Raw genomic sequence first — 72,089 nt, forward strand, 5'->3', positions numbered from 1 at the left:
AATCATCCCCAATCGAATCGGATGATTGCAGTCCGCAACCTAAAAGGTGGCGGACAAGTTAAGGAGCAGAAGTTCTTAACATGTTTCCAGCAACCCAGAAACTTCGGGGGTAGATTGCAGCATCCGCTGATTGTTAAATCTACTCCTAGGTCTTCAGTAACGCTAACCTGGTAAGCGCACATTTTGTTTATGCTCATGTACATCCATTTACTTTCAACTTGTAATACATGCACAAGGTATTGCGGTTGCGATATGGTTAATATAGCTCTCTGTCTTCCATCTTTATTTTCAGCTGCATGTAAAGTAGGCTTTTAAAATATATTAAATTGTACATTTAAGCTGATACTTTGTGCATAATTTTACTGTTAAAGGGTATGCCACAGTTATTGTGGGATATGGAGATGCCCTTACTAGCCAATAAATAAACTGTACCTAGAATGCTAGGTTCCTAATCTGTAAACAAAAGTGATGCTTTAAATCCTTTTAAAACTTAAAAGTATTTTTTTGTTAGAACAATATGCACTCCAGGATATACCCCTTGAAAAGACACTTGAATGTTGATTATCTTTTTTCATTTTCAGAAAGCAAATGGGAACAAGTATATAATCAAGCTCCTGCGCATATTAACTAATCACTGTGCAACATGTAGAAGGGTCAGATGCATTCCAGCTTCTCTGAAGTAAATGGAAACACTTTAATTACAAAGTTACAGGAAAAGCAGAAAAATTAAAAAATTTAAATGCATTACAAAGTTGTTTAATTTTGTATATTATATTTTATGGATAATTACATTTTTGAGTTTAATGTTCCTTGGATTTTTAAAATAAAATGTCTTGTTTGAATAGTTATTGTTTCAACACATGATATATATATGTAATGCTCTCCTGTGGACCTGTCACCCAGGTTGCTCTGGGGTTAACTGCCTGGGTTGCTGGGAACTTTGCAGCTGTCTGTCAGTGTTCAGGGCTGTGGAGTTTGCTGTGGCTTAGGAAGTGTACCCAGTCCAGTCTGTGAGTGCGGTCCATTCCTGTGTTTTGTATTTACATAGGGGAGGTTACAAAAGCCTGTGTCACCCTGGTTCCCAGTTGGTTTGTTTGGAAGTATGCATTGTGTGGGTGCTGGTTTAGGGTCCCAGGAAGGGGGAGACCTTGTCGTGGTCCTGGGCTTTATCCTTTGGTGCCAAATGTAACTGACTTCCCCCAGTTTTGCTTTTAAACATTGCTATGAATCTGCTGGCGAGTGCTGGGTTTTCTGTGTGATATACAGGGAGTGCAGAATTATTAGGCAAATTAGTATTTTGACCACATCATCCTCTTTATGCATGTTGTCTTACTCCAAGCTGTATAGGCTCGAAAGCCTACTACCAATTAAGCATATTAGGTGATGTGCATCTCTGTAATGAGAAGGGGTGTGGTCTAATGACATCAACACCCTATATCAGGTGTGCATAATTATTAGGCAACTTCCTTTCCTTTGGCAAAATGGGTCAAAAGAAGGACTTGACAGGCTCAGAAAAGTAAAAAATAGTGAGATATCTTGCAGAGGGATTCAGCACTCTTAAAATTGCAAAGCTTCTGAAGCGTGATCATCGAACAATCAAGCATTTCATTCAAAATAGTCAACAGGGTCGCAAGAAGCGTGTGAAAAAACCAAGGCGCAAAATAACTGCCCATGAACTGAGAAAAGTCAAGCGTGCAGCTGCCAAGATGCCACTTGCCACCAGTTTGGCCATATTTCAGAGCTGCAACATCACTGGAGTGCCCAAAAGCACAAGGTGTGCAATACTCAGAGACATGGCCAAGGTAAGAAAAGCTGAAAGACGACCACCACTGAACAAGACACACAAGCTGAAACGTCAAGACTGGACCAAGAAATATCTCAAGACTGATTTTTCTAAGGTTTTATGGACTGATGAAATGAGAGTGAGTCTTGATGGGCAAGATGGATGGGCCCGTGGCTGGATTGGTAAAGGGCAGAGAGCTCCAGTCCGACTCAGACGCCAGCAAGGTGGAGGTGGAGTACTGGTTTGGGCTGGTATCATCAAAGATGAGCTTGTGGGGCCTTTTCGGGTTGAGGATGGAGTCAAGCTCAACTCCCAGTCCTACTGCCAGTTTCTGGAAGACACCTTCTTCAAGCAGTGGTACAGGAAGAAGTCTGCATCCTTCAAGAAAAACATGATTTTCATGCAGGACAATGCTCCATCACATGCGCCCAAGTACTCCACAGCGTGGCTGGCAAGAAAGGGTATAAAAGAAGAAAATCTAATGACATGGCCTCCTTGTTCACCTGATCTGAACCCCATTGAGAACCTGTGGTCCATCATCAAATGTGAGATTTACAAGGAGGGAAAACAGTACACCTCTCTGAACAGTGTCTGGGAGGCTGTGGTTGCTGCTGCACGCAATGTTGATGGTGAACAGATCAAAACACTGACAGAATCCATGGATGGCAGGCTTTTGAGTGTCCTTGCAAAGAAATGTGGCTATATTGGTCACTGATTTGTTTTTGTTTTGTTTTTGAATGTCAGAAATGTATATTTGTGAATGTTGAGATGTTATATTGGTTTCACTGGTAAAAATAAATAATTGAAATGGGTATATATTTGTTTTTTGTTAAGTTGCCAAATAATTATGCACAGTAATAGTCACCTGCACACACAGATATCCCCCTAAAATAGCTAAAACTAAAAACAAACTAAAAACTACTTCCAAAAATATTCAGCCTTGATATTAATGAGTTTTTTGGGTTCATTGAGAACATGGTTGTTGTTCAATAATAAAATTAATCCTCAAAAATACAACTTGCCTAATAATTCTGCACTCCCTGTATATATATATATATATATATATATATATATATATATATATATATATATATATATATATATATATATATATATATATAAATAAATAAGCTTTTTACATATTTACCATATTGATACCCATGCAAGAATGTTCTATAGCTATATTTTGTCACAAAAACACTTTTATGGTTATAAAAGAACCACAAAAAGCCAGAGTTCAGAATTTTTGTTTGTATTGAGACCAGATGGGTTAATCCTAGACAGTAGCGGACCTACTCAACAGAGGGCCTTGGTGCAATAATGTTTTGGGCTCCCTAAAGGTAACTCAGTAACACGATGTAGTAATAAAATACATGCTGTTCTGTATAATGATTATGAGTATATACAGTAGATGATAGATATATGTTCTGTATAATGATTATGAGTATATACAGTAGATGATAGATATATGTACATGCATTATGCATTAATAAATGGTTCTCCTGCCTTAGAATTGTACATGCCTATGTACACTCACCGGCCACTTTACTAGGTACACCTTGCTAGTACCGGGTTGGACTCTCTTTTGCCGTCAAATGCCTTAATTCTTCGTGGCATAGGTGTTGGAAACATTTCTCTGAGATTTCGGTCTATATTCATTTGATAGTATCACGCAGTTTAGGGTTGCACCGATACCGATACTAGTATCGGTATCGGTACCGATACCAAGTACTTGCATGAGTACTTGTACTCGTGCAAATGCACCGATACTTAAACCGATACCTCCACTTACTACCCATATGCTATCTTGTGGTGTTTTTTTCAAACTGCATGTTCCTATTTAATTTAAAGCTGGAGTGGAGACTAAACTAAAAAGTGTTTACTACTGTTCTGCCAATACAAATTGCTCTTATTTGTATTATTGTAGGAGAGATCACTGTACTGCATTCAGACAAACCCCTGAAGTACTGGGCAGTTAATAAACTGAGATTTCCAGCTCTGGCTAAAATGGCCCAAAAATATCTTTCTGCCCCATGCAGTAGTGTGGAAAGTTGAACCTCCTTACTAATAGCAAAAATAGACTTATAGCTGAACATGCAGAGATGCTTCTGTTCTGTTCCTTAAAAATAACTTGCGACTAACTATTGAAAAATTATTCTAATTGCTAGATTGCCTTTTATACTGCTAGTTCTCATCTTGCACAATTATGTTCAAAACATACTGTACTCTGAGCAACATCTTAGCTTATAGAATTGCAGGAAGAGTACTCATAGGAAAAATTAAGTTAATCCCAATGAACACTCATCCTGCAATTATAGGACTAGATTTAGATTACATTTGATTGGTAAGCTTGATCAATGCTCTATTCATATTTATAACTCCATAGCCTTTAATAGAGTAGGACGTGTAATGAGAGCATTGGTAAAGTTTACCAGTCAAATGTAATCTAGCCCATAGTGTTGTTCACCATGATTAAACAGTATTCTGTTCTATTATTTACTGTATGGCACTTTTGGTTGGTTGCAATTTTATATTTGTTATTTATTGTTGTTGTTAATATATTTTATTGTAATATTTTTATTTCTAAACATGTTCTGTGAACTATGTGACAAATAAAATCTGTTTTATTATTTCATAATGTATTTTGAGCTACAGTCCTTCATAATTATAAAGAAGGAATCTTAAATAATTACTCTGTATTGTGCTTGGTAAACTGTCACATGACAGTAAAAAAAAAGTATCGGTAATTGGTATCGGCGAGTATTTGAAAACAAGTATCGGTACTTGTACTCGGTCTTAAAAAAATGGTATCGGTGCAACCCTAACGCAGTTGCTGCAGATTTGTCAGCTGCACATCCATGATGCAAATCTCGCATTCCACCACATCTCAAAGGTGCTTTATTAGATTGAGATCTGTTGACTGTTGAGGCCATTGGAGTACAGTGAACTCCTTGTCATGTTCAAGAAATCAGTTTGAGATAATTTGAGCTTTGTGACATGGTGCATTATCCTGCTGGAAGTAGCCATCAGAAGATGGGTACACTGTAGTCATCAAGGGATGGTCATGGTCAGCAACAATACTCAGGTAGGCCGTGGTGTTTATAAAATGCTCAATTGGTACTATGGGGTCAAATGTGTGCCAAGAAAATATCACCAGCAGCCTGAACCATTTAAAAAAAAGGCAGGATGGATCCATGCTTTCATGTCGTTCAAATTCTGACCCTACTATCACAATGTCGCAGCTGAAATAGAGACTCATCAGACCAGGCAATGTTTTTCCATTGTTCTATTGTCCAATTGTCACACTGCGCCACTTTATCTGTTGCTAGGGATGCCGCGCCTCCTTCCTTGCCTGTTGTCAGGGGCTGTGTCATCGCCGCACGCTCCTCTCTGATGCTGGTCAGAATCCCCTGTGGCGCGAATCCTGTGCCTATGTAAGTTGCTCTCTAGTAATCTATCACTGCCCAAGTATAGGTGTTACTTTGTTTGTTCCTGGGTGTGATAGATTACTGTATTCTGGATTGCTACATTTTGTTAATGAACTCTGCCTGTCTGACTACTCTGCTTGCCTAACCCCTAAAGTACTGGATTGCCTCACTGTTAATGAACTCTGCCTGTCCGACTACTCTGCTTGCATAACCCCTAAAGTACTGTATTGCCATGCTGTTGCTGAACATTGCCTGTCTGACCACTCTACCTGTTTATCCCTTGAACCTTTGGACTGCCTTACTGTTGCCAAACCCTGCCTGCCTGACCATTCTAGTGCTTTACCTTTGGACTGCCTTACCACTTGTTTCTCTAACTGTTGCTGTCAAGGGCTATCCTGTTTTTCTTCAGTCCTTCAAATGGTCTACCCTTGAACTACCTAACCGCTGATTCCCTGCCTGTTGCTGCCAAAGATTATTCTGCCTATAGTGAGTACTGCTTACCTCATCTTGTGAACTTTCTCTGCTCTGGGATATTCCCTATCATTCCGGCTTGACACCGGGATAAGAAGACTACTGGCCAAGTTGGGATTGATAGTGGAATATCCCATGAGCATAACACCAATTTTGTTCTTAGCTGAAAGGAGTGGCATCCGGTGTGGTCTTCTGCTGCTGTAGCCCATCTGCTTCAAGTTTCGACATGTTGGGAGTTCAGAGATGGTATTCTGCATACCTTGGTTGTAATGAGTGGTTATTTGAGTTACTGTTGCCTTTCTATCATCTCGAACCAGTCTGCCCATTCTCCTCTGACCTATGACCTCAACAAGGCATTTTCGCTCACTGGATATTTTCTCTTTTTTGGACCATTCTCTGTAAACCCTAGAGATGGTTGTGCATGTAAATCCCAGTAGATCAGCAGTTTTTTAAATAGCCCGTCTGGCACCAACAACCATGCCACGTTCAAAGTCACTTAAGTCCCCTTTCTTCCCCATTCTGAAGCTCAGTTTGAACTCCAGCAAGTCCCCTTCACCATGTCTAGATACCTAAATGCATTGACTTGCTGTCATGTGATTGGCTGATTAGCAATTTGTGTTACCAAGCAATTGAACAGGTGTATCTAATAAAGTGGCCAGTGAGTATATAGTTTAGATGCTATTGGCACCCCAGCACTTGGGCCCTGGTGCCACTGCACTTGCTGCACCAATGGTAGTTTTGTCTCTGATCACAGGTTAACAGATTATCTAATACATCTGTTGTGGTGTGTTTCTGATGCGGTGTGATTGAAAGTCTTGGTAATGGAAGTTGACCACAATCATCAGTAGTTGACATGTAACACCAATGCCATTTGTGTAATTCTGGTATAATAGCCACAACACAGGTTTTTATTGGATCAATCTCAAATATCAAATTAGAAAGTTTTGCAGTGATTTGTAGGTAAAATATTTTCTTACTTTCGGGGGGGGGGGGGGCATATTTTTTAGAATATTCATTAAAAATGATTGATTTTGGTTAAATTTGGATATTCTAAATAGAATTTGAAAGTTTGCTAAACACGACATTCATTTTCTTCCAATACATCTTTCAAATTTTAAAAATTATATTTTAAAACCTAATTAATGATGTGCGTGGGAGAAAAAATCATCTAAGATGAAGCATTCTTTTTCAGGAAAGTTGGCCTGTCAGAATTCTCCTCTGACCCTTTACCACAGACCTTCCCACTGCACTTAATTCCAAACCACTGGACCCTACATCTCTTCTAACACAACAGCAGCCCCCTCACCATACTTAACAACCCACAATTGCATACTAAGACAACAAAGTAAAGTACATTGAAAAAAAAGTCTCAGTCCATGAAATTAAATGTTCATTCTGCTATTTGATAGCCAAAATACATAAAGGCTACATAAAACAAACAAACACATAAAGTAACAACAGTGTTTGAGGTGAGAGGGTGGAATAGTTGTTATAGTGTTGGAGTGTATGTGTGAGGGTAATCAGGGTAAGATGTTTTCCTTTTCTTTTATTTATTTCATAACATTACCAATTTACAATTTGTTTCCATCTCAGGTGCAGACATATAAAGTAATATATTAATTAGAACAGAAATATTACTTTATATGTTGTTTTTCTGGTGGATACAAACATTGCACTAACATGTTTGCCTTTATAAGGACCCAGTAAAGCTTTTAAAGTAAATAGACAACCAAGCAATGCAGTTGAAAGCAGCAGATACATCTATTACCAGTTTTTTTTATTCTTTCCTTCACCTCAAAAGCCACCAAATTACCATAGCTCACTGTAACTTAATTGTATAAATTTCCATTAAGCAAAATTAACTTGTAAATGGAATCTGCAGGGGTCAGGATGACCTGAAACCTGTCTAAAACACTATATAACAAAATAAGGCTTAATGCTATTTTGTTTTAGTACCCCATTTAAAATGTAAAAATGTGTCTCAGTAGAACATTTTAATTTGACCTATTAATTAAGATGACAAGAGTGCATTAAGAAAAGATTTGTTCAGTCTCCACTGGGAAATAAATAAGATATTTCCCTGTTAGTAATTTCTAGTAGCTTAAAGGGACACTGTACCCAAAAATTTTCTTTCGTGATTCAGATTGAGTATGAAATTTTAAGCAACTTTCTAATTTACTCCTATTATCAAATTTTCTTCATTCTCTTGATATCTTTATTTGAAATGCAAGAATGTAAGTTTAGATGCCGGCCCATTTTTGGTGAACAACCTGGGTTGTCCTTGCTGATTGGTGGATAAATTCATCCACCAATAAAAAAGTGCTGTCCAGAGTACTGAAACAAAAAAAAAGCTTAGATGTCTTCTTTTTCAAATAATGATAGCAAGAGAATGAATAAAAATTGATAATATTAGTAAATTAGAAAGTTGCTTAAAATTGCATGCTCGTTCTGAATTACAAAAGAAAAAATTTGGGTTCAGTGTCCCTTTAAAGGGCCACTGTAAGTAAATATTTTCTATGCCTGTTACTAACTAACTACCCCAAATACGCTTTTTATCAATAGCATTTCATTAACATATCTCTACTGTATATCAGAAATCTTGCCTGCAAATTTAATTGTTTTCCAAACCCACTCCGTGGGTATCCTTTGCTCTGTACCAATCCGTTTACAATACCTAGGTTTCAAAATGGCGCTTTAAACACAAAGTTATTGGTTTAAGTATTTTGAACATGCAGTGCTGAAAATAGTTGGCAGGATAACGTGACATCATCGGCGAATAAAAGATATAACTTTTAGAACGTTATGAAACTTCGTTTTGGAGAAAATATAGGTCAGTAGGTTTTAATTAATGTTTATTAACTTTAATATGTTAGTTGTTTAGCTTAAAAATTATAACAGAAAGTAATCCTTTAAGGTCAGCATGGACATTTAAGTTTTTGCACTTCTTAAGTACTCATAATATTATTATTTCTCCTTACATCATATGCTTTTATGTCTATAGATATCAGCAGTTGAATTGCATTTTGTGTTAAGGAACATGACTTTACTGGGATTAAAAATAGGCCCAGGCATTTAAAGGCGGAGAGGCCTACATCAGTTAGACCTCTGTCAGCTAGGTAGCCATAATATACCAGATCTCTTGTCCTGCAGCACCTGTTACATTAATTATGGGGGAAACTATACACATCTGTATTTGAGATTTTTTTTTATTTACAAGTAAATTAGTTTACTCAAATTTTAAAAATGTAACTTCAGAAAACCCCTCTTTCACTCATCCTCCAAAAATTTAAATATAATAATAACATTTCCTTCAAAGGTTTCCTGTATAGGGAACAACAGGTTTCAAAAGTGAAATGGTCTTCACCCAAAATACACATCAGATCTGACTGGGGTAAATCCCAAGAAAACCTCTAATGGTGAGAGATAAACTGATTCTACAAATAAACAAAATCCTTAATGAATGCCTCCTCCTCTCTTGTTACCTCCTCACATTCCCGTTTACATGACTTCTCCAGACTGGCTCCCATCTTGTGGAACTCTCTGCCTCGCTACACAAGACTCTCCTCATGTTTTGAAAGCTTCAAGCGCTCCCTAAAGACTCTACTGTTCAGGGATGCATACAACCTACACTAACCTTTCTTTATACCAGTTCCTCTCCTCCTTTGCTATCCCCTTGAACCCCCTTAGCATGCAAGCCTAAGAGCCCAGCTAAGAGCCTAAGAGCCCACCTCCTTAAGAGCTGACTACAACAGTGCGACTCTTAGCAGGGCCCTCTATCCATATGATCCCTATAAATGTTACCTTGAATAAAGTCTATGTTCATAGCACTGCGGAATCTGTTGGTGCTCTACAAATAACCAATAATAATAATAATAAACACAGTGAACACTGGTGACAGTAAAAAGCTAATTTTTACACTTTTGTAATATAAGCTAGAACTAATCTATGTGGTTCTGCTCATGGGCGTCCACAAGGGGGAAGCAATTGTCCCCCCTGGATTTTTACTACTCTCTCCCATTTATAGCACACTACATTCATTACATTGCTGAAATGTAATCTACAGATCAGTGTAACTATTTGCAGCATAAAATGAAAGCAATGATCACCACTGATCTGATTATAGACAGGCAGAACAACTTCCAATATCTCCTTCTGAGTAATGCATTCTGGGGCACTTAAATCCCCTTTCATGCAGAGCGGCTAACTCAAAGCTGCTCTTCCTGCATCTGATCAGCTGTGAGGTGATGGGGCACATTTATCAAGCTCTGTATGGAGCTTCAGGGTCCGTGTTTCTGGCGAGCCTTCAGGCTCGCCAGAAACACCAGTTATAAAGCAGCGATCTAAAGACAGCTGCTCCATAACCTGTCCGCCTGCTCTGAGGAGACGGATAGACATTGCCGCAATTCAACCCGATCGAATACGATCGGGTTGATTGACACCCCCCTGCGGATTGGCCGCAAATCTGCAGGGGGCGGCGTTGAACCAGCAGTTCGCAAGAGCTGCTAGTGCAATGCTAAATGCAGAGAGCAAAACAACCGGTGGTAAAAAGTTCTTAAACAGAGTTAAAATATAGTATTCCTAAAACATGTTCCATAAATTAAGGTTACAGTTTCTAAAATAAGGTATTATATCCTAAAAGTTAACATAAAACATCTCCACTTATGTATTTTAGATGGCTCTAAATGAATTGGGATTTTCCTGTGCTATAGACACTATCCCCTTTGGGATTTGGTTTTTCAAATGTGCTTAGGAAAAAGAAACGTTTCCCCTTTTATACTCCTTATTCTTTGTAAATAAATGTCTTTCTTTACACTTGATGGATTTCTCGGATATTGAAACAAATAACAAGTCTTTAGCCAACAATCCAATCAATCCGGGAGCCAGCAAATTGTAGGATAAAAAAGTCCTGAAGTAAAAGTCAATTGTCATAGAAAATCTTCAAGTATACACCTTTCCTCCATTCTTCACAGTTCACTTACTTTCTACCTTTTCACCTTCGGTATCCCTATGCGGTAGTGTAGAACTGTATATAACAGTTTATTTACCCGCTTCCATGTGTGGTTTCGGCGTTCGTGAGAGCTGACTAATCCGGAGTGGTGTAGTGATTCGGTGTGGTGTCTTCCTCGTGTCTCTTGTCGAACTCTTCCGGGTTTGTGATGTCTCCTGGTCACGTGATATTTCCCTTGCCAATGACAGTGCTTGTATTTGTTAAGCAAACAACAGAGCGCTCTGTGTGTAAGATTTTCGGACCTTGAGTACCATCTGCGTATTTCAACCTTATCCTTTGTCAAGATACTTTCAGTGCGGTCCTTCTCTTCTTTTATAGGGAATAATCTTTTGAGTAATCGTTGCTCTTGGTTCCTTATTTTGTCAATCAGAATATCACCTTTTTGAATTATAGGGGTAATCCATTCTTTCATATTATGTCAAATATAACATTTGTATTTATATTTAGCACAATCTTCTTTATGTATAGTAAATCCTATGATCTTATGTTAGCCATCGCCAATGTAGAATATTGGGATCCAAAATAAGGAACCAATAGCAACGATTACTCAAGGATTATTCCCTATAAAAGAAGAGAAGAACCACACTGAAAGTATCTTGACAAAGGCTAAGGCTGAAACACGTAGATGTTACTCAAGGTCAGAAAATTTTACACACAGAGCGCTCTGTTGTTTGCTTAATGAATCCTAGCACCGTCATTGGCAATTTAAATATCACATGACCAGGAGATGTCACAAACTCAGAAGAGGTCGACAAGAGACACGAAAAAGACACAACACCGAGTCACTGCACCACTCCGGATTAGTCATCTCTCACGAACGCTGAAACCACACATGGAAGCGGGTAAATAAACTGTTATATACAGTTCTACACTACCACATACGGATATCCAAGGTGAAATGGTAGAAGGTAAGTGAACTGTGAAGAACGGAGGAAAGGTGTATACTTGAAGATTTTCTATGACAATTGACTTTTACTTCAGGACTTTTTTATCCTATAATTTGCTGGCTCCTGGATTGATTGGAGTAAAAAAAGGCATTTATTTATAAAGAATAAGGAGTATAAAAGGGAAACATTTCTTTTTCCTAAGCACATTTTGAAAACCAAATTCCCAAAGGGTGTAGTGTCTATAGCACAGGAAAATCCATATTCTCTTAGAATCATTTAGAGCCATCTAAAATACATAAGTGGAGATGTTTTATGTTAACTTTTAGGATATAATACCTTATTTTAGAAACTGTAACCTTAATTTATGGAACATGTTTTCGGAATAAACTCTGTTTAAGATCTTTTTACCACCTGTGGTTTTTAACTGCAATATAAGTGTTACTATAAAGGTAAATTATTTGTACGAAGTAAAATATATTATTTAAAACCCTTTGTATGAGAGTTTTTTCCAATGCCTAAGTAAGCTTATAACGTAACATATAATTTAATATAGTGTATCAATATTTATTCTCAGTGTGAGGGTGTCTAGCTTTTTTAGCACAAGAGATTGTTTTATTTTAGATTGTACTGTTTCTTGAGTAGAATTTCAGAGAGCTACTCCAATAATTATCTTGCCTGACGCTCTTACCTTACCACCTATTCACATTTGTGTTGGCATTGTTAGACCTTTTACTCTGATCACGGATTATAAACCACTTTTGTCCATTCTGCACCCTCAGAAGGGTATCTCCAACACAACAGCTGCTCGACTTCAGCGCTATCCACTTCAGCTGGCTACTTACAACTACTCCTTTAAATATAAATGCCACAGTGATCATATGAATGTGGATATGTTTTCAAGATTACATCACATGAAATCATAGAAACCCCGCCACAGCCTTTAAATCTAAATTCCAAAGTGATTGCTACTTACACATGTTCTGATTCTACCTTACAGAAAATTAAGTCTTTTTTTCAACATGGGTGGCCTAAAGCAGTTCGCTCTGATCTTCAGCCATATTTTACAAGGAAGAAGGAAATTGTGCATGACTCAGGCTGTCTGTTATGGGAGTCACAAGTGGTAATTCCGACTGCAAACATTGGCATTAAAGTTACTACACAGCTCATATCATGGTGTAGTAAAAATGAAGCAAAGAGCATGAGAATATTTTTGGTGGCCTAAATTGGATACAGATATTGCTTCTTATGTAGCTGCTTGCAATGCATGTGTACAGACACAGCGGCCAGTGTACTGTACTACAACACAACAAATCATTGTCGTTCTTTCCAGTATGTTTGCAAGATTTGGATTGCCACAAACTTTAGTCTCAGACAATGGTCCACAGATCATATCACAGGAATTTGAAACATTTCTAGCTACAAACATCAAACACTGTAAGACAGCTCCATATTTTCCAGCCTCTAATTGACAGGAGGAAAGATTTGTACAAACTTTAAAACTTCACTTAGCTGTCTCTCATAAATCAAAATTTAATCCAATCCCCCTTTCTAACTTTTTGTTTAACTATCGAAACACCCCGCCCCATGCCACTACTGGGCTATCACCTGCAATGTTAAACTTTGGAAGACGCCTAAGGACTCCACTGGATAAAGTTAGACCAGAACATCCCAAACATGAGTTAAACACTTCTAGTGTTTCAGAATTTGTTCTTCATGACAGAGTATGGCTTAGAAACTACACTGGCCAGAGTAAATGGATTCCAGCTGTCATAACACAAGGCATGGGCAACAGAATATTTAAAGTTCAATTACAAGCTGGTTGTAAAGTTTGCCGCCATGTAGAACAAATGAGATATATATCTCAACAAGTTATACAAATATCCAGGGATTCAGATGGTGAGAATATCTGGCATGGAGTGTGGTGCCCACCTGAGTCTTCTGAGGATGAAAATATAGTGAACACAACGGAAGCAGATCAACCTCCAGAATGATACTGTCCAACAACAAACTATCACAGGTGATCAACAACCGTTGGGTACTCCTCCACAGACTATTTCTCCTGAACCAAAAACTCTACGGCCCTCTAGACAGAGAGGCCACCTTCCAGATGAGGATTCAGTGAGAGATTATTCAGCAAGGAATGATCTAATCCGAAGGCAGACTTATCGCAGAAAACATAACTGACTAAAATCTAGGCTGTGACCTAGGTCTTGTGCATACAAACTGTAGAGATAAACTGTTCTAAGTGCAAGTGCATGGTTTACTGATACACATGTATGTCTATTACTTGTTGTATGTTACAATATTATCACTGTCTGTTCTTTATTTTTTTTTATTTATTTATTTATTTTAGAAAAAAGAGGATGTAAAGATTACTGCAGCTTTTATTGTATCTTTGCACTAACATTGTCTCATCATTATATGTTAGAAGTGCTGCAGCTTTAAGTTCAGCTGACCACACCCTCTGGGTGTGTCTTGGTCTCTATGACATCATGTTTAGTTTTACTAATGAACCTTTTAGTAAAGAACCCATGTGGTTGTAGCTGAATAAAAGTTTGTCTAAAGTACCTGCTGCAGAGTCTCCATGCATCAGACACAAGGTAACAGCACACAACTGAATGTTCTAATCCTGACTACACAGAGAACATAACAGTGTGTGTATGTGTAATTATATATGTGTGTGTGCAATTATATGTGTAAGTATATGTGTGTGTTTCTGTAATTATACGTGTGTGTGCGCAATTATATGTATAAATATATGTGTGTGTTTGTGTAATTATATATGTAATTATATGTGTGTGTTATTTTATGTGTAAGTGTATGTGTAATTATATATGTGTGTAATTATATGTGTAGGTATATATATATATGTGTGTGTGTGTGTGTGTAATTACAGTATATGTGTAATTATATGTGTGTGTGTAATTATATGTGTAGTATATGTGTGTATGTGTAATTATATGTGGAAATGTGGAAGTCAGTGACGTGCAGTAATAGGAGGCAGGGGAGGCAGTGCCTCCCCTGTCCAATGAGGGGAAAAAAAAGATTTAAAATAATATTTATTAAAAAAAAAAGTGTTTTTTATTTTATTCATTTTTGTCCATGCCCACCCTCGCCCCAAGGGTACCCCCCCACCCCCGATGGCTATTACTATTACCCAGTAGTCTGTGCGCTGTGCGCTACTGCGCTTGCGTTGTGCTGCAAAAGTCACCAGGCATCATCATCCATTGTTGCGCAATTAGGAGGCAGTGAGCCAGTCCGCTGCCCTCCATTAATTGCGCAACATGGATATAACTAAGTGTTGACTGCTCTAAGTGAGCTGCGCCACCCACTGGTGACTCGCCGGGCCCTCATACAAGCTCCAATGGAGGCGGTTCTCAAAACCGCCTCCATGATGAGCTAGTTAAATTGAGCCAATCATCATTCAGCAGCACTGCGGGGAGGCGTGCCTGCTGGGCTGCTGAATGACAGGTGTGGGTCATGTGACCGTTTGTGACTTCTTGCGCGCGCCGAGACAGACTGGGAAGACTCAGAGTGTGGAGGGAGTTGCTGAGGTGCTGAGCATTAGTCTGCATGCCCGACCGTGCTGCATAGTGCCTACCTAGTTGTGGCTGTCTGGAGGAGGTCTGTCCTGCCCTGGAGGACAGGACTGTGCTAGTGTGCTGCCTGGAGTGGACAGAGCAGAGCTCCAGTTGAGTGGACCTGGTCTTGCGGTGGAGTCAGTGACAGTCGTCGTCTGAAGTCACTGTGACAGAGTCAGTGACAGTGGACTGTGACACCGGATTCTTTCTCAGGTAAGGACGGAGCAAGCAGCGAGCAGGCAGAGGTCAGGACTAATAGTATAGACAGTGGTACCAAATACATTATACTGCTACAACCTGCATTTGTTACATGCACATAGGCATACAAACAATAACGCTGGCTGAGCACACACGTTTAAGGTAACTGCAGAAAATAAAGGTATTGTATAAACACATGCACAAAGTATACAAGGTTTCTAAAAAGGCACAACACAACACATGCATTATTGGCATTGCATACGTTGTATTAAAGATAACATGTATTTACACATGCTGCTACGAGGGGTATCCCTGCAAAGAGAGAGCGCCATCTGCTGGCAACAAACGGAATTATGTATTCCCAGAATAGTGGTTCTGTCATGTCCTAATCTGTACAGTCGCACTGTAATTACAGGTATGTTTTTTGTGAGGAAACACTGTTGTTCCAAGTAGTATTGAATGCACTAACAAAGGGAATATTATGGGAAGATTTGCTGACTTGAAGTTATAGTAGGAATAAAGTATTGTGACTCTGTTACACTGGGTTACACACTTTAGCTTTTCTTGAACAGCTTTGATTAGATTAAAACATTTGTGTTAAAATTCATACAAACTTTTTAATACTCTGTGTGTATTATTGCTATCCATTTGATATATTTCTCTTACAGACAGTAAATATGGGAAACATTTACAGAGTTTGTTTAAAACATTTCAATAAAGAAGAAAAAATATCCCATAATTCTATGCAGCTGTCCTGGTGACTGGCAGGTCACCATAAATGGGCTGGCTCTTAAAGGGACAGTCTACACCCAAACATAAGTTTTGCCTATCTATTTAAACACATACAATAAGCGTCCTGCACCAAGTCCTTTGTACAGCAGCTGGAAGGTGGTAGCTGAAAATGTATAACACTTTTAGTTGTAAACAGCCAAAAATGGTTGCCAGGCTCCACCCACCTTTTGCACGCAGATGGTTATGTTAGGTCTTCTCTAATAACGATCGACTCGTAAATAAGTTGCCATGCTCGCACACGCTGATTTGCGCATGCGTGGTTTAAACACTGGTGTGTTGCTTCTTAAAGATTCCCCATTATTGTTGGTTGTGATTTTCGTTCCGTTAAGAGTTTAACTTTGAGCACTACTCTGCATAGCGCTGCATTTAAAAGCGGTGTTCTCCTTCCCTCTTTCCATCTCTTTGTGCTGAAGGCTCCCGGTGGTTGCTAGTTTATCCCAAACCCTTTCCCTCACATTTGCTTTGGGCATTTTTATTGTTAGAGCCTGGGGGATTTACTACGACTCAAGGGAGGCACATATTAAAAATTTTAATAACCCACACACAAGAGTAAAACAAACCTGCACGCATGATAAATAAAAATTCTGTCTCTAAAGTCATGCAGCAGGTAGAAGTTGCGATATGAGCTGGGACAGTACTGAAAGTGAATCAGGGCACACTGGTTAATTTAAAGGTAGATATTAAAGAGCCTGTATTGTTAGATGTAAATATAGCAACAGTTTTTGGCAATGGTTTATATTTAAAACATATTCAATTCTTAATCTATAAATGTTTTTAAAATAGTCATCTTATTTTCCCTGTCCAATTTCTGGTTGTTTTTCCGCGGAACAGCAGTATTCTGAAGTTTATTATCACATCTACACAGCAAACTTTTACTCTTTATTTTTAAGTAAAAAACATGTGCCTGTCACTTCTGTATTTACAGATTTGTCTGTGTCTTCCTAGTTCCTGTCTAAAAAAACTGTAAAACAGCCGGTGTCCAGCGAACACTATTCACACCTCACTGCACAAGGGGTCATCTGCACGGCTCTTTACCACAATGATTCATTTCAAATACAAACTCAAGCCCTAGTCACACTTGCTTATCACAAATGTATGTAAATGTACAGACGACCCATTGTGTAGTGGTCATGTGTGAAGGTTCAGTGTTCCCTGCACAACGGGTGCTTCAATTTCAAAGGATTCTGGCTGAAGTAAAAAACAAACAACTCATCTAAAAGAAGCAACCTGTAGATAGGACTGCAAAGAACCGACACAGATTGCTTCTGGTATGCTCTCTAGGTATTTATAATGTATTCTTATGCACTTCTTAGCCCTAGAAGTTGCCAAGATAAAAAAAAAAATCACAATGTCTGAAAGACTGTATAAAACTAAAAAAAAATATGCCTATTAGGAATTCTAAATGAAAATGTAATCTATTAAATAATTCCTGTTTCAAAAAAACATAATGTATGTATATTTATGCTGTGTGACTGTGCATCTGTGTGTGTATGTGTGTGTGACTGTGCATCTGTGTGTATCTATGTGTGTGACTGTGCATCTGTGTGTATCTATGTGTGTGACTGTGCATCTGTGTGTATCTATGTGTGTGACTGTGCATCTGTGTGTATGTATGTGTGTGACTGTGCATCTGTGTGTATCTATGTGTGTGACTGTGCATCTGTGTGTATGTGTGTGTGACTGTGCATCTGTGTGAGTGTGTGACTGCATCTGTGTGTGTGACTGTGCATCTGTGTGAGTGTGTGACTGCATCTGTGTGTGTGAATGTGCATCTGTGTGAGTGTGTGACTGCATCTGTGTGTGTGAATGTGCATCTGTGTGAGTGTGTGACTGCATCTGTGTGTGTGAATGTGCATCTGTGTGAGTGTGTGACTGCATCTGTGTGTGTGAATGTGCATCTGTGTGAGTGTGTGACTGCATCTGTGTGTGTGAATGTGCATCTGTGTGAGTGTGTAACTGCATCTGTGTGTGTGAATGTGCATCTGTGTGAGTGTGTGACTGCATCTGTGTGTGTGAATGTGCATCTGTGTGAGTGTGTGACTGCATCTGTGTGTGTGAATGTGCATCTGTGTGAGTGTGTGACTGCATCTGTGTGTGTGAATGTGCATCTGTGTGTGTGACTGCATCTGTGTGTGTGACTGCATCTGTGTGAGTGTGTGACTGCATCTGTGTGTGTGAATGTGCATCTGTGTGTGTGACTGCATCTGTGTGTGTGACTGCATCTGTGTGTGTGACTGCATCTGTGTGTAAGTGTATATGTGTATGTGCATGTGTGTGCACATCTGCATGTGCTGCACTGCTAATAGGAAAATCATTAAAAAAAAAGTAAAAAGCACTAAAACACCATCCTCCTCAAGTACAGCTCTGAAATTCAATGTAAAAGGTAATGTTGAGGTGGTTTTTGGCATCTCATACGAGATTATATAAATTTATTGAAATCCCTGTGAAAATGATGGAAAGGCAACCGTTAATTTGCACATGTAGTTATGTTCCGAAATGGAACCCTATGGGAATAAAGTTTTTGCCACTTTAGAACAGATAATATTTAAAAATATATATTTATATGCTTAATATTTTTTATTAATTCTATCCATTAAATTAATTTGCAAAATATGAAAAAAAAAGTCTCCCAAATAATAATTAAATCAACATACAACAAGTTAGGATATAGACAAAATATTTATATGTACTTTAATTACTTTACCTGCAAATTTATACTGCAGTGCTTCACCATTAACCCTTTCTGTTAAGTTTCCGAATTGTACAGCTCTAACTCCCCCCCCCCCCACACACACACACACAATTCCTTTTATGGCTGCATCTATATCCACCTTTGCTTTGGTAGAATGCAAGACTTTAGCAGTTATTATCTGCTGGAGCATGTCTAGAAGCAAATAACCTGATGTGAACTCAGTTAAAATACAATGCCTGTGTTTCTGATGCTAAACACTGAGAAAGGGGGTGGATCATACTTCTCCAGACTGCATGGCTATGTAACTAATTTTGCTTATTTTTGAGTTGTTTTACCATTTTTGCCAGAAATTTTTAAACAATTTTTTTTATGCAAACTATTTTTACTTAATAAGCCATTTTAGGATATGCACAGATCTCAATTTTTTTTATGGCACTTTAAATGTATATTATGTCCAGATTAGGAGTCAATATAGTAAAGTTGCAGCAGTTAATTCCCATTGGAAGGCTTCTCAAGCCTTAATTTAGAAGTACATACACAAAATATTGTTTAGTGTGAATAAAGAGTTGTTCTCTAATATAGTTAATTCCTTATGACATGGTTGATAATCTCTCTACTAACAAAAACTGAGTCACAAGAATCCTTATTTTTTAGTCAGATCATGGGCTAGCCAGCAAGTTATCTCAATGACTGATCGTGTTTGTTTGTGCATGTGCACTTGCATGTGTTTGTCTGGCTATTCTGGACTGTGTATATGTGTGTGTCTGTCTGTCCCTGGCTGTCTATGTGCCTGCCTATTCCTGCCTCAGCTTACTGCCATCTGAAGAAGCAACTTCTCTATTTAGGTAAGATAATAAGTTTATATAATTAATATGTTTATTACTATATGCATAGGGCTAGATTACAAGTGACATGTTTTTGTTTTTTTCAGCGATCGCAAAAACTCTGCTAGTGTTAAGCTTTTTGCGTTAGGTTGCGCTAGTTTTACAAGTTCAGAAAAAAATATTTTTGCGCTAGCGGTAACCCAAATAGCGTTTTCACGTGCATGTATTCCCCCATAGAAATCAATGGAGAGGGAAAAAAAAGACCCACTCTGTCGAGCAAACGCCATGACAAATTCTCATTAGCGCAAACCTGACATGAAAATATTAATATTTCATATTCCAATGTTCTTTAACATGTTTTTTCTAATATCTGCATACCTGATCGCATACTGTAATATGCACAAAAATAATCACATACTATAATAAGCTCATCTGTATGTATCTCTTTGTAAAAGTAGTTTGGTGGCTTTTTTTTCTAACACCTGAGATCTCATATCTTTGATCCCTTATAATTTTTTTGTGCAATATTTTTTTTAAATAATGTTTATTTGACAGTGTTATTATGAGTGTAAGTGTACTTTGTAATGTATTTTTGATGTGTTTTGTGAGACTGTTTTGTTTCGGAAAACGGTTAACCACAGTTCTGAGATCACGGTAAGGATTGAAGCATAAAAGGCCATTATGCTAGCCCAATCTTGATTTCGCTCAACTTGTAATATCAGCGCAATGAAAATGGCTTGCAAAAACACAATATCAATAGCGCAAAAACTTTTGCGACTCACTTGTAATTTAGCCCTATTTGAGGGGGTGGTGCAGAGCTGTGTCTGCCTGCACAGACCGTGAGATCAGGAAAACCATTGTTTTATAATTATAATTAGTGAGGACCTAAACTTCATCAGACTTTATTAACAAAAACATAATCAGATTATAAAGATTACATTATAATAATCACTTGCAGTAGAAAAAAATCACAAACAAAAAGCAAACAGAACTGCCACTAGACAGCCACAATAACTAATGCTAGATGTAGGAACTGATGCCGGTCCGCCTACAATAAATGTCCCCTGCATTTCTGGCTGAGGCAAAAAAATTGCACATATGCAATTTGAAATAGCTAACTGAAAAATATAAACGTGCACTGCTAAACTGTCACATAAGAAATCAGCTAACTGGGCAAGAAGAAAGCTGTGGGCGGAGCTTGCCGGCCATTTTCAGTTGCTAACAAACGATGATTATTTAAAAGTTTCATGTACTTCTTACAAGCTTATAGATGTGGAGCCCATTGCAAGATGCTTGTCTGGTATGTAACAATAAGTGATAAAGAATAAGTATTGGGTCTAGACTGTCCCTTTAAGCTTACATTCCTGCTTTTTAAATAAAGATAGCAAGATAACGAAGAAAATTGATAATAGGAGTAAATTAGAAAGTTGCATGCTCTATCTGAATCATGAAAGAAAAAAATGTGGGTTTTAGTATCCCTTTTAAATTAGTATTTTGATTCTGCTCTCAATTCTGAGGGTATTAGATTTTACAGGCAGCTGTAGGGTGGCTGGGGCAATCTAATGTAGGTATGGAGATTGGGAAATACGTTTTATCTAATGTCTGATATTTAGAATGCGGCTAACACAGAGGCTAAAGAGGAACCCTGAAGGAAAACATTGAGAAAGGGTTCTGTGACCCCCATGAAGGCCAAGTGAAGGGGTCATCCTGGGTCTAGTAGGATGGGCTTCTGGAGAGTAGGTGGTGGAACAGAGCAGAAGTGTGGACAGTTCAGGACCAGAACGTGCGAGGAGAAGCTGCTGCTCTTTCTCCTCGCACTGCCCAAGGGACATGGACCAGGTGGCTTTTACTTTTCTTGGACTGCGGTTTGCAGAAGAGGTTTCCAAGGCAGCTTGTGGTCAGCAGGCTGCAAGGCTGGGCATAGGAGGAGAGACTGCACAGTGGGTGAAGCAGGGAGTAGTGGGCATGGAGCAGGACCAGAACGTGTGAGGAGAAGCCACTGCTTCCCTTTGCACAGCTGAATGATGGGAGCCGTGGAAGGAGCTGTTTCCCGGTGAGTTTCAAGCTGGAGGCTGATCTGATGTATGGTTGAGAGTGGAGAAGTGCAGAAGTTGAGGAACGTACAATACTCAGCTTATACAGTGTCCGGTGGTGACGACGGTGAGCAGTTAGCTTGCAGGTAAGTAGTGTATAGATGGGGCCAAAGTATTTCAGCATAGTTATGGGAGCAGATACGAGGCAGCCTAGGCCTGATTGGGCTTCCTCCGGTGGTAGCTGGGATCCTGGAAACATGCTGATACGGACACACATGGGACACACGTGGGATACACAAGTTGCCCTGAAGCAGGAGAAGTTATGCATGCCTCTCAGGTCAGGTTGGAGGCCTAGTTGATTCCGGAGCAGACAAGCTGCAGGCTTGGCCTGTTGAGCTTGATGTTAGCTGGGGCTGTGAGTGGGGCACAACTGGGACCTGTCCAGCTAGATGGGAAGGATCAGCATTGGGAACCACGTGGGCCCGAGTTGCCTGGGAAGCAGGAGCAGTTCTGCATGGTACCAGGGGGATGGCTGGCCGTTGGGGAGTTGGTGGTGTGAAACAGGTGCTGGTAGTGGCAGCAGGGGGTTTAGAAGGCTCGTAGGTGGAAGTATATGGGGAATGGTTTTGCATGTGGGGATAGATGTTGGTTTTGGATAGGACAGCCACTGGGTTATCTGGTGTAGCCATCGGGGCATGGTGGCTGGGGCACAGGCATAGTGGTGTGGTTGGTAATGGTTAGATGGAGGGAAGGTGCAGGATAGGTTAGGTTTCAGTGAGCTGGCTGGGGTAGAGGGTGGGGGACGGGTAAGTGCTGTTAAGTGGTGGTAGGAAGGAGGGCAGTGGGGGTGATTTAGGTGGGTGTAGCATGAGGAGCACTTGTTGAGGGTTTGTGGGGACACGGTCACCTTAAGGTAACAGGCATGTTTGGGTAGGATGGATTGGTGCCTTTGATCCCTTGGGCCTTTCCTGGTGGCAATCATCTTTGCTGAACCAGATGGTGATTCATAGTAGGTATGCTGGGAGGTTTTTAGGTAGTGGAGAGTCATCAGAGGGAGAGATTCCAGGCAGCGGTGGCAGGTCTCTAGGGCAGTTTTCCATGTGGGGGGGGGGAGCAGTAGGGATTGAGTTAGCTCCGGGGGGTGGGGTACAGGGTGGGGTGTATGGTAGCATGAATAATGCCCTGCATCCCAGATGGTAGCAGGTACCAGAGCATGGGGGGAGCTACTGGGAGGATATCCGGAGCAGACACTGCAGCTCATCATGCCTGGTATCATTGTCTCTTATCCCGTGTGGGTTTGTCTGGGGTTGTAGCTTTCTTGTTTTTTTTTTTTTTTGTGGTTTCTAACTTTCAAGGTTTTCTTTTCTCCCTAAGTCCGCTATGAATATATATAACTTTGCTGTACGAATGGAGGGGTGGTTAGCAGTGGATTGGCCTGTAGCTTTGTTTTATATGTATGTGTATTGATATTGTGGGTTTTTATGTTTATGCATGTATGTGTTTGTATATAGGTATGTGTATATATACGTATATATATATATATATATAGCAGAGTCGTTTGAAGCCAGCTATTGAAACAATGGCAATACATGCAAACAGTGCGGTTAGTTGTTGAAATGATGAAATATTAGTTGCACAGTTCAGACATTCATCCGATAATATTTCCAAAGCAGATAATTTCAAAGCGTGATGTTAAAGCATAGACAGTTGTTAAGCACATGCATGGATCAGCTTAGTATAGCAATACTCACTCACAGCTTCCAATATTTGTTCAAAGCGGCCAGATTGAATATTTTATGGCATAATAATGTAGCAGGACTGAGTAAAAAGCACATGCATTAGGTGGTACATAGCAAAACTAAGCACAGCTTACATAGAGCAAATCTGCAAAGCGTCCTTTAGTAGATAGATACCATAAGAGACCGGGGTCAAAAGGCAAATAGCCCACAGCTCACAACAAAGGCTTATCGCCACTCGCTCACCAGACCAGGCCAGTGTATCCTTAGCGGTATTGAGCTGCCCTTCTGTCTCCGTCCGTCGATGTAACGCTGCTCCGTTCAGCTGTACAATAATAGCAGTTCACGAACCTCCCAGGTTAACGGTTGACGTCCTCTACCTTCTCAGAGACGTCACCTTCACGCAACGCGCGTTTCACCCTTAATAAATTTTGATAGGGCTTTTTCAAGCGTCATGTGCTTGGTTGCCAGATAGCAACTTATATAGGCTGATAATAATTACAATAAGGTGAAATGTCAGCTCAGGATTACTCATACATAAACTTAAATAACAAACTTATTTTAACACAGTATTGTTTTTATTTTATCTACAATCCTATATACACATTATGATTAATTAGTTTAGAGAGTGGGAGTGAGAATTAGAGATCATATTTAAGTTTGAATATATTATTAAAATGAAAAGATATACACTTTACTTAATCTAACTTACTTTAGATCATTTGCAAACACTGGAACTTTTTATCACTTTGATAAGTATGAGACACATAACCTGTTGTCTAACAGTATGTTGTCTAGGGCCTAGATTTAGAGTTTTGTCGGTAACGACCCGCGTAGCTAACGCCGGCTTTTTTCTGGCCGCACCATAAAAATAACTCTGGTATTGAGAGTCCACATAAAGGCTGCGTTAGGCTCCAAAAAAGGAGCGTAGAGCATTTTTAACGCAGCTTCAACTCTCGATACCAGAGTTGCTTACGCAAGCGGCCAGCCTCAAAAACGTGCTCGTGCACGATTCCCCCATAGGAAACAATGGGGCTGTTTGAGCTGAAAAAAAACCTAACACCTGCAAAAAAGCCGCGTTCAGCTCCTAACGCAGCCCATTGTTTGCTATGGGGAAACACTTCCTACGTCTGCACCTAACACCCTAACATGTACCCTGAGTCTAAACACCCCTAGCCTTACACTTATTAACCCCTAATCTGCCGCCCCCGCTATCGCTGACCCCTGCATATTATTTTTAACCCCTAATCTGCCGCTCCGTAAACCGCCGCTACTTACATTATCCTTATGTACCCCTAATCTGCTGCCCCTAACACCACCGACCCCTATATTATATTTATTAACCCCTAATCTGCCCCCCTCAACGTCGCCTCCACCTGCCTACACTTATTAACCCCTAATCTGCCGAGCGGACCTGAGCGCTACTATAATAAAGTTATTAACCCCTAATCCGCATCACTAACCCTATAATAAATAGTATTAACCCCTAATCTGCCCTCCCTAACATCGCCGACACCTAACTTCAAACATTAACCCCTAATCTGCCGACCGGAGCTCACCGCTACTATAATAAATGTATTAACCCCTAAAGCTAAGTCTAACCCTAACACTAACACCCCCCTAAGTTAAATATAATTTTTATCTAATGAAATTAATTAACTCTTATTAAATAAATTATTCCTATTTAAAGATAAATACTTACCTGTAAAATAAATCCTAATATAGCTACAATATAAATTATAATTACATTGTAGCTATTTTAGGATTAATATTTATTTTACAGGCAACTTTGTAATTATTTTAACCAGGTACAATAGCTATTAAATAGTTAAGAACTATTTAATAGTTACCTAGTTAAAATAATAACAAAATTACCTGTAAAATAAATCCTAACCTAAGTGACAATTAAACCTAACACTACACTATCAATAAATTAATTAAATAAAATACCTATAATTATCTACAATTAAACCTACCACTACACTATCAATAAATAAATTAAATACAATACCTACAAATAACTACAATGAAATAAACTAAAGTTCAAAAAATAAAAAAGAACTAAGTTACAAAAAATAAAAAAATATTTACAAACATAAGAAAAACATTACAACAATTTTAAACTAATTACACCTACTCTAAGCCCCCTAATAAAATAACAAAGACCCCCAAAATAACAAAATGCCCTATCCTATTCTAAATTACTACATTTCAAAGCTCTTTTACCTTACCAGCCCTGAACAGGGCCCTTTGCAGGGCATGCCCCAAGAAGTTCAGCTCTTTTGCCTGTAAAAAAAAACATACAATACCCCCCCCCCAACATTACAACCCACCACCCACATACCCCTAATCTAACCCAAACCCCCTTAAATAAACCTAACACTAAGCCCCTGAAGATCTTCCTACCTTGTCTTCACCCTATTAGGTTCACCGATCCGTCCTGAAGAGCTCCTCCGATGTCCTGATCCAAGCCCAAGCGGGGGGCTGAAGAGTTCCATGATCCGGCTGAAGTCTTCATCCAAGCGGGAGCTGAAGAGGTCCATGATCCGGATGAAGTCTTCATCCAAGCGGGAGCTGAAGAGGTCCATGATCCGGATGAAGTCTTCTATCAACGGCATCTTCAATCTTCTTTCTTCCGGATCCATCTTGCAGACCTCCGACGCGGAACATCCTCTTCTCCCGACGCCTACTAGCCGAATGACGGTTCCTTTAAGGGACGTCATCCAAGATGGTGTCCCTCGAATTCCGATTGGCTGATAGGATTCTATCAGCCAATCGGAATTAAGGTAGGAAGATTCTGATTGGCTGATGGAATCAGCCAATCAGAATCAAGTTCAATCCGATTGGCTGATTCGATCAGCCAATCAGATTGAGCTTGCATTCTATTGGCTGTTCCGATAAAAATAGCTACAATGTAATTATAATTTATATTGTAGCTATATTAGGATTTATTTTACAGGTAAGTATTTAGCTTTAAATAGGAATAATTTATTTAATAAGAGTTAATTAATTTCGTTAGATTAAAATTATATTTAATTTAGGGGGGTGTTAGTGTTAGGGTTAGACTTAGCTTTAGGGGTTAATACATTTATTAGAATAGCGGTGAGCTCCGGTCGGCAGATTAGGGGTTAATAATTGAAGTTAGGTTTTGGCGATGTTAGGGAGGGCAGATTAGGGGTTAATACTATTTATTATAGGGTTAGTGAGGCGGATTAGGGGTTAATAACTTTATTATAGTAGCGGTGCGGTCCGCTCGGCAGATTAGGGGTTAATAAGTGTAGGCAGGTGGAGGCGACGTTGTGGGGGGCAGATTAGGGGTTAATAAATATAATATAGGGGTCGGCGGTGTTAGGGGCAGCAGATTAGGGGTACATAGCTATAATGTAGGTGGCGGCGCTTTGCGGTCGGCAGATTAGGGGTTAATTATTGTAGGTAGCTGGCGGCGACGTTGTGGGGGGCAGATTAGGGGTTAATAAATATAATACAGGGGTCGGCGGTGTTAGGGGCAGCAGATTAGGGGTACATAAGTATAACGTAGGTGGCGGTCGGCAGATTAGGGGTTAAAAAAATGTAATCGAGTGGCGGCGATGTGGGGGGGCCTCAGTTTAGGGGTACATAGGTAGTTTATGGGTGTTAGTGTACTTTAGAGTACAGTAGTTAAGAGCTTTATGAACCGGCGTTAGCCCAGAAAGCTCTTAACTACTGACTTTTTTCTGCGGCTGGAGTTTTGTCGTTAGAGTTCTAACGCTCACTTCAGACACGACTCTAAATACCGGAGTTAGAAAGATCCCATTGAAAAGATAGGATATGCAATTGACGTAAGGGGATCTGCGGTATGGAAAAGTCGCGGCTGAAAAGTGAGCGTTAGACCCTATTTTGAGTGACTCCAAATACCGGAGTTAGCCTAAAACCAGCGTTAGGAGCCTCTAACGCTGGTTTACACGGCTAACGCCAAACTCCAAATCTAGGCCTTGGTTAGTTTAGTTAGTAGTTTCAAATATAATGGTTTTATTTTATTAAGTGGAAGTCACCTACTTTTCATGTTGATGGTCTTAAGTTCTAAATCGTGGACACGCATTCCTCATGTTATCAATTTGCTTTTGGGTCCAGTGTGGGTTTTGTTTGAATTTTAAGGTTTGTGCAGTTGTGGCCTAGTTCTTGTTTTTCTAAAGGGGTTGGATTGGATTTTTAGGTTTTGCTGTATAATTTTTTCGAAGATCTTTACCTTGGTTTTTATTCCTATTTGAAAGCAGTTTTGTTTAAAAATTGTAAAAGTATATTCTTGTAAAAGTATATTCTTAAAAGGACACTCAGGTCAGGGTGGGGCTTTTATGATTCAGTGGGAGCTGGTAGTTTGAGACTCTTTTACCATTTACTTTCATTTCTGTGCAGGCTAAAGGGGCCTACCAGTTTGCTTTGTGGCTTTGCAATTTAATGGTTGTTGGTTTGAATCCAGCTTCCGGTGCTGTTCTTCTTACTGGATGTCCCTTTCCTTCTGAGCATGTGCACGCGCTCTCAGGGTTACATATACTAGCTGTGGTTGGTCGATGTTCATCCCAGGATTCTGAGGGTTAAAAAAAAAAAAAAAAACCTCTACTGTTTGTGAAATTCAGAATGGGTGGTATTGCCTTGTCATTTTTCCACATTTGTTATTTGGGTGATTCTACTGCATTTAGTGGTCCTCTAACTAGTTCTAGCAAGAAGTGAGTACATGAAATATCTTTAAGGTCATGTTAGTAAGAGTGTTTCATGGTTGACTTTGCACTTTTATAGGCAGATGGTGGGCATTTATCCCAATATTTAATGCATCAGCCTAAGGGTAAATGTTGGTGTTTGCAGTTGCTGGCTAGATTCTTTATGGGGTTGCCATATCCCTAGTTTCAAAGTGGTGGACATGGTAGGTTTGAGGAGTTTGTGGCTTTGGTTGTTTGGGGTTTTGCTTTTGTTGGTGGTACCTCATTGTTGTTTGGATAGATGAAAACATGGGTTCAGTATTCCTGTAGATTGGTGTTTTGTATCTTGTCTTCAGAATTATGTTTCTTTTGTATTAATTAAATGGTCAAGCACCATCTTCATGTTCCAGGGCTCAAAGAAGGAAAACAAAACAAAAAAAAAACTGTATAATACTCCCAACCCAGTGGTTGAGATTATGGCCCCTATTTATCAAGCCGTCAACCGCAAATACGCTGGAATTCCGCAGCGTAATTGTGGCGAGCCTGAAGCCCCTTAGTTATCAAAGCCTACAGACCGGCAAAAGTAGAATTTTTGACGTAACATACGATCCGCCAGTCTCAGTCCGACACAGATCGATGCTTACATCACATGTTCCGAATGCAAATTCAGCACTATCTGACTACTTTTGTAAGTTATCAAATTTCTACCAGGTATGCTCGCCACTATTCTGGCCCAGTGTACCTGCTTTTCAATCCGCCGCCCTGGAGGCCCTGGAGGCCGCGGATGCCATAGGAATCAATGGGAGTCTGAAAGCAGTGAAAGCTTATGTTCGCTGCTGCCCAATATCCCATTGATTCCTATGGGAGAATAGGAGTTAAATTTACACCTAACACCCTAACATAACCCCCGAGTCTAAACACCCCTAATCTGCCACCCCCTACACCGCCGCCACCTACATTATACTTATAAACCCCTAATCTGCCGCCCCTACATCGCCGCCACCTACATAAAGTTATTTACCCCTAATCTACCACCCCCGACACCGCTGCCACCTACATTATACTTATTAACCCCTAATCTGCCGCCCCGACACCGCCGCCACCTACATTGTACTTATTATCCCCTAATCTGATGCCCCTACATCGCCGCCACCTACATAAAGTTATTAACCCCTATCCCGCCGCTCCCGGAGCCCACCGCAACTAAATACAGTTATTAACCCCTAAACCGCCAGCCCCCCACCTCGCCATAAACTAAATTATCCTATTAACCCCTAAACCTAACAACCCGCTAACTTTATATTAAATATTAACTCATCCCTATCTTATAATACATTTAAACTTAACTTTAGAATTAAATTAAACTATATTAAACTATTAATTAATCTACCCTAACTATTATACTAAAATTACATTAAACTGTATTAAACTATTAATTAATCTACCCTAACTGTTATACTAAAATTACATTAAACTGTATTAAACTATTAATTAATCTACCCTAACTGTTATACTAAAACTACATTAAACTACAAATTAAATTAACTATATTATATATTTAAACACCTAACCCTACTCAAATAATTTAAATCTACACTAAAAAATTACTTAGTTACAAAAAATAACAAACACTAAGTTACACAAAAAAATAAACACTAAGATACAAAAAATAAAAAAGAAATTATGAAAGATTTAAACTAATTACACCTAATCTAAGGGCCCTATGAAAATAACCTCCCCCTCCCCCCAAAAAAAAACAATAACCTACAATAAACTAAAAATAGCCCTTAAAGGGACATTAAACATACATTTTTTCTTTCATGATTCAGATAGAGTATACTATTTTAAACAAATTTCTAATTTACTTCTATTATCTAATTTGCTTCATTCTCTTGATATTCTTTCCTGAAAAGCATATCTAGATAGGCTCAGTAGCTTCTGATTGGTGGTTGCACATAGATGCCTCATGTGATTGGCTCACCAATGTGCATTGCTATTTCTTTAACAAAGGATATCTAAAGATTGCAGCAAATTATATAATACAAGTAAATTGGAATGTTGTTTAAAATTGTATTCTCTATCTGAATCATTAAAGAGAAAATTTGGGTTTAATGGCCCTTTAAAAGGCCCTTTTGTGGAGCATTGCCCCAAAGAAATCAGCTTTACCTGTAAATAAAAAATACAAACAACCCCCCAACAGTAAAACCAACAACCCACACAACCAACCCCCCAAATAAAACACTAACTAAAAATAACCTAAGCTCCCCATTGCCCTGAAAAGGGCATTTGGATGGGCATTGCCATTAAAAGGGCATTTAGCTCTATTGCACCCAAACCCTAATCTAAAAATAAAACCCATCCAATACACCCTTTAAAAAAACCTAACACTAACCCCCTGAAGATCGACTTACTGTTCTGAAGACCCGACATCCATCCTCAAGGAAGCAGCAGAAGTCTTCATCCAACCGGGCCGAAGTCCTCAACGAAGCTGGGAGAAGTCTTCATCCAAGCCGGGCGAAGTGGTCCTCCAGACGGGCAAAAGTCTTCATCCAGACGGCATCTTCGATCTTCATCCATCTGGCGCGGAGCGGCTCCATCTTCAAGATATCCGACGCGGAGCATCCTCTTCATCTGGAGTCTTCTTACTGAATGACGGTTCCTTTAAATTATGTCATCCAAGATGGCATCCCTTAGATTCCGATTGGCTGATAGAATTCTATCAGTCAATCGGAATTAAGGTAAAAAAAAATCCTATTGGATGATGCAATCAGCCAATAGGATTGAGCTTGCATTCTATTGGCTGTTCCAATCAGCCAATAGAATGTGAGCTCAATCCTCAGAAAAGTAAGTCGATTTTCAGGGGGTTAGTGTTAGGTTTTTTTAAGGGTGTATTGGGTGGGTTTTATTTTTAGATTAGGGTTTGGGTGCAATAGAGCTAAATGCCCTTTTCAGGGCAATGGGGAGCTTAGGTTTTTTTTTTTAGTTAGTGTTTTATTTGGGGTGGTTGGTTGAGTGGGTGGTGGGTTTTACTGTTGGGGCGTTGTTTGTATTTTTTATTTACAGGTAAAAGAGCTGATTTCTTTGGGGCAATGCCCCGCAAAAGGCCCTTTTCAAGGGTTATTTGTAGTTTATTGTAGGTTAGGGTTTTTTTTTATTTGGGGGGGCTTTTTTATTTTCATAGGGCCCTTAGATTAGGTGTACTTAGTTTAAATCTTTGATAATTTCTTTTTTATTTTGTGTAACTTACGGCTAGATTTAGAGTTTTGTCGGTAACGACCCGCTGGCTTTTTTCCCCCCGCACCTTTTAAATACCGCTGGTATTTAGAGTTCACAGAAGGGCTGCATTAGGCTCCAAAAAGGGAGCGTATAGCATATTTTCCGCCATTGCAACTCTCAATACCAGCGGTGCTTACGGACGCGGCCAGCTTCAAAAACGTGCTCGTGCACGATTCCCCCATAGGAAACAATGGGGCTGTTTGAGCTGAAAAAAACGCAGCCCCATTGTTTCCTATGGGGAAACACTTTCTAAGTCTGCACCTAACACCCTAACATGAACCCCAATTCTAAACACCCCTAACCTTACACTTATTAACCCCTAATCTGCCGCCCCCGCTATCGCTGACCCCTGCATTATACTATTAACCCCTAATCTGCTGCTCCGTACACCGCCGCAACCTACGTTATCCCTATGTACCCCTAATCTGCTGCCCCTAACATCGCCGACCCCTATATTATATTTATTAACCCCTAATCTGCCGCCCCCAACGTCGCCTCCACCTACCTACAATTATTAACCCCTAATCTGCTGACCGGACCTCACTGCTACTATAATAAATGTATTAACCCCTAATCCGCCTCACTCCCGCCTCAATAACCCTATAATAAATAGTATTAACCCCTAACCTGTCCACCCTAACATCGCTGACATCTAACTTCAAGTATTAACCCCTAATCTGCCGACCGGACCTCACCGCTACTCTAATAAATTGATTAAAAAAAGCTAAAGCTAAGTCTAACCTTAACACTAACACCCCCCAAAGTTAAATATAATTTAAATCTAAAGAAATAAATTAACTCTTATTAAATAAATTATTCCTATTTAAAGCTAAATACTTACCTGTAAAATAAACCCTAACCTTTAAAATAAACCCTGTACTTTAGAGTACAGTAGTTAAGAGCTTTATGAACCGGCGTTAGCCCAGAAAGCTCTTAACTCCTGACTTTTTTCTGCGGCTGGAGTTTTGTCGTTAGATTTCTAACGCTCACTTCAGCCACGACTCTAAATACCAGCGTTAGAAAGATCCCATTGAAAAGATAGGATACGCAATTGGCGTAGGGGGATCTGCGGTATGGAAAAGTCGCGGCTGCAAAATGAGCGTTAGACCCTTTCCTGACTGACTCTAAATACCAGCGGTAGCCCAAAACCAGCGTTAGGAGCCTCTATCGCTGGTTTTGACAGCTAACGCCAAACTCTAAATCTAGCCGTTAGTGTTTATATTTTTGTGTAACTCAGGCCTAGATTTGGAGTTTTGCGGTAGAAGGGCTGTTAACGCTCCGCGGGCTTTTTTCTGGCCGCACCATAAATTTAACTCTGGTATCGAGAGTTCAAACAAATGCTGCGTTAGGCTCCAAAAAAGGAGCGTAGAGCATTTTTACCGCAAATGCAACTCTCGATACCAAAGTTGCTTACGGACGCGGCCAGCCTCAAAAACGTGCTCGTGCACGATTCCCCCATAGAAAACAATGGGGCTGTTTGAGCTGAAAAAAAACCTAACACCTGCAAAAAAGCAGCGTTCAGCTCCTAACGCAGCCCCATTGTTTCCTATGGGGAAACACTTCCTACGTCTGCACCTAACACTCTAACATGTACCCCGAGTCTAAACACCCCTAACCTTACACTTATTAACCCCTAATCTGCCGCTGCCGCTATCGCTGACCCCTGCATATTTTTTTTAACCCCTAATCTGCCGCTCCGTAAACCGCCGCAACCTACGTTATCCCTATGTACCCCTAATCTGCTGCCCCTAACACCGCCGACCCCTATATTATATTTATTAACCCCTAATCTGCCCCCCACAACGTCGCCGACACCTGCCTACACTTATTAACCCCTAATCTGCCGAGCGGACCTGAGCGCTACTATAATAAAGTTATTAACCCCTAATCCGCCTCACTAACCCTATAATAAATAGTATTAACCCCTAATCTGGCCTCCCTAACATCGCCGACACCTAACTTCAATTATTAACCCCTAATCTGCCGACCGGAGCTCACCGCTATTCTAATAAATGTATTAACCCCTAAAGCTAAGTCTAACCCTAACACTAACACCCCCCTAAGTTAAATATAATTTAAATCTAACGAAATAAATTAACTCTTACTAAATAAATTATTCCTATTTAAAGCTAAATACTTACCTGTAAAATACATCCTAATATAGCTACAATATAAATTATAATTATATTATAGCTATTTTAGGATTTATATTTATTTTACAGGCAACTTGGTAATTATTTTAACCAGGTACAATAGCTATTTAATAGTTACCTAGTTAAAATAATAACAAATTTACATGTAAAATAAATCCTAACCTAAGATATAATTAAACCTAACACTACCCTATCAATAAATTAATTAAATAAACTACCTACAATTACCTACAATTAACCTAACACTACACTATCAATAAATTAATTAAACACAATTCCTACAAATAAATACAATTAAATAAACTAGCTAAAGTACAAAAAATAAAAAAGAACTAAGTTACAAAAAATAAAAAAATATTTACAAACATAAGAAAAATATTACAACAATTTTAAACTAATTACACCTACTCTAAGCCCCCTAATAAAATAACAAAGCCCCCCAAAATAAAAAATTCCCTACCCTATTCTAAATTAAAAAAGGTAAAAGCTCTTTTACCTTACCAGCCCTGAACAGGGCCCTTTGCGGGGCATGCCCCAAGAATTTCAGATCTTTTGCCTGTAAAAAAAAACATACAATACCCCCCCCCCAACATTACAACCCACCACCCACATACCCCTAATCTAACCCAAACCCCCCTTAAATAAACCTAACACTAAGCCCCTGAAGATCTTCCTACCTTGTCTTCACCATCCAGGTTCACCGATCCGTCCTGAAGAGCTCCTCCGATGTCCTGATCCAAGCCCAAGCGGGGGGCTGAAGAGGTCCATGATCCGGTCAAAGTCTTCATCCAAGCGGGGCAGAAGAGGATCTTCCATCCGATTGAAGTCTTCATCCAAGCAGCATCCATCCGGAGCGAAGCGGCAGGATCCTGAAGACCTCCAGCGCGGAACATCCATCCGGCCCGACGACTGAACGACGAATGACTGTTCCTTTAAGGGACGTCATCCAAGATGGCGTCCCTCGAATTCCGATTGGCTGATAGGATTCTATCAGCCAATCGGAATTAAGGTAGGAATTTTCTGATTGGCTGATGGAATCAGCCAATCAGAATCAAGTTCAATCCGATTGGCTGATCCAATCAGCCAATCAGATTGAGCTCGCATTCTATTGGCTGTTCCGATCAGCCAATAGAATGCGAGCTCAATCTGATAGGCTGATTGGATCAGCCAATCGGATTGAACTTGATTCTGATTGGCTGATTCCATCAGCCAATCAGAAAATTCCTACCTTAATTCCGATTGGCTGATAGAATCCTATCAGCCAATCGGAATTCGAGGGACGCCATCTTGGATGACGTCCCTTAAAGGAACAGTCATTCGTCGTTCAGTCGTCGGGCCTGATGGATGTTCCGCGCTGGAGGTCTTCAGGATCCTGCCGCTTCGCTCCGGATGGATGCTGCTTGGATGAAGACTTCAATCGGATGGAAGATCCTCTTCTGCCCCGCTTGGATGAAGACTTTGACCGGATCATGGACCTCTTCAGCCCCCCGCTTGGGCTTGGATCAGGACATCGGAGGAGCTCTTCAGGACGGATCGGTGAACCTGGATGGTGAAGACAAGGTAGGAAGATCTTCAGGGGCTTAGTGTTAGGTTTATTTAAGGGGGGTTTGGGTTAGATTAGGGGTATGTGGGTGGTGGGTTGTAATGTTGGGGGGCTTGGGTATTGTATGTTTTTTTTTACAGGCAAAAGAGCTGAAATTCTTGGGGCATGCCCCGCAAAGGGCCCTGTTCAGGGCTGGTAAGGTAAAAGAGCTTTTACCTTTTTTAATTTAGAATAGGGTAGGGAATTTTTTATTTTGGGGGGCTTTGTTATTTTATTAGGGGGCTTAGAGTAGGTGTAATTAGTTTAAAATTGTTGTAATATTTTTCTTATGTTTGTAAATATTTTTTTATTTTTTGTAACTTAGTTCTTTTTTATTTTTTGTACTTTAGCTAGTTTATTTAATTGTATTTATTTGTAGGAATTGTGTTTAATTAATTTATTGATAGTGTAGTGTTAGGTTAATTGTAGGTAATTGTAGGTAGTTTATTTAATTAATTTATTGATAGGGTAGTGTTAGGTTTAATTATATCTTAGGTTAGGATTTATTTTACAGGTAAATTTGTTATTATTTTAACTAGGTAACTATTAAATAGCTATTGTACCTGGTTAAAATAATTACCAAGTTGCCTGTAAAATAAATATAAATCCTAAAATAGCTATAATATAATTATAATTTATATTGTAGCTATATTAGGATGTATTTTACAGGTAAGTATTTAGCTTTAAATAGGAATAATTTATTTAATAAGAGTTAATTTATTTTGTTAGATTTAAATTATATTTAACTTAGGGGGGTGTTAGAGTTAGGGTTAGACTTAGCTTTAGGGGTTAATCCATTTATTATAGTAGCGGTGAGCTCCGGTCGTCAGATTAGGGGTTAATAATTGAAGTTAGGTGTCGACGATGTTAGGGAGGGCAGATTAGGGGTTAATACTATTTATTATAGGGTTAGTGAGGCGGATTAGGGGTTAATACATTTATTATAGTAGCGCTCAGGTCCGCTCGGCAGATTAGGGGTTAATAAGTGTAGGCAGGTGTCGGCGACGTTGAGGGGGGCAGATTAGGGGTTAATAAATATAATATAGGGGTCGGCGGTGTTAGGGGCAGCAGATTAGGGGTACATAAGTATAACGTAGGTGGCGGCGCTTTGCGGTCGGCAGATTAGGGGTTAATTATTGTAAGTAGCTGGCGGCGACGTTGTGGGGGGCAGGTTAGGGGTTAATAAATGTAATACAGGGCTCGGTGGGGTTAGGGGCAGCAGATTAGGGGTACATAAGTATAACGTAGGTGGCGGTCGGCAGATTAGGGGTTAAAAAATTTTAATCGAGTGGCGGCGATGTGGGGGGAGCTCGGTTTAGGGGTACATAGGTAGTTTATGGGTGTTAGTGTACTTTAGGGTACAGTAGTTAAGAGCTTTATGAACCGGCGTTAGCCCAGAAAGCTCTTAACTACTGCTATTTTCCTGCGGCTGGAGTTTTGTCGTTAGAGCTCTATCGATCACTTCAGAAACGACTCTAAATACCGGCGTTAGGAAGATCCCATTGAAAAGATAGGATACGCAATTGACGTAAGGGGATCTGCGGTATGGAAAAGTCGCGGCTGAAAAGTGAGCGTTAGACCCTTTAATCACTGACTCCAAATACCAGCGGGCGGCCAAAACCAGCGTTAGGAGCCTCTAACGCTGGTTTTCACGGCTAACGCCAAACTCCAAATCTAGGCCTTAGTGTTTGTTATTTTTTGTAACTAAGTTGTTAGTTTTTTGTAACTTACTAATTTTTTAGTGTAGATTTAAATTTTTTGAGTAGTGTTTAATTAATTGTTAGTATAATATAGTTTAATGTAATTTAGTATAACAGTTAGGGTAGATTAATTATTAATTTTATATAGTTTAATGTAATTTTATTATAAAAGTTAGTGTAGATTAATTATTAGTTTAATATGGTTTAATTTAATTTTAAACTTAAGTTTAAATTTATTATAAGATAGGGATGAGTTAATATTTCATATAAAGTTAACGGATTGTTAGGTTTAGGGGTTAATAGGTTAATTTAGTTTATGGCGAGGTGGGGGGCTGGCGGTTTAGGGGTTAATAACTTTAGTTGCGGTGAGCTCCGGGAGCAGCGGGATAGGGGTTAATAAGTATAATGTAGGTGGCGGCAGTGTAGGGGGCGGCAGATTAGGGGTTAATAACATAATGTAGGTGGCGGTGGGCTCCGGGAGCGGCAGGATAGGGGTTAATAAGTTTATTAGAGTTGCGGTGGGCTCCGGGAGCGGCGTTTTAGGGGTTAATAAGTTTATTTAGTTGTGGTGGGGTCCGGGAGCAGCAGGATAGGGGTAAAACAGTGTACCATAGTGGCGGTGGGCTCCGTGAGCGGAGGTTTAGGGGTTAATAAGTTTATTTAATTGTGGTGGGGTCCGGGAGCAGCGGGATAGGGGTAAAACAGTGTAGTATAGTGGCGGTGTTTAGTGACAGGATATAAATAAAGCTGTCAAAAAGCCGAATAGCAGCGAGATCAATGACTGTTAGTTAACAACAGTACACTGCTCATCGCCCCGTACTTGGTGCGCGGCTTTTTGACAGCTTTTTAGTAACTTTGGAGAACGTATTCAGGTCCGCGGAAGCGATGTTAGGCGATGTCAGGCGAGCGTATTGGTGCCGTCGATTGCAAGTAAGTTGACGGCTTGATAAGTAGGCCTCTATGGGTAGAATTGCTTATATTTGTTCTTATGGAGTTTTTATTTTGGCGATGGCACCTAAGATTTGATGTGAGTTCATTAGTGGTAGCTTTTCTTCTGTGGTTTTTGGATTTTCTTGGTCTTTAGGGATTTGGTTGGAAGGTGCCTTTCTCTATTTGGAGTTTGAACTGGGTTATGGGAATTGGTTTCAGTTGGGATGGATTATTTGGTGGTCTGAAGTGTGGTCCAGTTCGCTTTCAACTTTGGGGGCTAATGGATTAATTTCAGTCCCAGTTTGTTGTTATAGAGGGGATTGTGGTGAGAAGTTTTCTTGTTGAAAGCGGTTTTCCGGTGGGGTTGGTTTCCATTGGTGAGATCTACTGAGGGGGTTATAAAGGTGGTTGGTGGTGGTGGTGCTCAACAGTGTTGTCGAGCTGTGGCGGGGCGTGCATGCCTATTTTGTGGTGGTTTTGATCAAAGTGGGGATTGTTCTTACCTCCTGTTTGATTGGCAGGGGAGAATTTTATCCACGGGGGCGTGCCCTTCTTAGTGGTAGGAAGGGCACGTTTTGTGGATGGGCAAGCACCCTGTTTTTTTTTTTTTAAATGGGAATGCTTAATTATTTGGTAATGTCATGGATATATTATTTATGGTGTTTAATAAAGCAAGCTGCGGCCTTTATAACCCCATGTTCTTGAGTAATGCATTTATTTAAGTGGAATGTAGTGCCTAGTATAGGGGTCAAAGGCCATAGGTCTGAAATGATGTAAGTTTGTTGCTGACAGAGGTACTGTAACACCAGTTAGTTACCACAGATCTTTACTTATACCTACTGGATAGGATTTATATGTATATGATATAAATATAAATATTAAGTAGAGGTAAAATATAAAAACGGGATATAAATTCCCTATAACATAAAGGATATCACATTTTACGAATATAGCATTATGATTAAAAGCCATTAAAGAAATATGGCACTGCTAATACAATGAATGAAGATAATTAAAGTATTTCACTTTATTGAATACACTTACCAGAATATAGCAAGGAAATTTATTTGGAAATTATATATCTATAAATGGAGACAGTTTTTACTCCATTGAGATACACATCTACATATATAACTGTTATCTATATGGCACACATGAACTATCTCCCTCTGGTTGTGAAAAACTGTCAAAATGAATTCAAATAAGAGGCGGCCTTCAAGGGCTAAGAAATTAGCATATGAGCCTACCCAGGTTTAGCTTTCAACTAAGAATACCAAGAGAACAAAGCAAAATTGATGATAAAAGTAAATTGGAAAGTTGTTTACAATTACATACCCTATCTGAATCATGAAAGTTTAATTTTGATTAGACTGTCCCTTTTCTCCCTTTAAATTCACTGTACTGTAGCTCAGGCTTCACACCTTGTGGTCATTTGAGAGAATGCAGCCAAGTGTATTTGACCTTAACACCTTTATGACCGAGGACGTGCCAGCTACGTCCTCCAAAAAACTACCCTTAACGACCAAGGACGTGCCAGGTACATCCTCTAAAAAACTACCCTTAACGACCGAGGACGTGCCAGCTACGTCCTCCAAAAAACTACCCTTAACGACCAAGGACGTGCCAGGTACATCCTCTAAAAAACTACCCTTAACGACCAAGGACGTGCCAGGTACGTCCTCTAAAAAACTACCCTTAACGACCAAGGACGTGCCAGGTACGTCCTCTAAAAAACTACCCTTAACGACCAAGGACGTGCCAGGTACGTCCTCTAAAAAACTATCCTTAACGACCGAGGACGTGCCTGGCACATCCTCTGGGGTTTGAAGCACTGGAAGACGCTTCCAGGGTATTGTAGTGATGCCTCAATAGTTAAAATTTCTTTAAAACAGGACTGATATCAAAACTGGAAAAATCATTGAATTATCATTGTAACTAAAAGTGACTTTAAACTTCATGCTTAAAAGTGTATTGTATATTACAACTTGATATTTTACACGTGACTGCCCTGGTAAATGAATTTATCCATTGATACTAAAGGTCTGTTAGCAATATTGCAGAAGTATTTTAATTATTAAGTGTTGTAGAAAGATTATATTTAATTGAGCTACTGTGTGTTGTATTTGCTGATGAATGCTGAATAGCTGAAGGACCAATATAAGTCTTCTAACTAATATATTTGGTTTATTGACAATTGTGTTAGGTCTGCTAATCAGACTTTAGATTCAATGGTATAATTTAATTTAATTGTTATAACAAAAGCTCTGTTGATGGTAATTTTTGGTTTGTACTCAATAGCTGAATTCTGCTAATTAGCCATTCATGTTATTAATTATTCATGCTTTATTCTGAATTGTTCTAGTGTGTGTGCAAGCTTTGTTTTTTTGTTTTTTTAAATGCCTAATTATTGAGTTTTTGGAATGAAAGCTTTTTGACCTTTTATGAAGCAACATTGAATTTTAGAAGCTCTTGAAAAGACGGTAGAAGCCGTTGAAACAAGTTGAGCAAAATAAAAGATGCTTTTTATTTGTAACACAAAGCTGCATATGAGTCTTTAAATGAAGAAGCCAAATATTTCAACTCTATTCTGTGAGTATCTAGATTTGTTATTTATGGTGTTTGAATGCACTAAGCCATTGTGACATTTTCCAACAGTATTTGGAGACACCTTATCTCAACAAGATACTTCAGGAGACCATGTGACACCTCTGTAAACCATACACAACGTTAAACTCAAGTCTACTTTAATTTTAAAATAAATATATAAAGGTGATTTAAAATAAGCAAAGGCCTTCTGACAATTTTTTTTTTTAAACTTGTAAAGCAGAGCAGGATTATCCTTTGTGAGTTCCTTTAAAAAATGTTAGGTGGCAAAATCTTATCTTCTACATCACCTGTCCATACAAATGTATGTGTGTGCAATGAAATGCCTTTTACACTATGTATGTATATTTAAAGGGGCACAAAACCCACATTTTTTCTTTTATGATTCAGATAGAGCATACAATTTTAAACACTTCCTCATTAACTTCTATTATCTATTTTGCTTTGTTTTTTTTGTATCCTTTGCTGAAAATCATACCTAGGTAGGCTCAGGAGCAGCAATGCACTACTAGGAGCTAGTTGTTGATTGGTGGCTGCACATGTCTCTTGCTATTCGTTCTTGTGTTGTGTTTTGATAGCTCCCAGTAGTGCATTGCTGCTCCTTCAATAAAGGCTACCAAGAGAATGAAGCAAATTTTATACTAGAAGTGTATTGGAAAGTTATTTAAAATTGTATTTTTCATCTGAATCATTCAAGCAAAATGTTGGGTGCCATGTACCTTTAAGTTGTAACATTTTGAAAACATCTTTCTCTGGTTCTTAAAAAAAATATTATAGGCTTACTATTCTGTTTTATCTCTAAATGTGATATTATTCAATTTTTATTTCACAGATAGTTTGTGCAAGATGCTTCTATTTTCATTACTGCTGGTAAACACAAATAAGTTTTTTTTTTGTTAAAAGAAAAAGGCAAATTTTAAATTTAACCCCTTAATGACCACAGCACTTTTCCATTTTCTGTCCGTTTGGGACCAAGGCTATTTTTACATTTCTGCGGTGTTTGTGTTTAGCTGTAATTTTCCTCTTACTCATTTACTGTACCCACACATATTATATACCGTTTTTCTCGCCATTAAATGGAATTTCTAAAGATACCATTATTTTCATCATATCTTATAATTTACTATAAAAAAATTATAAAATATGAGGAAAAAATTGAAAAAAACACACTTTTTCTAACTTTGACCCCCAAAATCTGTTACACATCTACAACCACCAAAAAACACCCATGCTAAATAGTTTCTAAATTTTGTCCTGACTTTAGAAATACCCAATGTTTACATGTCCTTTGCTTTTTTTGTAAGTTATAGGGCCATAAATACAAGTAGTACTTTGCTATTTCCAAACCATTATTTTTCAAAATTAGCGCTAGTTACATTAGAACACTTATATCTTTCAGGAATCTCTGAATATCCATTGACATGTATATATATTTTTTTTTAGTAGACATCCCAAAGTATTCATCTAGGCCCATTTTGGTATATTTCATGCCACCATTTCCCCGCCAAATGCGATTAAATACAAAAAATTGTTCACTTTTTATACAAATTTTTTCACAAACTTTTGGTTTCTCACTGAAATTATTTACAAACAGCTTGTGCAATTATGGCTTAAATGGTTGTAAATGCTTCTCTGGGATCCCCTTTGTTCAGAAATAGCAGACATATATGGCTTTGGCGTTGCTTTTTAGTAATTAGAAGGCTGCTAAATGCCACTGCGCACTACATGTGTATTATGCCCAGCAGTGAAGGGGTTAATTATGGAGCATGTAGGGAGCTTTTAGGGATACTTTTAGCTTTAGTGTAGTGTAGTAGACAACCCCAAATATTGATCTAGGCCAATTTTGGTATATTTCATGCCACCATTTCACCGCCAAATGCGATTAAATTAAAAAAAACGTTAAATCTTTCACAATTTTAGGTTTCTCACTGAAATCATTTACAAACAGCTTGTGCAATTATGGCACAAATGGTTGTAAATGCTTCTCTGGGATCCCCTTTGTTCAGAAATAGCAGACATATATGGCTTTGGCGTTGCTTTTTGGTAATTAGAAGGCCGCCAAATACCGCTGCATTTCACACGTGTATTATGGCTAGCAGTGAAGGGGTTAATTATGTAGCTTGCAGGGTTAATTTTAGCTTTAGTGTAGAGCTCAGCCTCCCACCTGAAACATGAGACCCCCTGATCCCTCCCAAACAGCTCTCTTCCCTCCCCCACCCCACAATTGTCCCCGCCATCTTAAGTACTGGCAGAAACTCTGCCAGTACTAAAATAAAAAGCTATACTTGGGCTTTTTTTTGTTTTTTTTTGGGCATATTTACATATGCTGCTGTGTAGGATCCCCCCTTAGTCCCCAACCTCACTGATCCCCCACCAAACAGCTCTCTAACCCTCCCCCTCTGCCTTACTGGGCGCCATCTTGGGTACTGGCAGCTGTCTGCCAGTACCCAGTTTAGTAACAAATGTGCCATTTTTTTTTAAAAAATGCCCTTTTCTGTAGTGTAGCTTCCCCCCCCCCAAGACCATCCCCCCACCCCTTCCAGATCCCTTAGCTGTTTATTTCTACCTTTTTAAAACATTTTATTTTAACTTTTAGCAGCTTTATTTTTCTGTAGTGTAGCGGTTCCCTCCCGCTCCCGCCCCGTGCACGCGCCTGCCCGCCGCCCCCCGTGCACGCGTGCGCTCCCGTGCGCGCTCCCGACGGTTCTGCTCCCGATCCCGCCCCCCTTCCCTCCACTCGGCACATCGATGGCCGCCCACCCACCTCCCAGACTTGCTCCCACCCACCAACGATACCGGCCACCGATGTCCGGTGCAGAGAGGGCCACAGAGTGGCTCTCTCTGCATCGGATGGCCAAGGGGGGTTATTGCAGGATGCCTCCATATCGAGGCATCACTGCAATAACCGGAAAGCAGCTGGAAGCGAGCAGGATCGCTTCCAGCTGCTTTCCAGACCAAGGACGTACGCCACACGTCCTCGGTCATTAACTGTATTTTTTTTGAGGACGTGTGGCGTACGTCCTTGGTCATTAAGGGGTTAAAGGCTAAATATAATATGAAACACAAAGAGTGAGAAACTGTATAATATGTTGGTAAACTTCCTTTAAATAGTTTCTAGTTCATTGTCGTCCTTCCATAAAATTGTAAATACATTTCTAGATAAGCGACTGCATGAGTATTGGTTGTAGGAAATATTACTGGTTTCACAAATGTTTCATGAGCTGTTGATATCAAGGCTACAGCTTCAAACATTTGTAAGATTGCACTGTGACATCAAAGAAAAATCATGAAGTGCAGACAGCTTTGGGCAAAAAAATTGCTGAAATTTTTATGTGATATGATGAAGTGTTTTGGTATAGTGTTATAGTGTACAGAACAACTTTTTTTACTTTCTTGCAATAAATTTGCATACAAGACCCAGAGTGGCATGCTAACTGTGCTCAAATTAAGATATTAGCGCAGTCGGATTAGCACGCCTATTACAAGTTGAAAGCAAAGAAGTCAGCGTGCGAGCAAAAGACTCAGGCACTATCTTCAGGACTTCTGACATCGCGACCGCTCTAACTTCCTCTTTCCCTAGACTTCTATGGTGGTGTCCTAACACCACGCTAGATCAACTGCGCAAAAGTGCGTTAGAATTACTTTAAAATCCAATGTTCTTCACAAAGAAGAGAATGTTCTTTTATATATATTTACATATCCCCCAACTGTCCCAATTGTTGCGGGACAGTCCCGATTTTAGGGGTCTGTCCCACTGTCCCACATTGCCCCATGCATTTTTAAGTCTATTGGGCCCACACTTAAAAGCAGCTGGATTTTCTCTCCCAGGTTAGATACCTGTCAAATTCCCTGTGGAAAAGGAATGGTGTGGGTTACGCAGGAGTAAGAAGGCTGTATACCTTCTGACCTCAGGTAACGGTGACCTCTAACCTCTGGTAGTGATGACGTCTACCCCTGGTGATAATACTAGCATGCCTTCAGTTTTATACAATAAGCAGTACTAACACCAAGGTAACAAACAGTGGCAGCCTCAGATTGCCAGCTAATGTGCTTGCCAACCCCAGGACCCCATACAATGAATTAAAGATACCCATATTTGATGTAGTGTGTCTGTGTATCTGCATGTATAAGTGTATGATATGTAGTGTGTGTATCTGCATGTACAAGTGTGTGTGTATCTGAATGTATAAGTGTATGCTATGTAGTGTGTGTGTGAGTGTATCTGCATGTATAAGTGAAAGCTATGTAGTGTCTGTGTGTGTGTATCTGTATGTATAAGTGTATGCTGTGTAGTGTGTGTATCTGCATGTATAAGTGTAAGCTATATAGTGTGTGTGCATGTATCTGCATGTATAAATGTAAGCCATGTAGTGTGTTTGTGTATATCTGCATGTATAAGTGTAAGCTATGTAGTGTGTGTGTGTGTGTGTGTGTATCTGTATGTATAATTGTATGCTGTGTAGTGTGCATGTATCTGCATGTATAAGTGTAAGCTATGTAGTGTGTGTGTGTGTGTGTGTGTATCTGCAATTATAAGTGTATGCTGTGTAGTGTGTATGTATCTGCATGTATAAGTATGTATCTGCATGTATAAGTGTAAGCTATGTAGTGTGAGTGTGTATCTGCATGTATAAGTGTAAGCTATGTAGTGTGTGTGTATCTGCATGTTTAAGTTTATGCTATGTAGTGTGTGTGTGTGTGTGTGTGTGTATCTGCATGTAGAAGTGTAAGTTATGTAGTGTGTGTCTGTATCTGCATGTATAATTGTAAGCTATGTAGTGTGTGAATCTGCATCTATAAGTGTTTGATATGTAGTTTATGCTATTGGGCCCACACTCAAAAGCAGCTGGCTTTTTTCTCCCAGGATCAGATACCTGTTAAATTCCCCGTGGAAAATGAATGGTGTGTGGGTTAAGCAGGAGTAAGAAGACTGTATACCCTCTGACCTCAGGTAATGATGACCACGTGTAAGCTATGTAGTGTGTGTGTGTGTGTGTCTGTGTGTGTGTGTGTGTGTGTGTATTTATCTGCATGCATAAGTGTAAGCTATGTAGTGTATGTGTGTGTATCTGCATGTATAAGTGTAAGCTATGTAGTGTATATGTGTGTATCTGCATGTATAAGTGTAAGCTATGTAGTGTATGTATCTGCATGTATAAGTGTATGCTGTATAGTGTGTGTGTATCTGCATGTATACGTGTAAGCTATGTAATGTGTGTGTGTGTACCTGCATGTATAAGTGTATGCTGTGTAGTGTGTGTATCTGTATGTATAAGTGTATGCTATGTAGTGTGTGTGTGAGTGTATCTGCATGTATAAGTGAAAACTATGTAGTGTCTGTGTGTGTGTATCTGCATGTATAAGTGTATGCTGTGTAGTGTGTGTACCTGCATGTATAAGTGTATGCTGTGTAGTGTGTGTATCTGTATGTATAAGTGTATGCTATGTAGTGTGTGTGTATCTGTATGTATAAGTGTATGCTATGTAGTGTGTGTATCTGCATGTTTAGGTTTATGCTATGTATTGTGTCTGTGTGTGTGTGTGTGTGTATCTGCATGTATAAGTGTAAGCTATGTAGTGTGTGTCTGTATCTGCATGTATACAGGGAGTGCAGAATTATTAGGCAAATTAGTATTTTGACCACATCATCCTCTTTATGCATGTTGTCTTACTCCAAGCTGTATAGGCTCGAAAGCCTACTACCAATTAAGCATATTAGGTGATGTGCATCTCTGTAATGAGAAGGGGTGTGGTCTAATGACATCAACACCCTATATCAGGTGTGCATAATTATTAGGCAACTTCCTTTCCTTTGGCAAAATGGGTCAAAAGAAGGACTTGACAGGCTCAGAAAAGTAAAAAATAGTGAGATATCTTGCAGAGGGATGCAGCACTCTTAAAATTGCAAAGCTTCAGAAGCGTGATCATCGAACAATCAAGCGTTTCATTCAAAATAGTCAACAGGGTCGCAAGAAGCGTGTGGAAAAACCAAGGCGCAAAATAACTGCCCATGAACTGAGAAAAGTCAAGCGTGCAGCTGCCAAGATGCCACTTGCCACCAGTTTGGCCATATTTCAGAGCTGCAACATCACTGGAGTGCCCAAAAGCACAAGGTGTGCAATACTCAGAGACATGGCCAAGGTAAGAAAGGCTGAAAGACGACCACCACTGAACAAGACACACAAGCTGAAACGTCAAGACTGGGCCAAGAAATATCTCAAGACTGATTTTTCTAAGGTTTTATGGACTGATGAAATGAGAGTGAGTCTTGATGGGCCAGATGGATGGGCCCGTGGCTGGATTGGTAAAGGGCAGAGAGCTCCAGTCCGACTCAGACACCAGCAAGGTGGAGGTGTAGTACTGGTTTGGGCTGGTATCATCAAAGATGAGCTTGTGGGGCCTTTTCGGGTTGAGGATGGAGTCAAGCTCAACTCCCAGTCCTACTGCCAGTTTCTGGAAGACACCTTCTTCAAGCAGTGGTAAAGGAAGAAGTCTGCATCCTTCAAGAAAAACATGATTTTCATGCAGCACAATGCTCCATCACACGCGTCCAAGTACTCCACAGCTTGGCTGGCAAGAAAGGGTATAAAAGAAGAAAATCTAATGATATGGCCTCCTTGTTCACCTGATCTGAACCCCATTGAGAACCTGTGGTCCATCATCAAATGTGAGATTTACAAGGAGGGAAAACAGTACACCTCTCTGAACAGTGTCTGGGAGGCTGTGGTTGCTGCTGCACGCAATGTTGATGGTGAACAGATCAAAACACTGACAGAATCCATGGATGGCAGGCTTTTGAGTGTCCTTGCAAAGAAAGGTGGCTATATTGGTCACTGAATGTTTTTGTTTTGTTTTTGAATGTCAGAAATGTATATTTGTGAATGTTGAGATGTTATATTGGTTTCACTGGTAAAAATAAATAAATGAAATGGGTATATATTTGTTTTTTGTTAAGTTGCCTAATAATTATGCACAGTAATAGTCACCTGCACACACAGATATCCCCCTAAAATAGCTAAAACTAAAAACAAACTAAAAACTACTTCCACAAATATTCAGCTTTGATATTAATGAGTTTTTTGGGTTCATTGAGAACATGGTTGTTGTTCAATAATAAAATGAATCCTCAAAAATACAACTTGCCTAATAATTCTGCACTGCCTGTAATTGTAAGCTATATAGTGTGTGAATCTGCATCTATATTGACCCCCTCTGAGGAAGCGTTCTGGTAGTGGTTTTTAAATTGCTTGTCTGGGTTTAATAATAATAATTATATATATATACCTTAAAAATTTCTACATACGAACTTATGGTGCCCACTTTATTAGTTATTCCCATTTAAAAGTAATATAGCCCTCGGATTGTAAGGCCTTAGCTTACTTGAGTATAATATAAAATAGTGGGCTCATATACACAATAATTATGAATATTTCCAGCAATCTATATCAACCTTTTAACCAGGTTTAAGTGTTTTTAATTCTCTTGCCTCGCCACAGCATGAATGTGTGTTCCTAGTTTATTTAATAAAGTCTATAATGTATGAATGAAATGGAACTTTTTAACAATAGAAGAATCATCTGAATTAAATTAAAAAAAAAAAATATATATATATATATATTATTTTTTGGAGTTAAGAATCATTATATTCTTGTGGGGTTCTTTGCTACAAACTACGTTGTATCTTTTTATACAATTAGTTTATCTAGTTGTTCTGCATCTATAAGTGTTTAATATGTAGTGTATGCTATTGAGTCCACACTCAAAAGCAGCTGTTTTTTCTCTCCCAGGGTTAGAAACCTATCACATTCCCTGTGCAAAAGGAATGTTGTGTGGGTTAAGCAGGAGTAAGAAGGATGTATACCCTCTGACCTCAGGTAATGATGACCTCTAACCTCTGGTAGTGATGACCTCTACCCCTGGTGATAATACTAGCATGCCTTCAGTTTTATACAATGAGTGATGCTAACACCAGGGTAATAAACAGTGACAGCCTCAGACTGCCAGCTGATTGGCTTGCCAACCCCAGCACCCCATACAATGAATAACAGATACCCATATTTGATGTAGTGTGTGTATCTCAGTGGCGTATTTAGCTTTTGTGCTGCCCTAGGCACTCAAAACTTTGCTGCCCCCCCCACACCCCCACACAGCTTTTAGGCCTTTTTTAGACATGATATTTTTTTGTGCAGGGTGTAACTAGCCTTTTTTTTTTTTTGCATTTCCAAATTAAAGCAGGAGAGGATGAAGAGGAGGGGAGATACATGGCAGGAGAGAGATGTGTGTATGTATATATATATATATATATATATATATATATATATATTTATATTTAAACACCATAATAAACTCATATAAACATTTGTAAAAAAAAAACACACTTTTAAATTTTGTCTTACATCTATTATAAAAAAAATAAAAATAAACTCAAACACACCATCCAGTTTTTTTAACTGGGTGCAGAATTCATGTAAAGTCATGCATTATTTTATGAATTTACATGATTTATGTGCACTGGCATTCAGGCTGGGGTTAAAAGGAATGCTTCAAAAGAAAATAAAATGTATGCTTTTTGTTGTAGCTCTGTAAAAGGAAGAAGCAGGCTATAAATCAGCTAAACACACACACACACACACACATATATGTGTATGTTTAGCTGATTTATAGCCTGCTTCTTCCTTTACAGAGCAACAACAAAAAGCATACATTTTATTTTCTTTTGAAGCATTCTTTTTAACCCTGAATGCTAGTGCACAGTCCCACATCTGCTTCCCCTTCCTTACACTTTAAAAATACAGAGAAGCTCCTTTGAGACATGGTAGTACCATGTCTGGTACCTGTTACTGTGTCTATGGAGACCATAAAACAAGCAGAACTGCAGTGCAATAGTCATAAACATACCTCCCGACTCGAGTCTGCTGTCAGTTTCTCCACGCTGAAAGCCCAGCCCCCCAGCTCTCTTCTCTGCTACGTTCAGCAGGGGAGTTAGAAAGCATGGTTTTCAGCTGACAAGGAGAAGTGTACCTCTGCTTCCAGCGCTGCACTTGTCCTCACTCAGCCAGATAGCGTGCATAACTTTTTCCCCCAAGTAGCACCTGATCAGGGCACATTTTTAGGTGGCACGGTGCTAATGACAATCAACCATTTTACCACTCTAGTGCTCAGCCGGATATGCTAATTTTAAGTGCATACCGGCTCATTAAAAATGCAGTGTTTTATTTTTAATTTTCTTCCTAATGTGTCTAGGACTCGTGCAAACCTACTAAAATGGCAGTATTTTTTCATCATACTGCGGGCAGACAGGCAGAGAGTTGGCACTTCTATTTTCCCCTGAAAGCAGATAGAGGCTCCAAAAATTGCCGCCCCCTCCAAGCTGCCACACTAGGCACGTGCCTAGTTTGCCTAGGCAGTAATACGCCCCTGGTGTATCTGCATGTATAAATGTATGCTATGTAGTGTGTGTATCTGCATGTATAAGTGTATGCTATGTAGTGTGTGTGTGTGTGTGTGTGTGTGTGTGTGTATCTGCATGTATAAATGTAAGCTATGTGGTGTGTATCTTCATGTATAAGTGTATGCTATGTAGTGTGTGTGTGTGTGTATCTGCATGTATAAGTGTAAGTTATGAAGTATGTGTGTGTGAATCTATCTGCATGTATAAGTGAAAGCCATGTAGTGTGTGTATCTACATTTATAAGTGTATGCTGTGTAGTGTGTGTATCTGCATGCATAAGTGTAAGCTATGTAGTGTGTGTTTATCTACATGTATAAGTGTATGCTGTGTAGTGTGTGTGCATCTGCATGCATAAGTGTAAGCTATGTAGTGTGTGTGTGAATATGTGCAAGTAAATGTGTAAGCTATGTAGTGTGTGTGTGTGAATCTATCTGCATGTATAAGTGTAAGCTATGTAGTGTGTATCTGCATGTATAAGTGTATGCTATGTAGTGCGTGTGTATCTGCATGTATAAGTGTAAGCTATATAGTGTGTAAGTGTGTGTGTATCTGCATGTATAAGTGTAAGCTATGTACAGTGTGTATCTGTATGTATAAGTGTAAGCTATGTAGTGTGTGTGTGTGTGTGTATCTGTATGTATAAGTGTATGCTGTGTAGTGTGTGTGTATCTGCATGTATAAGTGTATGCTGTGTAATGTGTATGTATCTGCATATATAAGTGTAAGCTATGTAGAGTGTGTGTTTCTGTATGTATAAGTGTAAGATATGTAGTGTGTGTGTGTATCTGTATGTATAAGTGTATGCTGTGTAGTGTGTGTGTATAAGTGTATATCTGCATGTATAAGTGTATGCTGTGTAGTGTGTATGTATCTGCATGTATAAGTGTAAGCTATGTAGTGTGTATCTGTATGTATAAGTGTATGCTGTGTAGTGTGTGTGTATCTGCATGTATAAGTGTATGCTGTATAGTGTGTATGTATCTGCATATATAATTGTAAGGTATGTAGTGTGTGTATCTGCATGTATAAGTATTTGATATGTATTGTTTGTGTGGGTATCTGCATGTGTAAGTGTATGCTATGTAGTGTGTGTGTGTTTGTGTGTATCTGCATGTGTATGCTATGTCATGTGTGTTTCTGTGTATTTGAGTGTGTGTACATGTATATGTGTAGCTTGTGTTAATGTGCATTTTTGCCAGAATCTAAAATATTAATGGGGAATGCAGAGAGCAGTTTTAAACAATCTTTTATTAAATGTCAAATTAAGATAAAAATATTTAGCACTGTCTCTGCAAAGGCTAATTAAATACAGAGCTCACATAGCCAGTGACCAAAAACCAAACCAAACCCAGTGGTTTGAGCTTGTGTTTGATTTGCTGCCTAAGAGTATTAAAAGATATGACTTTATTTAGAATTTTATTTATATTACTTTAGTCTTGTGATTTTTTTAAACCCCATATATGTATGTGAGTATATATATATATATATATATATATATATATATATATATATATATATATATATATAGATTCAGTATATTTTTTATAGAAGAAAAATATATATACATAGCAGAGCTGTATGAGAATACTATGTGTAAAGAAGGGGAATACAGCACTCAGCACAAAATACTCCTAATTGATCTGATATGCAGATTAAAGGCTGAAACATTAATATCCAGGCACAAAAAACATCTGATGGTGTGTGGTCTTCCCGACGGCGCTAACTTACAAGACTTTAGCTCCTATAACAATAGGGTCTCTAGATACCCAAGAGGAAGTTAAATAGAATAGTTTAGTGTTAGGAGCGCCTATTTGAAGGCTAAGTCTAATGAGGGTATAAATAAAAATTTGTCGTTAAGTATACCAGCACAAGGAGCCCAAGTGTGTAAAAATTTACAGGTTTATTATAGCTTTAAAATTAACAAATTTATTAAAGCAATAGCTAGGTGTCTATAATTGCAAACAGATTTATAAAAGCATAAAAGTATATGGATCCATATTACTTCATAAATAAACAATAATTAAAAACATTCAATGGTGGACTGTTTATATGATAAAATCAGTTTTACAGACTATGATAAGATAGGTTTGGGTGAAATCAAAAAGATGTACAAATGATACAGTAAAATACAATAAAATAAAATACAGAAATAATGCAATAAAATTCAGAAATGGTGTACAAAAAGCAGCAAATGGGGATAGGTCGTGTGACCTAGGATAAGAACATATGGTGTACAAAAAGCAGCAAATGGGGATAGGTCGTGTGACCTAGGATAAGAACATATATGTGAAAGATGTCTTCCTGATTTAATTTGAGAAAAAAATGATGATAATCCTTTGAAAAATTAAGTGAAATGATTTTTTAACCTGAAAAAAATGTGTGAATCCCCTCGTGAAAAGTCAAAAAGTGTCCAAAATTAAGTCAGTAATTATATCAAAAAAAGCAAAATAAGTCAATAATGAAAAACCAAAACTCCAAAATAAGATATCAAATTAAAAATGAAATCCAAAAATTTCTTTAGTGATAATGTGATGTCCAATAAAAGTCAAAATGCCACCTGTGTTTATGAATCAAACTGTGAATAGCTGAAAAAATAAAAATAAAAATCCAACTGACCAATTTCTTGAAAATATTGGATATAAGAAACAGTAAATATAAAAAATGATTATAAGAAAATGTAAGACGATCCAATCCCTGTGGAAAAAGAAAAATGCAACATAGAGCAGTATCGTTTAAAATATGTTTGCACAAGTAGAAATAAAACTCACCATATATGCCAACGCGTTTCGGCCCACCAATAGGGCCTTTATCAAGACTGATATATGGTTGGTGAGAGTGCTTGCTTTATACTTGTTTGGTTTGTGCAAATTGCGCCAAAATTCTTAATTGCGCCAAAAAACTCGCGCCAAAAATTCGCGCCAAAAATTTTTGGCGCGAATTTTTGGCGCGAGTTTTTTGGCGCAATTAAGAATTTTGGCGCAATTTGCACAAACCAAACAATACTGCTCTATGTTGCATTTTTCTTTTTCCACAGGGATTGGATCGTCTTACATTTTCTTATAATCATTTTTTATATTTACTGTTTCTTATATCCAATATTTTCAAGAAATTGGTCAGTTGGATTTTTATTTTTATTTTTTCAGCTATTCACAGTTTGATTCATAAACACGGGTGGCATTTTGACTTTTATTGGACATCACATTATCACTAAAGAAATTTTTGGATTTCATTTTTAATTTGATATCTTATTTTGGAGTTTTGGTTTTTCATTATTGACTTATTTTGCTTTTTTTGATATAATTACTGACTTAATTTTGGACACTTTTTGACTTTTCACGAGGGGATTCACACATTTTTTTCAGGTTAAAAAATCATTTCACTTAATTTTTCAAAGGATTATCATCATTTTTTTCTCAAATTAAATCAGGAAGACATCTTTCACATATATGTTCTTATCCTAGGTCACACGACCTATCCCCATTTGCTGCTTTTTGTACACCATATGTTCTTATCCTAGGTCACACGACCTATCCCCATTTGCTGCTTTTTGTACACCATTTCTGAATTTTATTGCATTATTTCTGTATTTTATTTTATTGTATTTTACTGTATCATTTGTACATCTTTTTGATTTCACCCAAACCTATCTTATCATAGTCTGTAAAACTGATTTTATCATATAAACAGTCCACCATTGAATGTTTTTAATTATTGTTTATTTATGAAGTAATATGGATCCATATACTTTTATGCTTTTATAAATCTGTTTGCAATTATAGACACCTAGCTATTGCTTTAATAAATTTGTTAATTTTAAAGCTATAATAAACCTGTAAATTTTTACACACTTGGGCTCCTTGTGCTGGTATACTTAACGACAAATTTTTATTTATACCCTCATTAGACTTAGCCTTCAAATAGGCGCTCCTAACACTAAACTATTCTACAAAAAACATCTGACACACCTCGGTTAACTCAAAAAGCCATGATATTTATTCCTAATAGAAACAAAGCTAGCATGCAATTGTCATAGTACATGTGGGGCCCCACTAAAGTGGATAAATAGACCACAGTATGTATGTGTATACAGATTACCGTAGGACATAATATGAGCCACAAAATAACAGAGATACATAGATACAAAGGTTAGCGGATAATGTCAACAAATAGTGACTGAGAACACTGAAAGATATATCAATCTTGTTATGTAAAGTCCTGATGAAAAGACTTGATGTAGTATATTGCTTAGAGTCTCTAAGTCACTGATAAGGCATTAAACACTGCTGGTCGAAACTGACATTATCGAGGTAAGAGCGTCCTCAAATATCATTTCGCCTGATATCTCCAATCTCAGCAATTTTCAGCTCCTTATCCTTGAGCAGCACATGTAATTGTAACAAATGCATACAACCTTGTTTGTTGCAGCGTGATCCGGGTATGCTGGGCAAAGAGGCATTCAGGTAAGTGGACTGGGATTCCTCCTCTGACATCTTTTCACTCCCAACAGGTAACGGTCTGTATCTTTGCTCCAGAGAACACAGGTCAAGTTTAGCAAATTACGTGGAGAAAAAAATTGTCCCAAGGGGCTTAAGGTTGTTTCTTGACCCAGGCTTTAATGCCAGAGAGGAAGAGGGAGGTTTAGAGTTCATTGAAGAATGGAATGAGAAACTTTCAGTGTGTGCATTAGGAATGATTGAGATGCTAATTAAAAGAAATGATAAAAGATTGAATAAAATTAAGGAAGAAGTTGAAGAAGCATTACAGATAGTCAACAAGTTTGATCATGATCCAAATTTTGATAAATTAAATGAAGAAACCAAAACACATATATCTAGATTGCAAGCAGAAATTAAAATAAGAAAATGTAGAAAATTACATCGTGACCAAGAGGATTACCAAAATAAAAAGGTCTATGTATATAAGTTCGACAAGGGTTCCTATGATTCAGGAACAGATATGTCGGACTTAGATACGGATGACAGGATTTCAAAAAACGATGGAGTTACAGGCACCCAGAATTTGGGACAAGGCAATATAGGAGGAGACGAGGGGGGAGGAAGAGGAGGAGAGGCACAAACAACCCAATTAGGGAGGAGACAGCCACAGCGAGAGCAGAGAGGGAGAGGGGACACTGTGAGACAGAGATCAAGAAACAGGGGAAGACCACGGAGAAGACCCTATCAGGGCTATTAAATCCTGCCCCTGCTAATGATGAACTGCAGATTATAAACTTGTCCTCCTTTAACCTCAATTTAACCCATATCCAAGTGCTTAGAAAAGGCCTTTCATTTTGCCCCACAAATAAGTTAAATAAGTTTGATCTCATTAAAGACTTACACATGTTCGCCAGAAAGCTTGTGTTACACTATACCCTTCATCATTTTTCAGAAAGTAAAAAAGAAAATGAAGCACAAAAGGCGTTAACATCACTCTTAGCTGACAGTGAGGGACGTACTACATTCCGTGAAAGTGACAAAATTTTTAGAACCAAGCTAAAACCGAAATCCACATTCATGCCTTCAATTGCACAGGTTCCTGCTATTTCACTATTTGTAAAATCTGTTGAACAAGAAATTGAGCAATTACCTGATGATTGGATTTGGGTTGATAATTTATCCTTCAAGGAAAGGAATGCCCTTAAGGAACTCATGTCAGCTAAGGGAATTATTTACAAGCCAGCCGATAAGGGAGGAAATTTAGTCCTATTAGATGAAACTTACTACTTAAATGAGGCAAAAAGGCAACTTTTAGATAAGACCCAATATGAAAGACTTCAGAGAAATCCATTGATTTTGATGAAATCAAAACTCTATCACATTTTACAAAGTGCAAAAATGGAAGGGTTGATTTCTTTAGATGAGTTTAAATTCATGAATCCGGTTTGTCCAGTGATGCCCACCTTTTACATTATCCCGAAGATTCACAAGAATAAATCCCATCCACCTGGGAGAACAATTGTGTCGGGGATAGGGGGCATCAGTGAACATATCGGACAATATGTGGATTTCTTCCTAAGACCATTTCTTCTTTCCCTTCCTTCTTACGTAAAGGATACCCCAGATCTTTTGCGCAAATTGGACGATGTAACTGTCTCCCCCAATACAATCCTTGTATCCCTTGACGTAGAGAGCCTCTACTCATCAATTCCACATGAGGCAGGAATTAAAGCCAGTGAACACTTTTTGAAAACCAGGGGTGCTGGAAGTGACCAACATACAACCTTTGTAATAGACCTATTAAGGTTTATTCTTGAGAATAATGTTTTTGAATTTGATGGTTCTATTTATAGGCAGGTCAGGGGGACAGCAATGGGAGCGGTATGTGCACCCACATATGCATGTCTGCATTTAGGAGCATGGGAGTTGGACATATTTGAGCAGTTTGAGGATGTGTTCAGCTCCTATGTGTCCCTTTGGATTAGATATGTGGACGATATCCTGATGTTTTGGGATGGCCCCCTGGCCTGCCTACAAGAATTTGTCAATTCACTCAACATTAACAACCGTAATATTTTACTGACATATGCATATAGTGAAAAGGAGCTTCCGTTCCTTGATATTTGCATTAAAAAAGAAGGCTTGAGCATTTCTACTGAAAACCATGGTAAAAGTACGGCAACTAACAGCCTATTGGAGGCATCTAGTGGTCACCCAGAGTCCCTAAAGAAAGGAATCCCCTATGGCCAATTGCTAAGACTAAAGAGGAATTGTTCCTCAAAAATAAAATTTGAATACCATGCAGAGATTATGTGTAAAAATTTTCTAGATAGAGGATATTCACATAATTTGATAAAATCGACTTTAAACAAAGTAAGAAAACTTAAGCGAAATGATCTGCTGTATTGCAGGAAATATGTTAAGAATGAAAACTATATTAGATTCATAACCACTTACAACTGCCAATGGCAAAATATAAGAGAGATTTTGTCACACAACTGGCATTTACTTTCCCTTGATGACAAAATTGTAGAAAAAGTTGGAAGCAAACCTCTTTTGACTGCAAAGAAATCTCCTAACTTAAAGGATAAGTTAGTCAAAAGTAGATTTGTGAGGTCAGAACCAGATAAATGTTGGTTGAATAGACACCAACAAGTAAAAGGTAACTTTCCTTGTGGGCATTGCGTATATAGTCCCTATATGCGCAAATGTAAAACATTTTCAGCAAATACTGGGAAACATTTTGACATTAGATGCTTCTCTAATTGTAACACCGTTGGTGTGGTATATCTCCTGAGCTGCTCCTGTCCCCTGTACTATGTAGGTAAAACCAAACGCATGTTCAAGGACAGGATACAGGAGCACCGGGATGATATCCTTTATGAGAGAGACACTAGTGTAGCACGACATTTCAAAGATGTCCACAATAGTAATACTTCCTCCTTAAAGTTCGTAGCAATTGATCAGGGAATCATGAAACGTAGAGGTGGGGATAATAATACTTGTCTTCTTAAAAAAGAAGCAAGATGGACATATGTGCTTCAGACAGTGTCCCCTCTTGGCCTGAATGAGAGAATAGAATATGGATCCTTCTTAAACTAAAATAGTTTTCCTAGCAAATACAGATAGTATTATATAGCTAAATACATAATTACTTCTTCATACTACTTTATTCACAATCCTTATCATTTATATAACTAATATCTATGGAATAATCAAGGTGGAAAGGAATTTCCTTAGCTTACAAGCTGCATCTCAGCCAATCCATAGGATTTAAGTACTATAAGTGGTAACAATGGTACTCCTTAAATTAAGGCATAATGCGAACAAGTCGCTATTATTTTTCTAACACTTTGTATAGTCTAATCATTAATTTACTCTAGACCTTTTGTCTAGATACACAGGAAAATAATTAGTTTCACTTTGTGTGTCCTTTTGACACAGTTTGCTTCAAGCTCTGCACACTTCGGTTTTCTTCTAAATGCCATGATTTTTTGTTTCCTTCCTAACTTGCTACTAACCTTGCTTAACCGCCAGAGATATATCACACTGTATTTTTATCTATATCAACCCTGTGCCTGTTGATGTTCTTTATAGGTAAATATTAAAGTGAAGTAAAAGGGTAAACGAACAGCTTTTCTTAAAACTAGGTGTCACACCTTTAACAAAGATAATGGGCTGGTATAAACACACCTCTCTATACTGGCAGGTGAGCAATCAATAAAAGCAGCAAGTTCCATTCCTGATTGACAGTCCTGACGAGGCCCCGACCGCACAGCATTGTGGGGCGAAACGACCTAATCATATTGAAGCAGCAGTAGATGCACCTGTAAAGATTGGCGGGTGCATTTTCGAAAGGAGCCGGAAAAGTTTCTGTGGCAGAGGCGTAAGAAATCAGCTTACCGACATACGGAGTTTCAAGTCTGACCTGTGTTCTCTGGAGAAAAGATACAGACCGTTACCTGTTGGGAGTGAAAGGACGTCAGAGGAGGAATCCCGGTCCACTTACCTGAATGCCTCTTTGCCCAGCATACCCGGATCACGCTGCAACAAACAAGGTCGTATGCATTTGTTACAATTACATGTGCTGCTCAAGGATAAGGAGCTGAAAATTTCTGAGATTGGAGATATCAGGCGAAATTATATTTGAGGACGCTCTTACCTCGATAATGTCAGTTTCGACCAGCAGTGTTTAATGCCTTATCAGTGACTTACATCAATATACTCTAATATAGTCTTTTCATCAGGACTTTACATAACAAGACTGATATATCTTTCAGTGTTCTCAGTCACTATTTGTTGACATTATCCGCTAACCTTTGTATCTATGTATCTCTGTTATTTTGTGGCTCATATTAGGTCCTACGGTAATCTGTATACACATACATACTGTGGTCTATTTATCCACTTTAGTGGGGCCCCACATGTGCTATGACAATTGCATGCTAGCTTTGTTTCTATTAGGAATAAATATCATGGCTTTTTGAGTTAACCGAGGTGTGTCAGATGTTTTTTGTGTCTGGATATTAATGTTTCAGCCTTTAATCTGCATATCAGATCAATTAGGAGTATTTTGTGCTGAGTGCTGTATTCCCCTTCTTTATACATAGTATTCTCATACAGCTCTGCTATGTATATATATTTTTCTTCTATAAAAATATACTGAATCTATATAATTTATTTTGGGGTCTGCACCAGGCCTATGTTCAGCTAAACACTGGCTAGGTATAAAATTCTGTTAGTTTTTTCAAATTTATAAACACTATTTACTAGGTGTTTTTGAAGAATATAGTTTCTCTCCCTATTGCTATTTTTAGTTCTAAAAATATATATATATATATATATATATATATATATATACATATTCATATATATATATATACATATTCATATATATATATATACAGTAGAACAAAAGCGGTGAATCCCACGGACGGTCTCCGTGTTGTAGCCAGGATCCAAACAAGCAGGCACACAGGATTTTTATTAAACACTCCGTTTAATGGCAACAAATAAACCAAATGTTTCGGCTCAAACACGAGCCTTTGTCAATGGTGTACAAAACCAAATTTGACAAACCAAATAAACCTGTACCTTACATACCCACCCATCCCCCTTGTGATAACCAATCAGCATGCACATCTGAAACACACCCTCATTCAACTTGCCGGGTTTCCATGTGCGCACTGTAGCTTCAAAGAAGATGCGGCGTGACGTCAACACGCTCCCTCCGTCTCAAGTGAATCGTCAGTGGTCACAGGTGACCATAGCAACCACGTATAAGAGCACCAGGTAGCTGAAGTGATAAAGTGAGTGCCGTACACCTCTGCAAATTTGTACACAGCGTTTCTGATACGTGCACCCAAGCTGAGACTGTAGGGCTATATTTGCCCTTCTAAGATTACCTACATTTGCTGTGGATACCCTTCAAAACCTACTCTGCTATTTGTAACGGGAGAACTTATACACGTTACATCAGAAGCCTCTGGGACTGGTATGGAAACACTTTGTACCACTCAGGAAGTACCTAATATTGAGGATCCCTATGGGAATATAGAGGACTTTGCCTTTACGGAGGCAGATGCAGCCTGCATCCGTTGTGAGGCAGACCTACAGGAGTTGGAAGAGACAAAAGGTGAGACACCAAACAATATTTACCACAAATTGCTACACCTTGAAAAGAAAGAGGTAGATTTTCACCTCCATGCAGTTTACTTATCAAAGTACCATAAGCTAAAATTTATCCCCAAAGGTTTCAGAGTGAAAAATATTCCTACTTTAGGGAGGAATAATATTGATTTCTGTAGGAGGTGGTGTGGGATTTTAAGCAAATGTTCGCATGATTCAATGCTATTAGTGATAGAGGAGGTTTCCAGGCTTAAATCAAATGTCAAAAAGGAAATTGATACTGTTAAAGATACATTATTGACTGTGCTTACATCTGACACTTCCACTGACTGGATCACAAAACTAAAAACACAAGTAGAAAAATACAAACATGACCTGTTAACATTTAAAAATAAGAAATTTGTTACAGTTGAGAACGACTATAGAGACAAGAAGGTGTACAGTTGGTTGTTTGGTAGGGATAATACTTGGAGTGGACGTAGGAGAGTGCCTTTTAATAGAAACAGAAGGATTAATTTCACCACAGTGGACAGCAGTGGGGGGGATTCTTCAGAGAGTGAAAATCAGACTACAAAAGTTACCACGTCTAGTGGGGTAACTACACGATCTGCTCAAAAGCCCCCTTTAGCCGTAGGCCCCGAGGCGGTAGCCTCAGGAGGGGGCGGGGCAAAACGAAAAAACCAACAACGTCAGAAAAAAGACACAATAATTTATAATTTGAGTAAACGCCCTCTTACGGGCGACAAAATAAAAGTACTCAATAGGGGTTTATCTTTTGCACCAACTCCCCGCTGTGATCTGTTTGACTTGTTGGTTGACATGGGGAGATTTCAAAGGCAGCTAAAGCTTAAGGATTTTTTTAAAGATAAGGAGGATCATACCCCCAAACAATTTAAAGCGTGTAGCACATTTGAACCCATCAATACCTACTGTTTGTATATTCTCAGTGAGAGCACCAGGTAGTATATATATATATATATATATATATATATATATATATATATATATATAAGCACTAATATTAAAGAATAAATCAAAAAGATATTCAAGAATATAATAAATGCTAGAGACCGAGGTATACTCCTACCACATCACCTCAAAAATACTATCAATATATATAATTGTCTCCACACTCAAAAGTATGTACAATATATGAAAAACAACACAAAAAAAGTGTAGCATCAACGTATCATCAGTTTAATAAACATCAGAAGAAAAAAAAAGAAAAAAATACCAAAGACTGGGCATCCCCAGTAGTGATGTTGCGAACCTAAAAATTTCAGTTCGCGAACGGCGGACGCGAACTTCCGTAACTGTTCGCGAACGGGTGAACCGAGCGAACCGCCATTGACTTCAATAGGCAGGCGAATTTTAAAACACACAGGGACTCTTTCTGGCCACAATAGTGATGGAAAAGTTGTTTCAAGGGTACTAACACCTGGACTGTGGCATGCCGGAGGGGGATCCATGGCAAAACTCCCACGGAAAATTACATAGTTGATGCAGAGTCTGGTTTTAATCCATAAAGGGCATAAATCACTTAACATTCCTAAATTGTTTGGAATAACATGCTTTAAAACATCAGGTATGATGTTGTATCGATCGGGTAGTGTAAGGGTTACGCCCACTTCACAGTGACAGACCAAACTCCCTGTTTAACGCACCGCAAACAACCGCAAACAGTCCATTTGCACAACCTCCCCATTGCCACGATATAGATAGATTTAATAGATAGATACATAGATTAGATAGAAAGATCAGTAGATACATTTGATAGATAGATTTGATAGATAGATAATTTCCCAGACAGAGAATTACAAGACGTGCGGTCTGGGACCCATGGTAAGGTTACTTCCTTTTGCACAATCGAGTACAGGTTGGGGATTGCCTTTTGTGCAAAGTAATTTTGGCTGGGTACCTTCCACTGCGGTGTCCCCTATCAGGGGACGGGTATATGGCATAGATTTTAGGAACCGGGAGATGGAAAAAGATGCTTGGTCGGTCCTCCTACTTGAAATTTGGGGCACTGCGTGCTCAATCTACTATTCCACCAGATATGAGTGGTGTGTTAAGAATAGTACTACTTATCAGTTTAATCCCTGTTACGTCCCCTATCAGGGGACGTGTAAATAGCATAGATTTTCGGAACCGGGATATGGAAAAAGATGCTTGGTCGGTCCTGCCACGAGATAGATAGATTTGATAGATGCATAGATAGATCAATAGATGCAATAGATACATTTGATAGATCAATAGATAGATTTGATAGATAGATAATTTCCCAGACAGAGAATTACAAGACGTGCCGTCTGGGACCCATGGTAAGGTTACTTCCTTTTGCACAATCGAGTACAGGTTGGAGATTGCCTTTTGTGCAAAGAAATTTTGGCCGGGTACCTTCCACTGCGGTGTCCCCTATCAGGGGATGTGGTAATGTATATGGCATGGATTTTAGAAACCGGGAGATGGAAAAAGATGCTTGGTCGGTCCTCCTACTTCAGATTTGGGGCACTGCGCGTGCAATCTACTGTGCCACCAGATATGAGTGGTGTGTTAAGTAGTACTATTCCTATCACTTTAATCCCTGTTACGTGCCTTTTTTTGTTTTGTTTTTTGAAGCCACAGTGCAGCACCAGAGGCCAGAAAAATTTGGCATGTACACATGCCTGAAAAATTAGGTATTGTTGCAGCCGCTGCTGTAGCAGCGGCCAGAAAAATTGATGTTTGTTTCCCTGGCAGAAAGTGCCCTAAAACATTGCGGCTTGAACCCTAGTTGGTGGCGGATAAGTCACACAAGTCATCCGGCATTCGAAGATAATATACAGCAGCTTCTGGACCATTTATAGCCCAAAGCAGATCATCTCATTAGGCCTTTTTTACTCGAATGTATCGCCCAATGTCAGTCCCTTCAGGATCCATCCCTCATTCATCTTAATAAAGGTGAGATAATCAAGACTTTTTTGACCTAGGTGACTTCTCTTCTCAGTGACAATACCTCCTGCAGCACTGAGGGTTCTTTCTGACAGGACACTTGAAGCGGGGCAGGCCAGAAGTTCTATAGCAAATTGGGATAGCTCAGGCCACAGGTCAAGCCTGCACACCCAGTAGTCAAGGGGTTTATCGCTCCTCAGAGTGTCGAGATCTGCAGTTAAGGCGAGATAGTCTGCTACCTGTCGGTCGAGTCGTTCTCTGAGAGTGGACCCCAAAGGGCTGTGGCGATGCATAGGAGTTAAAAAGCTCCGCATGTCCTCCATCAACAACACGTCTGTTAAGTGTCCTGTCCTTGCTGGCGTGGTCGTGGGAGTCAGAGGATTACTTTCACCTCTTCCCCTGTTAGATTCCCATTGTGCTGTGACATCACCCTTATACGCTGTGTAAAGCATACTTTTTAATTTATTTTGGAACTGCTGCATCCTTTCCGACTTGCGGTAATTCGGTAACATTTCAGGCAATTTATGCTTATACCGGGGGTCTAGTAGCATGGACACCCAGTACAGGTCCTTCTCCTTCAGCTTTTTTATATGAGGGTCACTCAACAGGCACGACAGCATGAAAGACCCCATTTGCACAAGTTTGGATGCTGAGCTACTCATGTCCCTTTCCTCGTCCTCAGTGATCTCACTGAAGGTATGTTCTTCCCCCCAGCCATGTACAACACCACGGGTACCAGATAGGTGACAACGAGCACCCTGGGATGCCTGTTGTGGTTGGTCTTCCTCCTCCTCAAAGCCACATTCCTCCTCTGACTCCTCTTCCTCACAATCCTCTTCCAGCGTTGCGGCTGGTCCAGCAAGCGATGCAGATAAGGCTGTTTCTGGTGGTGATGGTGACCACAACTCTTCCTCTTCCACTTCACGCTCATCTACGGCCTGATCCAGCACTCTTTGCAGGGCACGCTCCAGGAAGAAAACAAATGGTATGATGTTGCTGATGGTGCCTTCGGTGCGACTGACTAAGTTTGTCACCTCCTCAAAAGGATGCATGAGCCTACAGGCATTGCGCATGAGCGTCCAGTAACATGGCAAAAAAATCCCCAGCTCCGCAGAGGCTGTCCTAGCACCCCGGTCATACAAATACTTGTTAATGGCTTTTTCTTGTTGGAGCAGGCGGTCGAACATTAGGAGTGTTGAATTCCAACATGTCGGGCTGTCGCAAATCAAGCGTCTCACTGGCATGTTGTTTCGCCGCTGGATATCTGCAAAATTAACCATAGCCGTGTAGGAACGCCTGAAATGGCCACACACCTTGCTGGCCTGCTTCAGGACATCCTGTAAGCCTGGTTACTTATGCACAAAGCGTTGTACGATCAGATTACACACATGTGCCATGCACGGCACATGTGTCAACTTGCCCAATTTCAATGCCGCCAACAAATTACTTCCGTTGTCAGAAACCACTTTGCCGATCTCCAGTTGGTGCGGAGTCAGCCACTGATCCACCTGTGCATTCAGGGCGGACAGGAGTGCTGTTCCAGTGTGACTCTCTGCTTTCAGGCAAGTCAACCCCAAGACGGCGTGACACTGCCATATCCGGGATGTGGAATAGTACCTGCGGAGCTGGGGGAGTGCCGTTGATGTGGAGCAAGACGCAGCAGCAGAAGAGGACTCAGCCGAGGAAGAGGTTATGGAAGAGTATGGAGTAGGAGGAGTAGAGGAGGTGGCAGCAGGCCTGCCTGCAAGTCGTGGCGGTGTCACCAACTCCTCTGCAGAGCCACACATTCCATGCTTGGCAGCCGTCAGCAGGTTTACCCAATGCGCAGTGTAGGTGATATACCTGCCCTGACCATGCTTTGCAGACCAGCTATCAGTGGTCAGATAGACCCTTGCCCCAACACTGTGTGCCAGACATGCCATTACTTCCTTTCTCACAATACTGTAGAGTACAGGTTGGGGATTGCCTTTTGTGCAAAGACATTTCGGGCGGGTACCTTCCACTGCGGTGTCCCAATGGCTACAAATTGTTTGAACGCCTCAGACTCCACCAGCTTGTATGGTAAAAGCTGGCGGGCTAAGAGTTCAGACAAGCCAGCTGTCAGACGCCGGGCAAGGGGGTGACTTTGGGACATTGACTTCTTACGCTCAAACATGTCCTTGACAGACACCTGACTGTGGGCAGATGAGCAGGAACTGCTACGGAAGAGAGACGGAGTGGCGGATGGTTGAGAGAGGGCAAGGAGGACAGCAGTTGTTGACATAGCTGAAGATGCTGGACCAGGAGGAGGATGGCGGCTTTGAGTTTGTGTGCTGCTTCTACTCATGTGTTCATCCCATCGGCGTTTGTGATGTGAGATCATGTGCCTTCGCAAAGCAGTTGTACCTAGGTGGGTGTTGGACTTCCCACGACTCAGTTTCTTTTTGCACAGGTTGCCAATGGCATCGCTGTTGTCAGAGGCAGACACACAAAAAAAAATGCCACACTGCTGAGCTCTGCGATGAAGGCATTCTGGTGGTGGCAACAGCATGCATTTATTGGCGTGCTGTCTGGCTGACCCCTGGTGCCGATGCATGCTGTCTGACTGTGCCACTAGCTCCTTGCAACGACCTCCCCCTGCTTCCAACTCGTCTCCTCCTCCTCCTCTCTGTCTCCCCATCTGAACTTTCCCCCTCTTCTTCTTCTCTTCTGGCGGGCACCCACGTGACATCCACGGACGCATCATCATCAACCGCTTCACTTGTATCTGACAAATCAACAAAGGAAGCAGCAGCGGGTACAACATCATCATCATCACACCGTACGTCCATGTCTGTAATGCTGCCTGACTGAGACATATCACTGTTATCTACATCCTCTGTCAATGATGGTTGCGCATCACTCATTTCTTCAAACTGATGTGTCAATAACTCCTCTGACAGATCAAGTGAAGCGGCTGTGGTGCTAGTGTTGGTGGTGGCGGCAGGCAGTGCCAATATAAAGCAACATAGCATGAGAGGCAACATTAGCCTAATAGCTCCTAAAATGACAAACACTTCAAGTTTGCAGCCAAATATTAACAATAGTATTATTATCTATAGTGAAAAACAGTAACAATCATATACATCAGTGGTAGGGTATAAAAGTTGCAAGAGGAACAAATTTTTCAAAAAAATATATAAAAAAATGAAAAAATAGAAGGTTAGTATTAAAACACAATCTACAACCAAACTATCAGAATTTTTTTTTTATTAATGATTAAAAGATATGGCAGAGCCACAGTCACTATATAAACGAACCCCAAGTAATTTCCCTATTTAACCCCTTAATGACAACTGACGTACCTGGTACGTCAGTTTTCTAACAGAGTGCTAGAAGCGATCGCAATCGCTTCCAGCAGCTCTCAGGGTTTTGCAGTGATGCCTCAATATGGAGGCATCCTGCAATACCTTTTTACAAGACTCCGATGCAGAGAGAGCCACTCTGTGGCCCTCTCTGCACTGGTAGCGATGGTGCTGTTCGTTGGTGGGTGGGAGCGTAGAAGGGAGGCGGGTGGGCGGCCCATCGCTACCCGGCATCCGGTTCCTGTAAGTGCCATGTGCACTCTGGGTGCCGGGAGCGTGCGGGGGGGGGGGGTGCGGGGGCGTGCATGCACATTAGCCACTGACACCAATGAGGAGGGAGAGGGGGGGAAAAAGTTAAACAAAAATTTAAATATAAAAGGATCTGGGAGGGTGTCATGATCTGGTGTACATGCGTTCAGGACACAGACCCTCGGGCAGTGGTAGGGATTTGGAGACACCGACCCCTGACCTGGGGAAGAGTATCCTGGACGTGGATAGATGATATTCTGTGATTCATAGTTGCTAGAAGTTATTGTAGAATAAATGGAGAGTGCAACATTTGTATACAATATATTCTGACTTCACTGTGACTTATAGTTAGTTAATAGGAGTAGCTGCAGGATTCAATGAGAGAAAAATATAGATGTTCAGGCTTCAGAGCAAACTGGTAAAAGATTGACACTTAGATGCAAACTAAGGTTTGTTGCAGGTTTGTAGTACATAATATTATATAGAGCTGTATGCCAGAATTAAACAGAGCAACACAGGTGATAATCAAGTTACAAGTTTAAAGGCATCAATTACTGTTTGTGCATGTATTGGAGAATCACATGAAAGCTTTTAACTGAACACATAGATGCAGAGATCTGAATATGTTAACATATTTGTAGAAGGATATTTCAGCTATGACAACTTGTTGCAGAGAATAGTTATAAAGTTCTGAGTAAGATGCTGTTATAATTAGAGAGTGATGATGACCAAAAGTATGCTTGATTTATAATAAAGTTCAGAGTTTGTTAAGTAGCAGTGTCCAGGAAACAGAAATGGAATTATTTGGATACTTGCGATTTGTTGATTTTAGGCATAGGTAATAGAAAAGGCTGTAGCTTCAATAAGTTGGTAAATTCATGCAGGAAAACAGTCACAGACCTCTGTTGTTCAGGATCACAACTTCAAAGTTAATGCAAAGCACATTAAGCCTGAGAAGACTTAAAAAGAGGCTGAAGAAATCAGGTGCATGAATGATTAATCAGGCAGGCAAGCTGGATGCAAATACTGCCCAAACCAGCATGATTGTCAGAAGCAGGGAAGGCAGTCTTAAAGGGACAGTGATATTAGGCTGAGATATGTTACAGAGGGGAAGGGGTACCCAAGATGGTGGCAATTAGGTAGAGGGGAGGGTTAGAGAGCTGGGGGAGATCAGGGAGGTTGGGGGCTAAGGCAGGGGTCCATCACAGCTAAAATATTTTATTATTTTATTTTTTTTTTTAAAAACTCCTTTTATTTAGTACTGGCAGACTTTCTGCCATTACTTAAGATGGTGGGGACAATTGTGGGGTGGGGGAGGGAAGAGAGCTGTTTGAGAGGAATCAGGGGGTGGGATGTGTCAGGTGGGAGGCTGATCTCTACACTAAAGCTAAAATGAACCCTGCAAGCTCCGTACAAGCTACCTAATTAACTCCTTCACTGCTGGGCATAATTCACGTGTTGTGCGCAGCAGCATTTAGCGGCCTTCTAATTACCAAAAAGCAACAAAATAACAAGAAAAAATATATGGAGGAGCGCTTAAGCTGAAGGTGTATAGAAGAAAAATAAACACATAAGAAGTAAGCAATGAGAAAGTGGCTATGCCAATGTATTAAAAACTATAAATGTAAAAGCAATGAAACTAATCATTATTATAAAAGTTAATTATTCTAATACCGGACGTCTCCGATATAAAAATAAAATAAAATGAAGGCTAAAAAAATGTAGTTGCTACCACAGGAGAAAAAATAATCTCTTATAAGAGTAAACCACCAAGATTTAATGAGTCATAAAAGTCCCCAATAGTTAGTCACTAGTTGCGAAATCCCAGCATATTATGATGAAAGGGTATCTTTTACCTTACTCCTCTGGGCACCGTTTCCAAATCGATCGGCTTACAGGGCTCCCCACCTCCGTAGAGGCTCGCACGTGACTAATGACATCACAAGAAGTAGGCGCTGTCTTCGGTGTAGCGATCCTATTGGTCAGAAAAGTAGTAAATGAGTACAGCACCTGTTAGTACCTTGAAGTAGGTTTTAGTTCTGTTTGATGCCCGTGGAGAAAGGGTTACTGCCACCCTCACAGCAACATAGACAAATGGTATCCACAGCACCAATTTAAAGGGACAGTCAAGTATAAATTAAACTTTCATTATTCAGATAGGACTTTTAATTTTAATCGACTTTCCAATTTAATTTTATCATCAAGTTTGCTTTTTTCTCTTGGTATTCTTAGTTTAAACTAAACATAGGTAGGCTCATATGCTAATTTCTAAGCATTTGAGGGCTGCCTCTTATCGCATGCTTTTTAAATCTCTTTTCAACACAAAGAGACAGAAAGTACACGTGGGCTATATAGATAACACTGTGTTCAGGCACAGAAAGTTATTTAAGATCTAGCACAATACAATGCTAAATTTAAGACAATAGATAATAAACAGTCCACAGTCATGTGATCAGGGGGCTGGAAGAAGGTTTCTAGATACAAGGTAATCACAAAGGTAAAAAGTACATTAATATAACTGTGTTGGTTGTGCAAAACTGGGGAATGAGTAATAAAGGGATTATCTATCTTTTAAAACAATAACAATTCTATGGTTGACTGTCCCTTTAAGTAAAAGAAAAAACCTTTATTTTCACATTACATGCAACGTTTTGGCCTTCATGGCCTTAATCATGCATGATTAAGGCCATGAAGGCCAAAACGTTGCATGTAATGTGAAAATAAAGGTTTTTTCTTTTACCTAAATTGGTGCTGTGGATACCATTTGTCTATGATCCTATTGGTCAGGACCGTCCTTGCAGCGGAGAAGCTTTGCCAGCCGCTTGTAGTGAGGAAAAAAGTATCCGCTCTTTAGTGCAGTTTGCACGCAGGATACCTGTGGTCCGGTGGGGGTGATAACTCCATGGCAGTGCTCTGTGACAGCCTTAAAAACAGTGATCTCTGTAGACTCGAATTCCTCTGTAGCTTTATCAGACTTCTCGTATGCTTTAATAAGAATGTCCAACAGAACAAGGACAGTCTCTGCCTCAATTCACGAAAGTGAACAATATATCCTCCTTTAGATGGAAATGAAGAAAAACTGTAACTCTAATCATCAACGCGTTTCTTCCTCTTACATGGCTTTTTCAAGATGAGTTTGTTGTAGTCACAGCCTTCCTTTATACGCTGTGACTAAAACAAACTCATCTTGAAAAAGCCCTGTAAGAGGGAGAAACGTGTTGATGATTAGAGTTACAGTTTTTCTTCATTTCCATCTAAAGGAGGATATATTGTTCACATTCGTGAATTGAGGCAGAGACTGTCCTTGTTCTATTGGACATTCTTATTAAAGCATACGAGAAGTCTGATAAAGCTACGGAGGAATTCGAGTCTACAGAGATCACTGTTTTTAAGGCTGTCACAGAGCACTGCCGTGGAGTTATTACCCCCATCGGACCACAGGTATCCTGCGTGCAAACTGCACTAAAGAGCGGATATTTTTTTCCTCACTACAAGAGGCTGGCAAAGCTTCTCCGCTGTAAGGACGGTCCTGACCAATAGGATCCCTATACTGAAGACAGCGCCTACTTCTTGTGACATCATTAGTCACGTGCGCGCCTCTACGGAGGTGGGGAGCCCTGTAAGCCGATCGATTCGGAACGGTGCCCGGAGGAGTAAGGTAAAAGATACCCGGTCACCATAATATGCTGGGATTTCGCAACTAGTGACTAACTATTGGGGACTTTTATGACTCAATAAATCTTGGTGGTTTACTCTTATAAGAGACTATTTTTTCTCCTGTGGTGGGAACTACATTTTTTAGCCTTCATTTTATTTTATTTGTATATCGGATATGTCCGGTATTAGAATAATTAACTTTTATAATAATGATTAGTTTCATTGCTTTTACATTTATAGTTTTTAATAAATTGGCAAAGCCACATTCTCATTGCTTACTTTTTATGTGTTTATTTTTCTTCTATACACCTTCAGCTTAAGCGCTCCTCCATATATTTTTTCTTGTTATTTCCTGCTCTTTCCTATTGTGAGGGACTATAGGTTTGGGGAGTTTGGTGGTTCTTCAGCGCACACTACTCATATGTGTTTACCAAAAAGCAACGCCAAAGCCATATAAGTCTGCTATTTCTGAACAAAGGGGATCCCAGAAAAGCTTTTACAACAATTTGTGCCATAATTGCACAAGCTGTTTGTAAATAATTTCTGTGAGAAAACTAAAATTGTGAAAAATGTAAAGTTTTTTTTTTATTTGCTCACATTTGCCGGTGAAATGGTGGCATGAAATATACCAAAATGGGCCTAGATCAATACTTTGGGTTGTCTGCTACACTACACTAAAGCTAAAATTAACCCTACAAGCTCTCTACAAGCTCCCTAATTAACCCCTTCACTGCTGGGCATAAAACATGTGTGGTGTGCAGCGGCATTTAGCGGCCTTCTAATTACCAAAAAGCAACCCCAAAGCCATATAAGTCTGCTATTTCTGAACAAAGGGGATCCCAGAGAAGCATTTACAACCATTTGTGCCATAATTGCAGAATCTGTTTGTAAATAATTTCAGTGGGAAACCTAAAGTTTGAGACAAAATTTGTGAAAAAGTGAACTTTTTTTATATTTGATCGCATTTGGCGATGAAATGGTGGCATGAAATATACCAAAATGGGCCTAGATCAATACTTTGGGTTGTCTTCTAAAAAAAAATATATACATGTCAAGGGATATTCAGGTATTCCTGACAGCTATCAGTGTTCCAATGTAACTATCGCTAATTTTGAAAAAAAGTGGTTTGGAAATAGCAAAGTGCTACTTTATGTATTTGTTGTATTTATTGCCCTATAACTTGCAAAAAACTTTGGGTATTTCTAAACTCAGGACAACATTTAGAAACTATTTAGCATGGGTGTTTTTTGGTGATTGTAGATGCGTAACAGATTTTGGGCGTCAAAGTTAGAAAAAGTGTGTTTTTTTCCATTTATTTTCCTCATATTTTATATTTTTTTATAGTAAATTATAAGATATGGGGAAAATAATGATATCTTTAGAAAGTCCATTTAATGGCGAGAAAAACAGTACATAATATGCATGAGTACAGTAAATGAGTAAGAGGAAAATTACAGCTAAACACAAACACAGCAGAAATGTAAAAATAGCCTTTGTCCTAAAGGGTAAGAAAATTGAAAAATGGTCTGGGCATTAAGGGGTTAAACCATAGGGAGTCATGGAATCCAATTTTTGTATCCAAAGTGCCTCTTTTTCAAACAACAACTTCTGCCTATTCCCACCCCTCCTCAAAGAGCCTACACTATCCACAACTTGGAATTTCAATTGGCTTTTATTATGCCCCAACAGTGTAAAGTGATGAGCTACTGGGGCCAAGGGGTCCAATTTGCCTATGGCTGTTTTATACTGTTTGATTCTTTCTTTAATAGCTTTAGTGGTCTCGCCAACATAGGCCAGACCACACGGACACTTGATTACATAGACCACGAATTGTGATTCACAAGGGTAATGACTTTAATGGAAAGGCGTTTACCAGATCGTGGGTGAGTTATGGTGTCTCCTGATTGAATTGAGTTACATTGTGCACAATTGTTGCACGGAAAGGTACCATTAGGTACTACAAGATTGACTGCTCTATTCTGTCCAGGGTCCACATCAGCCGTAACAAGAGTATCTCTCAGATTACGGTTCCTTTTGTACGATAATAAAGGAAAGTCTTTAAA

Source organism: Bombina bombina, chromosome 1 (genome assembly GCF_027579735.1).
Source record: "Bombina bombina isolate aBomBom1 chromosome 1, aBomBom1.pri, whole genome shotgun sequence".
Classification (NCBI taxonomy): domain Eukaryota; kingdom Metazoa; phylum Chordata; class Amphibia; order Anura; family Bombinatoridae; genus Bombina; species Bombina bombina.